Source organism: Cebidichthys violaceus, unplaced genomic scaffold, assembly GCF_023349555.1.
Source record: "Cebidichthys violaceus isolate CVI_PGR_0920_01 unplaced genomic scaffold, fCebVio1.0.p SCAF_66, whole genome shotgun sequence".
Lineage (NCBI taxonomy): Eukaryota > Metazoa > Chordata > Actinopteri > Perciformes > Stichaeidae > Cebidichthys > Cebidichthys violaceus.
The window spans coordinates 907258-977356 of record NW_027176883.1 but is presented as its reverse complement, the minus strand read 5'-3'; the positions used below and the strand labels follow the sequence as shown (position 1 = coordinate 977356).

General features: G+C 43.0%; 3 protein-coding genes across 4 annotated transcripts; all 3 read right to left on the bottom strand.

The window, feature by feature from the left end:
* Positions 1–14085: 14085 nt before the first annotated feature.
* Positions 14086–27074, bottom strand: card14 (caspase recruitment domain family, member 14). The gene is made up of 20 exons (XM_068734715.1): positions 26112–27074; positions 25549–25686; positions 25143–25468; positions 24555–24710; positions 24308–24427; positions 23858–23983; positions 22045–22200; positions 21824–21958; positions 21155–21249; positions 20634–20689; positions 20330–20390; positions 19221–19437; positions 19022–19148; positions 17756–17996; positions 17611–17674; positions 17397–17517; positions 17091–17255; positions 16439–16557; positions 16007–16122; positions 14086–15128 (listed from the first exon to the last, which is right to left on the bottom strand). The coding sequence occupies exons 1-20, from the start codon at positions 26485–26487 to the stop codon at positions 14921–14923; spliced, it is 3123 nt and encodes a 1040-aa protein (XP_068590816.1). The 5' UTR covers positions 26488–27074; the 3' UTR covers positions 14086–14920.
* A 3741-nt stretch (positions 27075–30815) lies between these two features.
* ccdc40 (coiled-coil domain 40 molecular ruler complex subunit) lies at positions 30816–39619 on the bottom strand. The gene is made up of 19 exons (XM_068734697.1): positions 39578–39619; positions 38994–39109; positions 38595–38688; positions 37914–38059; positions 37586–37669; positions 37065–37284; positions 36287–36444; positions 36063–36185; positions 35821–35942; positions 34753–34996; positions 34460–34642; positions 33798–34043; positions 33474–33687; positions 33096–33265; positions 32924–33015; positions 32448–32568; positions 31653–31847; positions 31405–31563; positions 30816–31077 (listed from the first exon to the last, which is right to left on the bottom strand). Exons 2-19 carry the CDS (start codon positions 39102–39104, stop codon positions 30841–30843), a joined length of 2919 nt encoding a protein of 972 aa, XP_068590798.1. The 5' UTR covers positions 39105–39109; positions 39578–39619; the 3' UTR covers positions 30816–30840.
* A 350-nt stretch (positions 39620–39969) lies between these two features.
* Positions 39970–66387, bottom strand: LOC137890549 (testis-expressed protein 2-like). Of its 2 annotated transcripts, none has more exons than XM_068734677.1 (13): positions 66270–66387; positions 65677–65770; positions 52242–53776; positions 51094–51294; positions 50594–50924; positions 50252–50481; positions 49890–50081; positions 49165–49264; positions 44897–45023; positions 43849–43962; positions 43348–43557; positions 42308–42428; positions 39970–41920 (listed from the first exon to the last, which is right to left on the bottom strand). In XM_068734677.1, exons 3-13 carry the CDS (start codon positions 53754–53756, stop codon positions 41768–41770), a joined length of 3294 nt encoding a protein of 1097 aa, XP_068590778.1. In that variant the 5' UTR covers positions 53757–53776; positions 65677–65770; positions 66270–66387; the 3' UTR covers positions 39970–41767. The 2 variants fall into 2 exon arrangements, with proteins under 2 accessions (XP_068590778.1, XP_068590779.1); XM_068734678.1 differs by having other exon boundaries at positions 43849–43956.
* Between the last annotated feature and the right edge of the window lie 3712 nt (positions 66388–70099).

Genomic DNA, 70099 nt, shown 5'->3' with positions numbered 1-70099 from the left:
GGTTTGACACGTCACACATTGTTTAGTATTCAATGCACCTCCTTTGTATTGTTACAGTAAGGTTATTCTCACACACACGCACACACACACACACACACACACACACACACACACACATATACGCAAACAAGCTGGTCTTCTGTTTGTATTCAAATGTTCCCACGTAGCAGGGTGTTACTATGTGATTACAACACCAGTTTAAGGCCATCATCATAGCTGTCAAAAGCATGCACTGTGGAAAGCCTAGTTTTATTATAAGCTTCAAAACAGCGCTGTGCTGTGCTGTGCTGGACTTCAGTTTTGTTTGACTGCAACTGAAGAAGAATTGTCGAGTATTTTGTAATAAAGAGGACGTCTGCAAACACCTACCGAAGTACAATTCAGCACTTGGCACATTTTGAAGGTTGCTTGGTTAGCAGAATTTGAAGGTCTTGTCTTACCAGACTAATTACAATGTTCTTTTTGGATTAAATCCCCCCCCCCCCCCCCCAAAGCAGCAACAGCTAAAGCGGTTTAAGGCGTTTTTTTGCTGAAAGCCTAAGACTGAGACAAAATGTTTCTCATCTGACAAATCCGCTTTCCTGCCATGAAGACGACTGGCCTTCAAGAGGTTATGATTTTAAATCACCTTCAGATAAGATCTACTTTATAGAGTCCATGGAGACTCAAAGCTCTTTGTTATCAGTAACAGCTTCTACTGATCACAGGAATGTTGTTTATTCAACCACACGCACAAAAAATAAAACTGGCATGATGCTCATCATGCTGAAAACACAGCATGTTGTCATTATTTTAAAATATGATTAAATGCAAAAGACAAAGACTATAACCTTGTGTCTTTGTCTTATAGCACCACACACCGGAGACATAAGCACGCACAGAAAATGATCACAATTGTCTTATTCAAAAACTAGCACTCAATTACAGTACAGCTTTCCCCCCCCCCCCACATAAAGTAAAATATTAAAAACAAATACCAAAAAAAAAAGTGAATTCAATTCCATTTCTATCACTATACTGTGCAGGCGTACAGTGCACTGTTTGCTCTGCCACATGGTCCACCTGCCACAGTGCATGAGATCACCGACACATTACGGCTTCACAAACCCACAGCTGCTTTTATGAGGTGCGCTGGCCTGGCCCTGAGAACTCTGGGGAATTCAATATTTTTTTTTGTCAAAAAAAAAAAAAAAAAAGGTATAATACAATATCGAGCAATAAAAGGAAGAACAACAAAAGTGTCCATTTTCACTAGGAAAGAGCAAAAGCGGGAAGAATATGAGTGAATCGGTCAGAGAGGGAACGAGTGTGTGGGATCTTTGCTGCTTTAATATAATGACACCAGACCGAACGGGGCCCATTATCAGCCTTGTAGACGGCTCTCAACGCAGGCAGGGACAGAGAGAAAGAGCACCCCCACTTTAATAAAAAGGGGCCCTTTGCTGTTGTCTGATTAGAAATATAATTTCCTGACGCTCGTCTTTTTCCCTCCGTTAAATTGGTCGGAGCAGAGCAGGGATAGACTGTATATAATAAGCTGCAGGGAAGGAGGACGGTAAAATAACTGAGGTGATGGACAGGGAACGGCTGCAGTGCACGCTGCCTCACACAGGCTAACACACACACACACACACACGCACGTATATATAGCGCACGTGCACACACATCTACACACCGCCACGCACTTGCTAAACCTGGCGAGGTGCAGGCGCTTTAATCTAAATCGTCTGCCTCTGCTTTGATTTGCTTCCATGAGTTTAATCTCCTGCCTCTTCAGCCTGTCCCTCAAAGAAAACACAGGCATAAATAAACCAGCAGCTTTCAGCGGGACGACGCGACACACACACACACACACACACACACACACACACACACACACACACACACACACACACGCACACACACCAGGTGACCTACATAACAATCCTGATCACCATCATTAACTGCAGCATCTTCTGGTTTTGTGCATCAATGTAAATCACAACATTCTTCACATTGTTAATGAGACAAATGTTTTTTTTCCAGCGTGACATCAAGCAGTTTTCTTTCATTTCCATTAGTGTGACTATTACCATCTATTAGTATCATCATCATTATTATTATTATTATCACGATTATTCACAAGGCTAATTATCATGTCATTTTTCCACATGTGCACGTTAGCATCACTGCCACAGCAAATAGATAACGATTACTATTATTAAACGGTTTGTCGCCGTATATATGTGTGTGTGTGTGTGTGTGTGTGTGTGTGTGTGTGTGTGTGTGTGTGTGTCTTAGCCTGATTACATTATCATCGCGAGGAGAAATGGTCGTTTTGGAATGAAACAGACACTCCTTCCCAGCTGAGTGGGGGAGATGGCCTGATAAGTGGGGAGGTAATAAATAGCCCGATCCTGCCGAGAACAGCATGCAGACCCCCCCCCCCCCCACACACACACACACACACACACACACACACACACACACACTTTCTCTCTCTCTTTCTCGTTCTGTTCGGCCCCTGTGGCCAAAAAGGCATCTGCTGCTCATGCTGATGTCATCTGGAGATAATAACCAGGCCCAGTGTGGCACCGGGCCACAGCCAGCATCTCAGAGCCCCTCCACACTGCATGGGCTTACTGCGATCTGGCAACCCAGCATCTTGGGGGACCGAGGACCTGGCAACCCACGACCCCGGGGAGGGGGTTGGGAGGGTGGGCTGGAGGGCACTCCGAGTTACTCTGGGCGTGTTCAGAGTCACAACTGGAGCAGACGTACGCCGCCCCCCCCCCCCCCCCACGAGCCCGACAGCCTCAGTGAGTGTACAGCTGAGGGAACAGCACCGCCTGCAGCCGAGGGGGATACTTTACAAACTGCAAACCGCTGATATGCATAACAACATGTCACAATCAATATAGAATATCAGAGTCAAAGGGCTGCAGGAATGATGATATTGTACACATATATTTTCAATACAAGATTTCTTACCAAGGTAACGAATCTAACCTATTTAAGGTGCATCTTGCTTTACTTTTCAAAATATATCTTAATAACTGTCAGAGTGGATCAAGAAGTCATGTTCAGTTTTTGATTGTTTCTTATTGACACAAATATTGTATTTTCATATTGTGTGTTAGAAAGGATTCAAGAAGCCGTAAAATAGAATGAATTCGGTGGATGATAAATAATACAGTAAGTCAATTTACATGCAATCACACAAATAATCACGTTTAAATACCGTCTAAATGTAGAGACATGTGTCTGTAGAGATATGTGTCTGTGTGATGCAAGTTATTATGATGCAAGTTATTGTGATGCAAGTTATTATGATGCAAGTTATTGTGATGCAAGTTATTATGATGTAAGTTATTGTGATGCAAGTTATTATGATGCAAGTTATTATGATGCAAGTTATTATGATGCCAGTTATTGTGATGGAAGTTATTGTGATGGACGTTATTATGATGCAAGTTATTATGATGGAAGTTATTATGATGGAAGTTATTATGATGGAAGTTATTATGATGGACGTTATTATGATGCAAGTTATTATGATGCAAGTTATTATGATGGACGTTATTACGTTATTAGGTTGATGTTAGAGCCAAATATCCAACAAAATGTTATTTTCCCTCCCCTACCAACAGCAAACGCTGCTTTTCTGACTGTAATAAAGTGTTTATTACAGTGTTTATTACAGTAACCGCTGCAACAAAAGGTCTCCTAACCTTAAAGTTGATCGTCTCAGAACGGGTCAGAATCAATCCTACGCAGCCACCACTGGAATCTAATGCTAGTAAGATAAGTGTAGCCTGGTCTTTATGCTGGGTTCAAACAGAGACAATCATGTTTTTTTAAAAAGCGTGCAGCACTTGAATGGATTTGGAATTCCACTGTCGACGTTATGAATGAGCCGTTTATTCCGGCCCTCGTCGAGTCACTACTGAACACCGTGTGACGTAACACAACGGTGATGGTGAGCCGACGGCCCACTGATGCATTCGCAGTCCTACAAACTGGGTGACGTGAGCGCTCTGTTCTTGGTGTTAGGTTGTGCTGACGTGATCATTCTTTGGCAACATGGCGCCAGAGAGAAAAGCATCAGACTGAGCACCGGGTCAGAGCGACATCTCCTACGGCTAACGGAGAGAATCTGTAGAACAGGAGGCCGACGCTCACGCTTACAGAAGCTCAAATCACCAAACTGATTTATTAGTCGGCGATTTGTCAAAAACAAAAAAATTATGTCACCCTGCCGATGATTTCAGATCAGTGTCGTTCTTTTCGTTTTAATACCTATCTCTCCCAATTCTTTGGAAATTGCACATTTCCACAAGAATTTAGAAAACGTTCCACGGGTTTGAGGACATGTTTGTAATGACTGTGGTTTAAGGCTTCGGTGTGAGCATTCTAATAATATGAATTAGGCTGGTGGCCGTATGAGGAGACTTACCAAACATAATATTATTAAAGGCTCTTCTTGCATAGAGGGTTAGGCGGTGGCACTGCATTGTAATCAGCATAGTGAACGAGGAGAGGGGCTGTCAAAAATAGTAAATAGGCCCTAATTTAAATTAGTCATCAAAATAATGTATTAATAAGACGATAGGTTGTCTTATAAAAGTGTGGCTTAAAATACAGTTATCTTTTAAATTAAAGTTTATAATGCTTCAAATTTGTGTAAAAAAAATTGTTTTACAAGACATTTAGTAAATCAATAATTGTTGTCATTTTATATAAAATCAAATATTACTGGAGCGATGACAGAAACTTGCACATGAACATGTAATCTCCACACCACTGACTATCTCTGTAACACTTGGTCCACAATGTGTGGCACACCGACCGTGCACGTTCCAGGACCGTGCACGAGTACACGTGCGCACGAGTACACGTGCGCACATTACCAGGATGGAACCGCCTCCGCCTCATTTTGAGCCAGAAAAAGAAGTTAAGAGCTCTACCTGCATTCCCTTCTTATTCCCCTGTAGCAAAGCAAAGCACACAAACACACGTCAACGGACCCACAGCGCCGTGTGTGTACACTGTACACACACACACACACACACACACACACACACACACACACACACACACACACACACACACACACACACACACACACACACACACACACACACATGGACCTTCAGAAAAGCAGACGCGCACATCAGAGAGCCACAGACGCGCACACAACTCAAACCGACGCCACGTCACGCCAAGGTCGGCCAACTCTCGCCATAATTTCGCCTTGCCTCTGTCCTCTGTGGGTGAGTAAATCTGTGTGTGTGTGTGTGTGTGTGTGTGTGTGTGTGTGTGTGTGTATACATGACACACAGAGGTAGGAGCGCAGAGAGGCTGAAACCAGAGAACAGAACCGAGCACCTAAACTGTGGTCCATTATAGGAGCTCTTAAAAGGAGCTAACAGGCGTCAATCTGCCCATTTGGACAGCAGCGAGTGGGTGGACTATTAAGTGGCTGCCTGGACGGCCTCTCCTATTGTCTTCCTCCTTTTCTCTCCCACTGACGCACTCAACCTTTCCCCTGCTCAGCTCACTTCCTCTCTGGAATAAAAAAAAACTGGTTTGTTGTTATTCCTTTTTTTTCCTTAATTTCCTGCCCCTTCATTTCTTGCGTTTCAAACTGCCCTCTTTAACGCTGCCTCTGTCTTACACCTCCAATTCCAGTCTGTCTTTATCACTCTTCGCCTTCATCCACCTCTCTCTCTCTCTCCGTCTGTTTCTATCCGCGTCTCCTTCTCCTCTCAGACTTGCTCGTCTGCTATCTGGGAGCATCAAACCCTCGGTGCTGCCTGTGTGTCTGTGTGGAGGAGCAGGAAGCCTTGAAGACGAAGAAATCAAATTGTCTGCCAGCGTCTAATTCCCCCCGACATCCACTTCAGCGTGGCTGCCTGTTACCCCATCCTAGAGGGAGGGGAGGGGAGGGGATGGATGGATGGATGTGGATGGAGGAGGCAGGTGGAGGCTTTGGATGTATAGTAAAGCAGAGAGCAGGAGTGAATGTGTGTGTGTGTGTGTGTGTGTGTGTGTGTGTGTGTGTGTGTGTGTGTGTGTGTGTGTGTGGGGGGGGGGGTTAGCTGGAGGCCGATTCTGACCTCCTGTGCTTCTTGTCAAATCGACCGTGGATCACCCTGAGGCTCAGACCTCACCTCAGCATGAATTTACAACACATACACACACACACACACACACACACACACACACACACTTGTACTAGATACACCACCCATGCACACGGTGCTACATTTCCTCATGACTAGGTCTGGACAGCCTTATAAACAAGCACTCACAGTTAAACCCACTGGATCCTTCTCTTAAAGCTGCATATGGTGGATGTTAAATATCGTCATATGTGGAGCGAGACTATAGGGCTGAGTGATTAATATGTTAATATATAATAGAATCGTATAATGATGAAATCATATCATGAGATCATCACACACACACAATGCCATTGTCTGTACGGATAATAAGAAGCACATACTAACTCAAATTGTGCAGTTCTGTTATTACATAACACTTTTCATTACCATTCAATTCCATACGATTAATTATGCAAATATTTATTAATTATTTCTTCTTATAATTTCACTTGAAACTGTTATGCTCATTTTGCACACAATGCCCTCAGCTAGACTGATATATCAGCGGGTCGAGACGCACCGGTACCGATCCCAGTATTGACTCATGTACTTATACTTGTACTCTGTAAAAACTACTCTGATACAATTGCACCCGATATACGACTTCATGTCAGCGTGACGTCTCGTCAGTTGAGCCTAATAAGGCTCCCGGCAGCAACAATGAATTAATAGAAATCAGTTTCGGTTGAGTTCATCAAAAAAAACAAAAAAAACAACGTCTACCAAAAACACAAAGTAATATAAATGTTATAAAATAAAAGTCTTAAATCACTTTAGCTGGACAGGTTTTGAAAGATAGAAGTATTTATGAACCATGTTGAAAAGGAACAAAAGAAGAACCGTTGGTACATTATTTAAAAGACAGCCCACCTGGCAGAGCAGGGCCTCCTTTACAAAGGCCGAGTTCTGACCTCAGCGGCCCGGCCCATACCGAGTATTGATCGGACACCAGCGTGTAATTAATACGCTGTATGCCTCACTGTGTGGAAGCGAACGGGATCATTCTTTTATGTGTAACCAAACATCAGGCTTGTCTTATATATGATTGAAACGTTAACAATAGTGAAGTTCTCCTGTGTGAAATGATTCATGTGTGGGTTTAAAGGCACCACATCCCCCTTCATTTATTCTTCCAAATATTTTGCTTATTTTTATTATATATATTTAAGTAAGTATATTTACTTACAACAATATTATTATTATTATTAATATGAAAAAAACAATAAAATGTTATTACCAAAAACACAATTCAAGCTTATAGAATGTATATAGAATACAAACATCGTCACAGATATCCAATTCAGCTATTTCAGTCGGTACATCCCTGATCCCAGTGAGCCTTACTGTCGATCATTGGATTTATCAACATGCTACACACACACACACACACACACACACACACACACACACACACACACACACACACACACACACACTACAAGGTTGATTCCTGCTTGGAGACCAAACCCCTGAAATGAGGTAATAACAGGAGAGCTCCAGCGTGTCGTCATTATCCGCGGTTCTCTGTGAGTAAATGACATCATTATCAGAGGGTATCGATTGTCTGCTGGCTGGGCGACAGCGGGTCAGCTAATAGACGGTGGTGATTCCAGCCGAGGGTACGTTTATAGACTGGAGGGAGCTCCAGACCAACGCGTTACGCAGTTGTGCCGTAAACTACAAGATGTGGTTATTGAACACGACACTACGTCTCTCATATATATATATATATATATATATATATATATATATATATATATATATATATATATATATAAATAAAGAAATGACAACATCTCTGTCCGCATCACAGAGAGCTCTTTCTCCCTGTGTGCTCACAAACAAAGACACACTTGTCCTCGTGCACACACAGACGTATTGTACACACACACACACACACACACACACACACACACACACACACACACACACACACACACACACACACACACACACACACACACACACACACCACATTTAAACGTGGGCCCTCCCCACCATACACCAGGCTGCTCTAACACAACTCGCCTGTTGCTGAGGTGGTAAACTGCATGTACACAAAAAAAAGACGTTACGTCCTGAAAGTCTCCATGAGACGTGTGCGCAGTCAAGCACACAGCCATTTTCATATCCCATTGAATGTTGCATGTGTTGCATGACCAGCACCTGCTGCTCCATACATTATTCTAAACTCTTTCTGCGCCTCCTCTCTCATTGTACCTTTACTTAGAAGAGACTTCCCCTGGAACAGTATTTCTGCACAACGTCTGCGTCGGTTTGCCTTCTTCTGTGTCGGTTTGCCGCCAAGTGGTCGGGGGCCATCGTCACCGCAGTGACTCTGCACCCTGGAATTGTGCATCTTGGACTCTCTCTGACCCGTGGGCACAATGGCTCCACTCACTGCCGTCCAGCCGGCCTCAGCCCTTCGCTGTCAGCCGGAGAATGGAGGGGGGGGAGGAAAAAGAGCTGGGGGGGGGGGGGGACTGACAGCATGTGACTGTGAGTGTGAACATTTTTTAATAAGTCAAGGAGCTTTGGAGGCAGCAGTTCTATTGCTTCTGTTTGTAAAATGTGCATCACGTGGACCCTAATGTTCCAACACAGATCAGATACTGAACATCTTCCGTTCCAGCCGTGACGCTGCATCACGCTCACTGAAATCACAGACAGCAATTTCTATTCACACACATTTAATAGACCACTTCATGCTGTGAACGTTTGCAACGTTCATTCTAATACAAATGACGGTGTTGAGGAACAGACGCCAAACAATCCTGCATCTGCCTGTTGTCATTCTGTCATTTTTCATCTTTCATATTATCCTGACCTTTCGTCCGACATCCCCGATGGGATTAACGACAGTTGTGTTCCTTCCAAACACACACCGATGCAATTACTTGTTCTGTAACTAAGGAAAGCCGATGGGCTTGTAACGGCATGTCCGAGGCGACGACGCCAAGAAATGATTAACCGCAGGTGCAACGCAAAACCTGCCGTCTCTGCTGTCAACGTCCCGCCGCAGATCCTGCTGAAAGTTGCAGCTTTTAATAATGTACTCGAATATAAATGCCCGCTTGTTTAATGGTGCATCGTTTATATATTAGGCGCTTTACCAGCTTCGTCTTTGTTATACCAGTAAGCTGAAACTTCTGTCTTGGCTCTGTGTTTCAGCTGAAGTTTATAAAACCTGTTCTGCATATTTCTAGTTGAGGATTTGTGCAATCCAAGCTGAAAAATTCGAATTGAATCGTGATGCCGGTGGATGATTTACACCGGATCGAGTCAGTTATTGGTCACTGTAATATGACATTTGACTTTCTGATCATATTGTATCACATGCTACAAAATGAGATGCTATTTATCTCATTCGCAGCACGTGCGATAGGCTGCGTGTCGTCGGGGGTTGATAGCGGTTGATTCTGCAGTCGTGCCGTAAGAACGGTTAAAGTGCTGACACAGCAGAGTTCCCATGACAACTTTAATCCACGCTGGTGCACAGAGAGGCAGGGCAGTGTGTGTGTGTGTGTGTGTGTGTGTGTGACTGACAGACTCACACTCGGCTTCACAGCTTCTCCTATGTGGTGTTGTTGTTGTTCACGGCATGCTGGGCAATCAGAGGGTCAGCGCCCTGCAAGAGGAGACAGAGAAATACATTTGTGTTACAATTATAAATAGTAACAACATCAACCACAAAATTGCAAACAGGCCCCCGTAAAAAACCTGATAACAGGTATTCATAAAGCTTTAAAAAAAAAAAAGAGCCTGGATCAAAGTGTAGCTCCACCCCCAGGTCTGAGCTTAAGTCCATCCACCGCATCATTTTGAGAAATGCTAAAAAGAAAAACTGGTCATGGGGCTATGAGATGAAACCACGCCCACTGCGACTACGACCAAAGCCTGCATGCAGCGCCGACAAACACGTTGTCATTTTTTTCAACCATAAAATGTCAATTTCTATAAATTTGGTTATGAAATGTGGACTTCTACGACGCTGGCATCGATGAGTTTCATTGTGGCGGATTAGACCTCTGCTCAGGTTGATGTGATTATACTGGGAATTATATCACCTCATTGTACCAATAAGAATGACTAATCCACCACTCCGTGTAGAACAGTCACCCAGTATTCTGCTCTATATTGAGCAGTAAATGGAGATTTCAGACACTTATAAACCATAATTTCATGTCCTCATTGCACAACTGTCATTTTTTTTGCATTTCTGAATTGCACTGCATGGTTAAGATTGTTGGAAGAAAGACATTGAGTGACAGGAACAAAGCCAGGGGCATGTCTCTCAAGCTCAGTCTGCACATAATTAGGCTTAATGAGTGAACACACCTGCGTAGGTTGACTTTGTGGGCGTGTGCTCAATTAGCATGCACTTTGTCCCTATAATTGAAGCACATTCATTCACTTGCAGGTTCATTAAGGATACAATGTTCTGCTTTCGATGAAAAGGTTTTAGGGAGGTGTCACATTATTAAATCCATTTTTTGGGTAGATTTAACCCCCCCCACCAATTAAGGCACTGTACTATAGTACTATAGAGCAGAGCCCTATTGTTCTTAATCAATGTCACAGTGTTACTCTCACATCGAGGAGGGAGGAATTTGGCAGCGAAAGGCGTTTCTGACCGTAGTATGACATCGTCCACACTTACAGTACACAAAGACACACACACACACACACACACACACACACACACACACGGACGTAGACAGATATGCACACACGCCGACACAGTGATTTAGGGTAATTGCAAATAACAAGCCTTCTGCTCTGACATCCAACCTCTATCAATTAAACATCAAATATTCCACAGAACAGTTTTGCTGCCAAACACATTCTTCATTCCTTTCATCCCAAAAGCTGAAACTCAACCCAGTTAAAATGCCAGTGGAGAGCGAGCGAGCGAGAGAGAGAGAGAGAGAGAGAGAGAGAGAGAGAGAGAGAGAGCGAGCGAGCGAGCGAGACAGGGGAATCAAAGCATGTTAATCAAGCCCCAGAGTGCAGTGTCTGTTTGTGTGTGTGTGTGTGTGTGTGTGTGTGTGTGTGTGTGTGTGAGAGAGAGAGAGAGAGAGAGAGAGACAGTATACAAGGAAGCAAAAGAGAGCTAGATGTGCATGTAATCATTTTGTATTCTTGAACCCCCCCACCCCACCTCTTCGTTTTCCCCCCCTTTTCTCCAGCCAAGGTTTCTCCCTCTCCATGTCAGTGTCTGTAATGCACTCTGACAACACACGAATCACTGGAGAGGTTTCCCAGCAACAGGAGGGAGGGTTTAGGGTTTTGGACCCTGATGGAGCCAAAAACGTCTTCCAGGAGAGGAAATTGATTCAGTGGAAGTCTTAAAAAAAAAAAAAAATCCTTCAGATCCAGTCAATAATCACCACCAGATAAAAAGGGGAAGACAGGGTGTGGGGGTGGGGGGGCATTGATTATCCTTGTTTTCTGCTGGCCAGTACACACAGGCAGTAAAATCAAGAGCTGGTAAACAGCCAACAAAACAGCACGACGGTCTGATTAAAGACAGTGGTGCTTTAGGCTTGTGGTCAGAAATCAAAGTGCGCCCTCTCATCTCCCCCCCTGCTCTTTCCTCCCCCAGTAGGAACCATGTTTTCCTCCCCCAACCACTCATTCATTTCTCTCTACCTCCCCCCTGTGGCCGCTAATGGCCATGGCAGCTCTTATAGCTGTAAAAGAATTCTCAATCGGTGAATGTGAACCACAACAGACTACAAGGACTAACTGTGAACCATAACAGACTACAAGGACTAACTGTGAACCATAACAGACTACAAGGACTAACTGTGAACCACAACAGACTACAAGGACTAACTGTGAACCACAACAGACTACAAGGACTAACTGTGAACCACAACAGACTACAAGGACTAACTGTGAACCATAACAGACTACAAGGACTAACTGTGAACCACAACAGACTACAAGGACTAACTGTGAACCACAACAGACTACAAGGACTAACTGTGAACCACAACAGACTACAAGGACTAACTGTGAACCATAACAGACTACAAGGACTAACTGTGAACCATAACAGACTACAAGGACTAACTGTGAACCACAACAGACTACAAGGACTAACTGTGAACCACAACAGACTACAAGGACTAACTGTGAACCACAACAGACTACAAGGACTAACTGTGAACCACAACAGACTACAAGGACTAACTGTGAACCACAACAGACTACAAGGACTAACTGTGAACCACAACAGACTACAAGGACTAACCATAACAGATTAGAAGGACTAACTGTGTTCTCCATGAGGTACGGCTTTACAACAAGGCATGTTTACAGGGTTTATTGATTGAAGTAATGACTTGCTGTGTGCACATGATGAATATTCATCATGTGCACACTTGTATTAATACTTTTATGGTGTAAAATATGGTGTTGGCACATCGTGAACACAATGGTTAATAAAGGATCATAACAGTGATGTGCCTCATGAACCCTAACCCGAACCTTTTAGTTCATTCACTCTTAACTATGCCTAACTGTCAACTGGTAGCTACCAAATGTAAACATAACCTGGTCTTACATCGTGTAAAAATAGTGTTTTGTATATAAAGCTATTCAACAAATATGAACAGGGTTTCATATCAAACAGTACTGTTAGGAGCCTACATTCAAACCGCCCTGATACTAAACTATGTGTAAATACAGTAGCTATAATTCAGATGATGCTTCAGTGACATTGCTATTATAAGCTTACTGTGTCTGTAATTACTCAAGTTCAACTGCATACATGGGATTACATTCCTCCTGTTGTATGCAGACTAGGCCTGAGGATATAATGTCAATCACCCGCAGAGCTGGAGGCTAAACTAAAGAGTGGAAACGCGCACGCGCGCAAACTTTACAGAACAAACCCACCAGGTAAGTTAGCAGCAGCTAACGTACCTTTGCTCTGCCGCTCTCTCTTGGGTCACGAAGCTCCAGCCGCAGCTCCGGTCAAAGTGTCACAGTGAGTGTTTGTATGAACCGGTTCAGACCTATTGGAGATGGAGTTGTCCCCAGTAATGGGACCCTGTCACCTTAAGCTCTCGCGAGACGGGAGCGGCGGCGCCCACACAGGTGTCGCGCGAGTTTCGAGCACGCGCCGACGTGCAGACGCAGATTCTAATCATAAAAAAACCCCAAAAAAACTTTATGATGATTCTGATGATTCCACCTGAAACTGAGATTGTCAGTGTAAAATATTAGAACATTGGATCTTTTTCAGCCTTTTAAATAACTGGAATTTATAATTATCACTCTGTGTTTTTCATCAATAAATAAGAGTATTGATTATTAATTAATATTATTGTAGGCCTGTGTTCTGGAAGCATTTTTCCCCTAAGATGGCAAAGTCATAACCCTCTTACACTGCCTCTGACTAGTACTCGTTACCTTCGTTATTTGGGTTTACTAGGTTTAGGCACAATGAGTGAGATTGGTCAGGGTTAGGTTCAGAGTATCAGGGTTAGGTTCAGGGTTAGGTTCAGAGTATCAGGGTTAGGTTCAGGGTTAGGTTCAGAGTATCAGGGTTAGGTTCTGAGTATCAGGGTTAGGTACGTTGTTTTTCAGGTTTACATATATGCATTTGTGTGTATTTTCCTTATTCTCCCCTGTACTAATATTGATAATGAGTCAATCAACTCTTCTGGTGATGCAGCTGGCATTACAGAAACTCTCACTTTGTACACGGAGGGTCCTGAAAGCTTTATACTTTTGGATTTGTCAAACCGAACCTTTCCATCTCCCACTGCTTTCAACTTCATGCTCTAGTTTGTGAACGCACACATTGTAAAACATCTTCATCTGGTTTAAGAGAACGTACGTTTTCGATGTATATATGGGGCGAGTGACTAAACTAAACTCATTGTAGATAGAATTGTTTTCATGATTAACTGAAAATACTTTAAGCCAGACAAAGTCATGTTTTTAAGTTCTTAAACTGTCTTAAAATAAAAACTACCAAAATAAATTCCTAAAAAAATCTTTATTGTACACAATGAGACATATTAAAAACAAAAAAAAACAAAAAATAAACAAAACAAACCGTTACATAATCTGCCAACAAAACGCCCGCAGAAACTCAGAGGGACGTCGCTAACAGTTTTCACTGGCAGCACCATGAAGAAGAAGACGAGGAAGAAGAACAACTGCAGTAACATCTCCGTCATGAACCCGACACACGACCTCTAGGCTCTCAACTGAAGACAATCAAAAGCCCTGCAGTTGAGTTAAACTCTGTGATGGTGCGAACTATTGTGCAGGAACAGATATGGCGACTGATTCGACGAATCCTGTCTCACACTAACTGAAATAAAACAAACGCGTTCTGATCAAGCACAAGAGATGACAGATCCAGAGCTTTAAAAGAAAATCCCTCATAGTGGGAAACGATCTACAACAACTTGTAGACATACAGACATTAAGTCATTACGGTATACATGCTTGTGTTTTCAGGGGACGCCCCACACCAGTGTTTGCTTTAAACAAATGCCTCAAAAAGGGAGGCAACACAGAAAAGACATGTTTTCATGTCAATAATGGTACAGCTTCATGCACTTTAAAAGCACAACATATGTATAGCACTTTCTAAGAGTCCTATCACCCAGTTACTTATAAGTATCATAGATACATACTCATGTTTACAAAACTATGAATTGTAAAGATCATGTTGTAAAAAAAAAAAAGCCCTTTTAGCAATTCCTATTATTTGAATATTTGATGCGTTTCCTTCCCGCTCTGTCCTTCTACCACTGGTCCGGCTCCACCCAGACGATCTTCTTCTGCTCCTCCCAGATGACGGTGCGCAGGTTGGTCAGCAGGGAGGTCTGGTCACACCAGGAGTCCGGAGCCACGCTATGATACAGACAGGGCAGCTTGTCCAGCAGCGGCTCCTCGTTCCTGGAGCACGCCAACAGCTGCTCCTCCGACTGGCTGTGGCGCTGCAGCTTTGACCTGGGAACGCAGGAGGAACGAACGGAATACATAAAGATTTCGATAAAGGTCATTTCTTATCTATTTTTTACATTATTTCTTTCAAGCTACAATTGAGTTCTTCCGTTCTCTAAAACATCAACGTTGAACATCAGTCCCTGAGAGTCAGAGGGAACAGGTTTCGCTGTGCACATAGTTTGAGTTGTCAACTATGGGGATTTCCCAATTGAAGAGGTAGTCGTACCAGTTATTCCAGAGACAGAACACATTGCAGCCACAGGAGGACACAGAACTATTTTTATTTTATTTTTTGCTTCAGTTCAGGAAGTTAAATATCATCCAGGAAACGTAGGATGGAAGTAAATGATAATGTAACTGGAAGACCCTGATGATATCCAACAGATGGAAGTGAGGTCGTCAAGTTTCACCCAAGTCAACATTTTAGTGCTTACAGTGATCATCTGAACGTGATGCAAGAGTCATGAGCAACGAGGTGAGCCCTGTCAGCATTTGTATGAAGGAGGAGAAGAAGGAGAAGAAGAAGAAGAAGAAGAAGAAGAAGAAGAAGAAGAAGAAGGAGAAGAAGAAGAAGGAGAAGGAGGAGAAGAAGAAGAAGAAGAAGAAGAAAAAGAAGGAGAAGAAGAAGAAGGAGAAGGAGGAGAAGAAGAAGAAGGAGAAGGAGGAGAAGAAGAAGAAGGAGAAGGAGGAGAAGAAGAAGAAGGAGAAGAAGAAGAAGGAGAAGAAGAAGAAGGAGAAGGAGGAGAAGAAGAAGAAGAAGAAGAAGGAGGAGAAGAAGAAGAAGAAGAAGAAGAAGAAGGAGGAGAAGAAGAAGAAGAAGAAGAAGAAGGAGGAGAAGAAGAAGAAGAAGAAGGAGGAGAAGAAGAAGAAGGATGGATTACCTCAGTTTCCGTGCACTACGTGCAGACTGGCCGATGAAGACGATGATAGGGAAGATCTTGGCCCGGTGCAGCCGACGCACACAGTCCAGCCCCAGCGGCAGCACACAGTGAATCCCCTGTAGGGTGAGGAGGCGAATACTCGCAATATGAATTTACTAAATGAACAACATGCTGTGTATTGCAGAAGAGGGTCGTGCCTCGTGAGCTTGTTGCTGCAGATTTATGAAAGTCACGGATTACAGTCTGGACTAAATTGGTGAAACAAACAACCATCCAACTCTGTCATCCCTCGAGCCCCAAACACATTTATTTTAGCTTAAAATGAGTTGAAAGTAAACTCCCAGTCTCTTCACTTTTTGAGGTACCGACCTCTAATGAAACTAAATATACAAGATAAATATAAGATCACTTCTGTGTCTTGAGTGTCCCCACCTTCTTCATGACTTTCTCGACACTCTGCAGGGTGTAGCAGCAGTTTCTTCTCTGCTCGCACTCCTCCAGGATCTCGGACCTCTGCAGCTGGGCCGCATGCTCGCTGGAGCTCAGCACCTCTGCAAAGCACATATGTGGGGAGGGAGGGAGAGCGGGGAACCAAAAAAGTAAGGCATGAAGTGATGCTACGTGTCACGTGATAAGATCATGAAAGAAAAATATTCATATTTCAATCTTTACATGAGGACATGGCGTCTTTACCTTTAGTAGCAACATTATCTTTGATTCACATTATCTGACACCGCAGCATGTCATGTCTTTTCGCTCTTTAAACACGCTCGTCCTCGCAATGATTAAAAACTTCCCACAAAGATCATTACATTTTCATTTCACCTTATCATTGCAGGGATTCCTGGCAAACATTTACTGTCTTTATAGCCTCTGTCATTCTTATCACTGTTGATTCACAAAGTTTATTTCCTTCCTGGTTTTGCAGTAACACACAAACATGTGATCTGTCAAGTCAAACAGACCTATCTGTCAGCTTCCCTCCTCTGTATCGAAAAATCTTCGGTGACGAAATGCTCCAGCGGAAACAGATCATGAAATAGAAACGCACGTCTCGGCATACGACGGCGCCGTATTTTCTCACCGGGCTCACAGAGCTGGAAGCCCTGCCAGTCTGCCATCTTCTTGCTCAGGATGTGTCCCAGGATGGTGGGCAGCAGCAGGACTGGCCTGCAGACGGGTGGGAAGTGTGGCGTGACCAGGCTGTAGGGCATCAGGGTTAGGCAACTCCTGGGTGCAGATGAATCACCTATAAACGAAAGAAGATAGAGAAAAAGGTTAAATGTTAAAAAAAACATCCAGAAAATGTTCAGCAAACCGCAGATTCCAAGAAGCAATAAAGCAAGATTTGACACTTTTGTGTCTTTGCTGCTGCTGAAGGCTATTGTACCTGATTCTGCGCTCTTGTTATTTTCATCCTCCACGCTGACCCACAGCGGGTTCCTGCTCTGGCGCCCTGAGCCGACAATCCTCACTGCCTTCTGCTTATCCCGGGTCACCAAACGCCCCGCCTGGTGAGTGACAGGAACATTCCCAAAAAAGTAAGCACAACTGTGAAATGTTGGATAGGAATGCTAGGTGGCAGTATTTTCGATCGTTCTTACCTTTTGAGACTTCTTTGTTTGAAAGCTCATGTCTTCAATGGCTCTAATCAGAAGTCGCTGTGCCCTGTGCCACCAGGGGAAAAAAAATCATTAACGTTTCATATTCAAAGTAAGTATATCTTATATTCCACATCAGCGTGCCAACCTGTAATAGTTGGGCACGCCTCCACTCTGGAGGTCCAGTAGCTGGCAGGGGTGAACCTGGCTGGCGTGCCATGAGTCCTCAGTGCCAGCAGGGCGCGTGTTGGTTACGTGAAGGATGTCGTTGCAGGACACAGCCAGGGTCCAGTTAGGACCGGCAGGGAGAGACAAGTTGACGCGTACGTAGAAGGAGTCTCCGGATGATGTGTCGCTGCTCTGCAGCTGCTGCAGCAGCGCCTCATAGTCTAAACAGGAAGAGGGAGGCGCTTTAAAGCCACCGTATACGTTGTATACATTATTTACTTCTTATGTAATCTATAAAGTCTTCAATTGATGCACACCGTGACTTTGCGTGTAGCGATGTTAGCTCCACTGTCCAATTCAGGTTTAATAATTTAACAGGCTGTAACTACCAGCCGAAGAGTTAAAGGAAGATTTGTCCGTCTTGTGTTCATGTATTAGTGTCCTCGTGAGGCCACTAATCCCTTTAATTTCCTCAAGGGAAACAATCTGCTTCCTGAAGGCCTCATAACAGCTGAAACCATAAACCTTTATTTCCAGCTGATCCCAAGATACAGTCCCTGTGATTTTGTTATAAAACAGTCCGGCCTTATGCTCTCGCATGTGTCTATGTGTTTACATACGTGTGTGTGTGTGTGTGCAAAAGCTCACTTTTTTTTTTATTGAAAATGAAAAAGAAATGCATTCTTTTGTTGCTGTTTTTCTTTTCCATTATTATGTGATTTCATGATCCTGGAATCACAGCATGAACACTAATCGTCGCGATGCAAAATGCCAATTTAGCTCATTGAGGATAACATGAATTTATCTGAAGAGAGTCTTGGGTCATGTGAAGTCATAGTCTGATATGAATTATGTTATGATAAAAAGGATCTATTTTGGCTTCAAGAAAGTATATTTGAAATTAAAATGAAATTGAAAAATTAAAAATGAAATTTCTTTTATTGTCATATACTTTTTTTTTTACAAAATTTAGCCGCTGCTTTTAATCCATCGCCGACTTATTGGGAGCAGTGGGCTGCTGAGACGCGCCCGGGGAGCAATTAGGGGTTCAGTGTCTCGCTCAGGGACACTTGGACACAGGGACACGTCCCGGGCAAGGATCGAACCGTCGACCTCTTAACCCAGTGTGCCACGGTCGCCCCTATTTATGTCGGAGTCGGATGCAACATCTTCAGTAAAATGTCTAGAAATCATCAATGATGATGAAGGGGTTAAAAGGGTTTTATGTACATGCTGTGGGACATACCATCTTGCCTAGGCCGCAGGGAGAGGTGACAGAGGCCTGTGACCTGACCAAGAGCCCACATAGCTTCCTCTAAAGTGGAATCTTCCAGCACCATCCTCAGAGCCTTCTGGTTCTGCTCGTACTTCACCTGCAGACCAACGACATTATGAGAAACGCCTTCGCGGTAAGCAGAACGATTAGAATCGGTGTTTCGACCCACCTCCACTATCTGCGCCCCGGGGCTGATGCCGACAGTGTGGGCAGCCGTGCCTTCTGTCACCCGGTGCACAAACACTCCGGTCTTGTTGCCTCCCACCACCGCCAGCTGTCCGAGCAGCGCCTCCCCCTGCAGGGAGATGCTGAGGACGCGGCCGTTGACGCGAATCGCTTTCTGCCGAGAACGCATCAGGAACGGAGGGACTGAGGTTCTTGACAGGCTGGTGAGAGAGGAAAGAAGAGATGAGAAAAGGATCAAAGTTTCCTTTAGTGGAGCGGAAAAATGTTGCTTCTTTCACACTATGCTGTGGATACAGCTTACTCAGTGTGGTCTGTAAGTTTTAGGACAATAAAACATTTGTATGGCTTCGTGACTCAGCACTTTAACAGTCATTGAATCAATCATTCAACTTCAAATCATAGACTGTATAAACTAGTGGACATAGCCGGAGGTGCCTTAAACCTGCATTCTTTCTAATGGTCTGGTTCACAGAAGTTATTCCCCTCATGATATTACAATGAAAACAATGTTCTGCAAATTGCCATTTTTATCTGCATCTGTTTGCAATGATCCATGTGGCAATGTACACTGACAATGGCTGTGAGAGTCACCTAACTTCTCTCTTTTCATACATTATTTGATTGAAACATTATTAGAGTATATTTTGAGATCCCAAACATGCAACATGATTATACATATATATATGTATATATATATATATACGTGTATATATATATATATATATATATATATATATATATATATATATATATATATATATATATACGTATATATATATATATATATATATATATATATATATATATATATATATATATGCACTAGATTAGCTGTAACAGCATATCTCAGATCATAATTGACTATTAAATCTAAGTTTGTAAACGGGGAGGTTGTGTTTAATAAACCAGTGCTGATATTTGATTTCTTTATCTCCACTATCTTTATTACCCTCTGTTAAATCTTCTACTACCGGTATGCAAGGGCTTCAATTTACAGAATATGAATTATATTCAGGCAGACTGTTGTCCGTTCTACACAACAGTGTCATATGTCATAAGTCATATTTATAGCCGTGTTGTGGATTGTCTCACCCATCAATGCTGGAGTCACTAGAAGGGGAAAGCCCGGCCTTGTGCTTGTCTTCACTCTCCACTGAACAAAAGAGAGGCAGATTAATGATTTGGCATCAGGGTTGTGTGTGTGTGTGTGTGTGTGTGTGTGTGTGTGTGTGTGTGTGTGTGTGTGTGTGAGAGTGTGAGAGTGTTAATGTGTCACCTTACAGCCCTGGCAAAGGTTCAACATTGAACAATAGCAAGTGATAAGTCCAGCCAAACTACAGACAAACCACCAACCCGTCCACCCAAAAAAAAGACTTTGTATCTTTTCTATACACACCACTGGGGATAAACACAAAGTCGTCCAATAGAGATTCAGTCTCCACTGCTTCCAAGCTGCAAGAGAAAGAAAAAAAAAGACAAAAAGATACATGAACACCACGATCAGATTTCTTTCTGTCTGGCACTGTCTTTCACAAACAAATATGTACATTTTCAGGCAACACTTTGAACACAGAAATAATAAAGTTCTTGATCAGAAATACAACACTTGAGGAATGTGAGTCTGGACTAAAACCGATGGAGTCTAGTCACAGTGTGCTGTTTCTGTGCTCCCAACACCCTCTGCCTGCAGCTTTTGTTGTTGTTTCTTTCTCGGTATCATCAGATCCTAGTTAAGCCCCTCATGTTCCTGTTAATTGATCATCCATCCGAAGCTGGACGCCTTGACGTTAACGGAAAGGAATGCGGCGCTCGATACCGCCTGAAAGTTCTCCTCCCAGCTGGAACTAACGACGTAAAAAAAGCACGAACACAACACTCACGGTGACATACGCTGCGGATGAACCGGGAAACACACACCTGCTGTCTGCATACAGAGCTTCCTGCCTTCGGCGGAGAGACTCTGGACTGGGGGGCTCCGCGTTTCGGGAGCGGACACTACTTGCGTCTTCACACTGCACACATGCACACAAATGTGAATTCTTAAATGTATAAAAATGTGTAATAATCAAGTTTCTTTTTAAATCACTTAAAATGAGGCAAAAATGTCAATACAGGCGGCAACAATATATAAACCAACATATTTTTTCAATGCCTTACTTTGAGAAACTCTTTTTTTTCCATTTTGCAAAATATGTCCAAATTGTTAATATATTACCAATTAATATTGCTTTAAAGGATTAGGCAGACTTTATTCCATATGTATCCTTATTCTCAACAAATCTAAAACATCCGGGCGTTATAGCAACTGTTAATCAAACTTGTTATTCATCGTAAAATGTCATAAATTACAGTTCACATGATCATCATAATGGAGGAACATGTCCCACAGTGCAACAGTGTGGAAACAGTGGAGCTCTATGGCACAGAGGACTAAGATGCATCAGACTTAGACACTATTGACACCCTATTCTTTAACAAAAGCACCTGTACAAGTTTAACTAAATAGTAAATTAAACAAATACTTGACACTGATCTCAATTACACACACACACACACACACACACACACACACACACACACACACACCTCTGAGTTGAAGGGAGATGACATGGGATTGACTGCATCCATGCGGCAAAGTCTTCGTCTATTGGGGATTCTGGGTGGGGATATTGGGGATTCTTCAAAGCTGGATCTCGGGCTCTCCCAGTCCATCTCCGTCTCCTTCGGCAAAAACAACAACCATAACTATTATTATTCCTGCACGCGTTGCGTTCGTGTGTATTGCGGACGTGTCTTGTCTGACTCACCGCATCACAACTGCGCCGCTGTTGCCCTCTGGGGCCGCGTTGGGCCTGCAAGCTGAAGACCTGCTCTTGGAGCTCAACCAGCTGACACCTCAGGGCGTCCTTCTCAGCCAAGATGCGGGCGATCATGGTCTGGGCCTCGTCTCTGGACAGGTACGCCTAGAAGCGCGGGAATCGTTCACTACTTTACATACCTTTTACATAATATTTACACAAAAAGAACTGTGCACAGGCACACGCTTTGTTTCTCATTCATGCAGATAAACACAACCGAGCCGAGTTTAAGCCTCACGCGCCGCCTGGAACTCAAAACGTGGATATGCTGTCTCATGGAGAATAATTAATGTGTGCGCCGCCGCCACAAAGGCGTGTGGTATGCAGGATGTCGTCGACGTGGCGTCTGTGGCTGCTCCGTTTCCATCATTTCATGCATTCTTGTTTCGACAAAAACTCAGGAATGACAGAAACCATGAAGCAGCAACCACGTCTCGCTGTCTTGTGTCGTTGGTTACTGACAAGGAGTTAAAGTGTGAGCTAAGATACTCAGGTGCAAGACAAAAAAGTACCTGACTGCAGGGCACAAAGGAGGTCTGCACACTGGTATGCTGATAATAAAAAGTTTGCGTGTAAGAAGGAAAAACAGGCCTCAGAGGCAGTAATCCGCTCGGATCACCTGCTGGCCAGCAAACAGCTGGGAAAAACAAAACCACATCAGATGGCAATCACAGCAATCCAGACAACAATATCTAAACTACAACGTTAAAGGAGCAGTGTATATCTAGAGGTAAAGGTCCGCTCAACCCTCTCTCCCCAAGCGTATCAAAGAACTACGGTGGCCCTTGAGGTGATGTTAAAACAACGTGAAATGCCATCACTAGAGCCAGTGTTGTTTGAGTCTGTTCTGGGCTGACGTAGAAACACGGTGGTGCAACATATGGCACACACTGTGAAGAGGACACGCTCATTCTAAGGTAAGGAGAACACAAAGACTCAAGGTGATTATACACTAATGAAAATATTCCATTTCTGCTAATGGAGCCTCCTAATTCCTACAAACCGGCGCTTTAATAATGTGACAGAACCTGAAACCACAAGGTGATCATTTGCTAAAACAAATGTGTCTCAATAAGTTTACAGACGGATTTATCTACAGTCATTGCAAACATGCGTAAAACCTATTGGCAAAAAATCTGATTTGTCGTTTATAGTTTAATAAACTCAAACAATCGGAAGAAAGGTTGCAAATCAAACGTCAAGCGCATGAATGTAAAAAGAATACTTTCTCTCACACCGTCTGGTCGAGGTGGAGACACATGTTGTTGCTGCTCGTTGTCAGGGTGTGGCTTGTTATTTCATTCCTCTCAGAGGAAAAGCCTCAACATTGTTTACCAGAGACAAGCACGAAAAGCTGCTTCAAGAGGAGCCATCGCTTCACGGTGTCATCGACGGGTGAAATGTAGCAAACCACTATGTTCACGTCAGTGTGAAAGTGGTTCACTTTTACTTCAGCGATGTAACGATGACAGGAGGAATACTAATTTGAGCAAAGGAGAGCTTAATCGACGTCCCATAAGAGACGTAAATAACTACACGCCTACACACGGGGAGTTACAGACAATAAGAGCCAAGGTCGAATTTCGACGCTCTCCACAACAACAACGCTGACTGCTTGACGTTTCAACAGAACAATGGACGCTCAGCTACAAAACAAGCCAAACCAATAGAATCTAAAACAGAAAATGCTGCTTGGTAAACTTGGTGAATTCAATGTTTTACGGAACACAGAGAGAGTTTGAGCGGCGAGCTCGTTCCTCACTTGGTCTCTCTCTGCCTGCAGCTCCTTCATCTGGTTCTGGATCACGGTGCTCTTCTGCTGGTGCATGTTACAGTCCAGGGTCAGCTGCTGCACCTGGAGGCTCAGGCACTCGGTTTGATCCAAGAGCTGAACCCAAAACACACACACACACACACACACACACACACACGCGTTAGACAAGACGTGGCCTCAAATGCTTTAGGGATCTATAATAGATGTCTGAAATAGATAATGAGGTTCTCCTCCGTCTGAAGGCGTTTGTGCGTCATTCGTAGCAGCGGGATGAACAAAATGTCACTTTTCAAATTCCAGTAGATGTTTCCAGAATGAGCATGACATTTCCTGATCTATGATGACACAGGAACCCCCCCCCCCCCCTCCCACACACACACACACACACACACACACACACACACACACACACACACACACACACACACACACACACACCAGTTGTTTCTCTCTCAGCAGCTGCTCATTCTCCTCTCTGTAACACCTGAGCTGCTCTGCAAGCTCCACCTGGCTGTCGATGGCCTCGGCCAGGTCCTGGGCCAGGATGTCCTGATGAGCCTGGCAGAGACACGACAACAGCGACAGCAGATTAGATGCAAACAGGAAGACACGACTGTTCTATTGACTCTCACTCACTACGTGTGACTATGTGTTAAAGCTGCTATTATCGAGGGAATGTTCTCACTGGGTCCAGTTTTTCCACCTTCACCAGCTGACAGCGCAGACTCCTGACTTCTTCTTGCAGCTGAGGAGTCTCAGCGGCGGCACACCTGATCGAGCGTCGCTTCTGGAACTCGTTCTCCATTTGTGCCTTCTGCAGCTCAGTCTGCAGCTGGTACGTCTGCCGCCACACAACAATCAAGAGTGTTATTCCAACCATCCCCTTGTTTTCTGAATTTATCAGTTGAAAAATACAGTTTTGTCTATCAAAATGTACAAATAATTGTGACCAAAACCCAAGATATTGAGTATTGTCCCACCATCCCCAAAGGTATTAGACTAACGATTATATATATACAGCATATATATATATATATATATATATATATATATATATACATATAGCAACAAATGCACAGATTTGAGAAGTTGGAACTTACTTATCTCTGCTTGATAAATAACGTTTAATTTAGAAAATTGATTAATCTAAATTGACATCGAGCTCTGACGTTCACATTTCAGTTCTTTAAGCCTTGAGATCACAGCTTTGTTTCAGGAAGGAGACGCTCATTTGATGTATTTCTGAGCTCTTGAGTGTCAGAGGATCACTGACCTGCAGGTTGAGGTCATGGAGACGTATGTTCACCGCCGATTTCTCCTCGATGGCTGCCGTGTAGCGCACGTACAGGTCACACTTCTCATCCTTCAGCTTGGTGACGTCGTGCTGCAGAGAACACAAGTGTCTCCGCATGCGTTCGTTTTCAGACTGAAGACATCTGGACTTGTCCGACAGCTCCATCATCTGCCTAATCTCCAACTCCAGCGAGGCACAGCGCGCGCTCTTTCTGCTGGCTTCGCAACGCGCCTCCTGGAGCTCTTTCTGCATCCCTGTTACCGCTCTGACCAGATACTCCGTCAGCTCGGAGTACTTTATCAGGCCTGCGAGGAGAGCAGCGCGAATTAGACACGAAGCGAGTTACGCAAACACACTTAAGACACCTTATTAAAAAGCCACTGACCACTGAATCTTGAAGGCTCAGTGCTGGGCTTGCGGCCTGTGACTAGGGTGTACAAGGGGGGGTAGTGGATCATCAGGCTCTCCACCAAGGCCACAGCACCATTCCTCCCCTGGGTCCTCAGCAGATCCAGCATGTAGCCTGTAAATGGAAGGTGATAATGTAACGTCGTCATAAACTTCAACCCTAACCGTTGAATCATCCAGAAGCATTTCACTTCCCCACAGAGAGAAAGCAAGCTGGCAGCAGTTAAAAACAGCAAATACAATATTTACAGTAGTTAATAGAAATTATTCTATAAATAAATGAATATACGGTATATATGTACATTTATATAGCAGGTAAATACACTCTCAAACTCTTCTAGGTAGCATAACATGTTTGTTTTACTAATAAATATTAGTTTTTAGGACTGCAGTGTGGCTGGAATTTCCTCCGATCTTTTGGCAATACACTCAACAGTCAGAGTAAACAAATCCGGTGCTGTAAAAGAGGAGGCAGAACTACATCCTCCACAACACCGTGGAAATCCAAAAAAAGCAACAAGTCAAGTCAGAAAGTCTCACTGGTTCTCATGCTGCGGTTGGTGAGGTTGTGGCAGGAGAGGATCTCATCCTGGTCCATCTCGGTGAGCACCCTGGCCTGCCTCAGGTACGGGATCAAGATGCCCGGCCTCACCCCCAAGGAGATCCGGTGGCGGTTGTCGTTTATCATTTCCCACAATTCCTCCTCTCCCATCTCTCCGAGGTCTGGGCTCTCAGGATCACACTCCTCTGCCATCCTGAGTGTGTGTGTGTGTGTGTGTTTTTTTTTTTTACGCGTGTTTAAAAAGAGAGATCGGGTTGTACGGCTAGACCAACACGGAGCAGGAGAGCACCCTTTGCCGCAAAATAGACACTCGTCACTGAAGCACACAGAACGGCAGTCTGACTGGAAGCGCATTAGAGCATTATAAAGGAGCCAGGCTTTCCACGCCCATTTGTTATGTCAAAACATGTGTGTGTGTGTGTGTGTGTGTGTGTGTGTGTGTGTGTGTGTGTGTGTGTGTGTGTGTTTATGTAGGAAAACCTGTAAGACAAGACCTCTGTGATGCGGCGCAACAAGGGACTGAGTCGATGAGTGTTGGGAACAACCACCCAATGATTCAAGCAGAGCTGAAACACACTCTCACACACATTCACGTTTCAGACACGAACAGTATTAAAAACACACACACACACACACACACACACACACACACACACACACACACACACACACACACACACACACACACACACACGTCTACTCCATTCACACTCTTGGTGGCTTTCTCAGGTTTGTTTGCTTCCGACAAATAATTCAATATCTAATCACGTCGTAAACCTCGGCCTCATTTGTATCAATGAGCAAAGCACAGGTGTGTTTGTCGAATGCGGTCAAGCCACACAGCCTATGTGGTGTAAACGAACAAAGCCTCTCCACCAGCCCAGAAACACGAGACGACATGGGAGTTTGCCTTAATAATTCCTAATCACAGCAAAGTAAACACACATACCTCACTGCTGACAGGAACACTGAGCTGTGAAGTGCAAAGTCCTCCGAGGAAATAAGGCTGGAGGGGGGGGGGGGGGGTTGGGGGGGGGGCGTAGCTGGCAGGGATATCAGCGCAAGTTCAAAGGCTTTCTCATACTAACGTACAGCTAACCGTTCTGTAGAGGGTTTATGCAAACAAATGGAAGCTGTCAAGGCGACCGACTGTCGATGATGTAACGTTGCTGGCACACAGGATGTAGGTAATCCAACAGGTGCAGGGAATGTGGAAGTTTAATAGAAATTGTTTATGTTTTAACTATAGAAATGGAATACAGTAATGGATTTTAGACGCTAACATTCGTGTGGCGCTTGAACAGTCAAGGGACACAAACATCGTCTCAAGGTCACAGAGCTATTGATGTGGTTTAAGATTAAAGGAAGTTATTAAAAGGAGTTATGATGCATGTACCAGCTAACTGCAAGAGTGGACAGTGTGACTGAGAAAATGATGAATGAATAACGCATGAGCTCATTGAAACTTAACACATGACGGGTTGTCAATTAATGAAATCTTACATTACAGTCATTTTGAGCAGACGCTTTTATCCAAAGCGAATTACAATTCAGTATCTATCTACACACCGTAGACGCAGCTACGGGAGACATTTTGGGGTTAAGTGTCTCGCTCAAGGACACATTGACATGAGACTAGTAGAGCAGGAGCAGGGAATCAAACTGCCGACCCTCTGATTGAAAGGCACCCCTGCTCTCCACTTAGCCACGGTCACCCCTTCATCTTACAAACAGCTTGACTCTACTGTTGTTCCATCGAATTGTTTTCAGCAACAAAGAGGATTAACAGAACGTGATCCTCTGATACTGATGCACAGAATAGTCCTTTTCCTCCCCGAACAGGAAAAGAAGGTGGCGAACACACACACACACACACACACACACACACACACACACACACACACACACACACACACACACACACAGTAAGACCTGTGGAGAAGAACCATAGAGTCAGTGAACCGACTCAGAAATGTCCGATATTCTACATTATCGATCTAAAATCTACTGATCCGAGCATAAAAAAACAAAGAGCATTCATGCACTGCTCAAGTGTCATAATCATGGCGGTGACTGAGACCTTCTGATTATGGTATTAATCCAATCATACAACTGATCTCTGTTCTCTGAAGGAGCAGCTAGCATCACTGATAGTATTAGTTGTAGTCAAAAGTTGACGCAGACAAGTTGAAAAATGGGATTTGATGGGAAATGAATCCTAACACAAACCATGATATTTTCCTAAACCCAACCAAGTAGTTTTGTTTGAATTTGCGGGTGACTGTGGAGAGCAGGGCCGCCTTTCAATCAGAGGGTCGGTGGTTCGATCCCCGGCTCCTGCTCTACTAGTCTCATGTCAATGTGTCCTTGAGCGAGACACTTAACCCCAAAATTGCTCGCGTCTACGGTGTGTAGATAGATATTGAATTGTAAGTCGCTTAAATGACCGTAATGTAATGTAATGTAATGTAATGCAATGTGACGAGCTGGGAATGAGAATGGCATTAAATGACACGCAAAAAGCTTCAAACACAACGAGAACGGGGTGTTAAACGACGTGCGAAAAGCTTAAAATGTGTTACATGACATGCAAAAATGTCCTTAACTGTGGCATGATATACTGCATATATATATATTTACACTATATATGTCTTCCCATGAGATCATGATGGCTGTTGCTGTGCAAGAACTGTTTTGCTGCTGCATCACTGTGCTCAAAAGAAAAGTAAATTAAGTTCTTTCAACAGAAGTCCTCTGGCAGACTCCTGAGACTGAGGGAGAATGGGATCGGTGTGTAAGAGCTTCGTTTTAGGTCACAAATTGAGGCGAGAGCAGCGTGAGAACGAGTCCTTCGTCTTTGCTGCTTGTGTGGGCATAGTTCAAGGTCTGTGCGCCACGATATACCAGTTCTAGTGACAGTTTGTCGGGTGCCTGCAGGGCTCTGTGGAAACTCCTACCAGGCAGAATACACGACAGCGTTCACGGAGCGGATGCAATGGGGAGGAACCGGTTCCACAGCATCGCTACGGAGAAGGCTCAGTGGCGAAACCTCTGCGCTCACATTTGCGAGCGTTAAATTCACTCGACGTAACCGTCGCGCAAAGCAGATGTGCTGACTTCAAGGACGGCCTGCAGCTGATTGATCCAGGTCACCAAGCGCTGACACGGCGCTGGTCCATTGTGAACAGACTTAAGTGCCATTGTGAACCAGGACAGGTGTGGTCGAGTATGAAAAGACGTCTCCACCCATGGTTAATGTGCAGCTGCTGTGTCTCACAATAAACTACCACACTGACGAGTAACGCTAATTAATACATATTACAGTTTCCATAATGAATTGCTTCCGTCTCATTTAACATTGCTGAGCATGTTTTTGAAAATTCACTGCAAATGGTGCAGTTGCCCCAACAATAACTATAAATAACAATAAACACACGAGCCTACAGCAACTTACAGTTGGTGTAGAAGATGCTTAATAATAGTGCACCATGGAAAAAAACAACAACAGCATCAACATTGTTTAGCTGGGTCCCAATTTTATACAAATATATTAATTGTCACCCGTCTGTTTAACGATATTATCGTATGACATCGGAAAAAAATAATGATATTGTGAGTTTTGTCTTCCTCTTTGTGTTTTTTGGCAAATGAATTACACTCAAAATAAGAGCGTATAGGATACTGATGAATACACTGATAGATGTCATCAGAAACTAAGACACTTGAGAGACAAAGAAAGCACAACAGATCTCATCTTTTTGTTGGTTTGTGAGATCTTGCTGGAGCCGTCACACGACCGTCCTCATTATATTTTAATGTAATGCAGCTCTTTCCTTTGTGCATTGCATTGTGGGAAATTGGTGTGTATCGCCACCAGCACACTTAAAAATGAAGTGTTTTCAGCATGCATAATAATCCTTTGAGTATTCTTAATTCATCTCCAGACGGGGTTCTACAAGACCTGCTCACAATTAGTGTGGTATTGAATTAGGCTGCGGTGAAATAGACTCTAACAAATTGTATGAAGTATGTTTGTATGTCATGAGGAATGTGTAGTAGAGGAAAATAAAAGAAGTACTAATGTGATGGAGATCACGCGTTGTTTGGCTACAACATACTGTAGAAAAAGGTCTTGTGGCTGTTAATGAGATTATGCAGGCGACGTGCTTTAAGGATTTTAACGGGAGTGAAACCTCACAGACCTCAAGACTGTTCTAAATCACAACATGAGGAAGTGGGTAGGGAATAACAAGGATCTTAAATATGATCTCATTGACCTGGCACAAGATATGAACGGCTCAAAGGTGCTGCTGTTTGCCTTTCTTTCAGGAACTGAACAACGAAAAGGTGGATGAGTGATTATACTGATACATGATTACACTGAATGATTAAGACTTTGTTTTTGTCTTTGCTGCATTAATTGTTGGCACAATGTCACTAGAAACGACCTTTATTTATGTTACTAACCTTTCATCATTCAAATACACTTAGTACCAATGAACCACACACCAATTAGATTCCATACTGGCAACTGGATTTAAAGAAGGACTAAGAAGAATTAAGTTATTGGTATTTATTTTATAACATTAACAAATCATACTCAATTATTATTGTATTTCATTCAAAGCATAAAAGAATGCAGTCAGTGAAATAAAATGAGCTCTCATGCTCCTCCGGTCGTCACTTATCTAATCTTTCTTCTCCTGCTTACGGCTCTTGTGTGCGCGCTTCAAGTGCTTGCGACAGCCTGCGCAGCGCCCCCTGGTGCCGAGGGAACTCCTCACACACGCGGTGCACGACGGTGTTGACGGCGTGCACGCGCTCCATCTGGCTCTGCAGAGCGCCGGCGACGGATCCGCTGGTGGACGAGGCCTTGTAGCTGCCCTCGCACACGCCCTGCAGCTTCTTGGCGCGGCTCTGTAGAGCAACTAGGTGGACTAGGTTCTAGAGGATGGGGGGAAAACCCACGAGGAGTTATTTCAGGTATTCTGGGTATGTGGGAGTGGATTCTGTAAGTGGAAAGTGTGACGCTCAAATCGGTAGTTCCCCAGCCATGCCTACAGGGCCCGGTGCAGGTGCATGTTTCAATTCTGAATTGAGACGCGTACATTTGATAGCATAGATAAAGATTAGATTATGACAGTGAAGAGTAGGTCACACACACACCATGTAGGTACAGAACAAACAAAGATTCAAAGCTCATTTACAGTGTATTTACATGGTAGCATGTAAGTACACTGTACTGTACACTGTACAGTATCTGCCCCTTACCCTATCTTTTGTGTCTTGGAGATTTCCAAATTCAGGATCAAGGATGCTACTGGTGCCGCAGAGTTCTATCAGCTGCTGCCTCTGCTGTGCGAGCCTGTTGCTCAGACTCTCCTGGCTCTTCTGCAGCTCCCCGATCACCTGCTCACGCTCTTCCACATGCTAGAGACGCACATACTGCATATAAGACAATTGTGCAACATATGCTTCGTGCGTGTACGCAGATATGGCAAAGATCCACGTCCCCTTACCTTTTGCGTGTCCCGGATCTTGCGCTGCAGGCGCTGCGTGATGCGGCTCAGCTCGCCCTTACTGGTTTGTCTGCGGTGGGCAGAGTGGTGGGCGATGGCCTCGCTGCGCAGCACAATGGTCTCCCTGCGCTCCACGGTTGCTTCGCTCTCCCTCAACAGTCGCTCCTGCTGCTTCATCAGCTGGTTGAGTCGCACCTGCACAGACACGCACGTCCAGGAGGTATTAAAACAATGAGCAACGAGCGGGTATTGAGACTTCTGGGGGCCAAACAACGGGCCCAGTCCGAACAGACACGCATTGTGGGCTGTTGCTTTCGAATGGGCGCTGCACTGGTACAGAACAAAAGCCCCAGATCATCTGTTTCCAGGGACATAAAGGCTACAAAGTTGAATTATGATATTTCCATTACATGTCTGACATGGTCTGTCTCTGCTATACCTTTCCTCATCACTTCCAAACCCAACAAAAAGAGGCAGATTTACATCTAAAGCACGTCATTAGTACAGGAGGTAATCAATCTGTAACTTAGCTACTTGATCTGTGTGAGCTGTGTTCCTATTGCTGTTGCAACTAACCAGCAAAGATACATAATTAAGGGGAAAAAAAACACTAGATTTTGAGAGCTTGAGTCTTTTTGGTATAATATCTAAACGTCCCACCTTTTTTTCTTGTCAGTAAGTCGTCACATTGTACCGCCCTAATGAACGTGCAATACGTGTATGCACATACAAAGGCAAAGAGCAGATGACAACTCATATATGTTTACCTTCTCATATCGTGTGCAATGTGTTTACCTCCATACGGTGAATCTCAGCCTTCATCATCTGAACGTGTCCCTGGTGCTCCACCCCGTCCACAGCTGAACGAGTCTCCTTTATAAGATGGGTCTTCTTCTCCCATAGCATAATCTGCCGCCTGTCACACACACACACACACACACACACACACACACACACACACACACACACATATATAACATATTTTGGACACCAGGAAGAAAGGCACACCTACAAAAATCAATCAACCAGACTCCATTGACATAAACACTTATTTTACCTTGATATTTATGAATATACTAAGACACCCTCGAGGTTACTGTTTTCAATAACAATATACTATCATCATTTTCTCTTGCCTAAAGCCGGCAGGGATTCATAAGAGCAGGAATATATATTTTTGTTCAATAAAACATAAGGCAATAAAATTCATCGAGCTGTTTTGCTATGCAGACATAAAACCTATGAAGTGATCTTAAACAAACGGGACTGACTTAGCCTCCACCAGAACGTTGAGGAGTCTCTCTTTTTCCTCCTGGGTGTTCTCGTGCTTCACACGCATCTTGATAGCCTCTCGCTCTGCCTCCTAAACACACGACACCGCGGTCAATTATCGTTTACTAATACAAATGAAAGAAAAGAGGAGTTAAACGATGGACGGCGTGCCTTAAGCCTGTGGAGGCCATCTGCCTCCATCAAGGCATGCTGCTGCTGTAGCGCCTGGCTGAGCTCCCTGTTCTTGCTCAGCAGGGTCTTGAGCTTCAGCAGGTCTCCCTTCAGGATCTTCACATTCTTGTCCAGCTCCGCGCTCTCACGGTGCTCTACCGTTATCTGACCTGGTGGGGTTTGGAGTTTGTTTAACAGCAGCTCACGTAATAGTGCACAAGCTTTCAACACACACTGTGGATTGTTTTACTATAAAGGTATAGTTAGAGATGTCAGATGTTGTTCTACACAGAAAACTTACATGACTATGACTCACTGACATGGACCTGTGTACCTATTTGTTCATGTATGTGCTTATTTTATAACTACATTACATACTCTCCAAGCATATCTTCTTCTGCTGCATGGTGGTGTACTCTATCTGCAGTTTGAGCATGTCCCTGCTGTTGGCCTCTATCTCCTGGCTCAGTCCGACTAGAGTCCTCTGCCGTTTCATCCAGAGCTGCTGGTCACTCTTGATATTCGCTGACAGCTCCTCGATCTGAGTCGTTAATGCCGCCATCTTGATTTGCAGAGGACTCAGGTCCTCATTCTGGGAATGGAGACGCACAGAAATCGCAAAGGCAGCATGTTTGAGATATATGTATTTCACATAAACAACAGACAACCAGGCATTCCTGCTTCCTCCCAATAACCTCTCACCCCAGTTCTGTCTGCGATTTGATGGATCTTTCTGTTATACTTGGAGATGGTAGCCTGCTTCTGCCCGATGAGTGTAGCAAAGGAAGAGATCTTAGCCTGGTTGGTTGTCAGCGACTCGTTGTACTTTGCAATCTCCTCGTCGAGGCCCTCCTGGGTGAGTGTCAGGCCGTCCACATGTTGGCTGACCTCGCTGCTCTGCAGTCCCACCGACACTACGTCATTCTCCAGCTGCCACAACTGAGAGAGCTAAAAGGGAGGAAAAGACGACGAGCAGATCAAATATGTGATATCTTTATCCGGAGCATATTTAATGAAATGTAATATTACAATTGTCTATCTTCAACTTTTCGCATTTTTGGCATCTTCTTTGCCATTCACTCTAGTTCCCTAACTGTATGGAAGTCCTTTAAGATCTAAAATATGCTGAAACAATCAGGGGTCTGCAACCTTTTTCTTATGATGTGTCACCGCATCAAAAGGCAACGTGCATAGCAACATTTTCCAAAATCCATTTTCTCAGATAATCAGGATATTGTGATCATATATGAGAGCGCTTCATTAAGGAGGCTGGCGTCCTTATGAAAGCGTCCTCATCCGAGTTGAGATCATTAACCCTGCCACCTTCCAATCTTCTTCGTCAGTAATAAACCTCTCATCGTCACCTTCTGCTTCTTGAGCGCGGCTATCCTGCCGGTGAGCCGTTGCGAGTACTTGGCAGCGTTGTTGTGGGTGAGCTCCTGCTGGATGTGGGTCATGATCTTTTCCTCCGACTCCAGACGCAAAGCGCTCTCTTTCTCCAGCTGCCTCCTCTGATCGTTCACCTCGACCTGGTGGGCACCGATGTCCTAGAAGCGGGAAAATAAACGGTTTCAGAAGGAAACAGAAAGGTAGGGAGACGTCGTGACGAGACGACTCTATGAGAACAATCGGGTGCAGAGCTTCGTGCTCTAGCTACCTTAGAGAGCCTGGCGAGGGTGAGCTCCGTCTCCCTCAGAGTGCGGAGGCAGGTGCTGTACTGGGCCTGCAGAGCCTCTTGCTGGGCCTGCTTCTGACTGATCAGCCTCTTGGATGTGGCCCCGTCCGCCTGGGACCCCTTCAGCTGCTGAGTTAGTGTCTCACTTCGCTCTTGCTCTTCAGTGATGGACCTCTTGTAATCTTCAATCTCTCTGTCCATCAAAATCACCTGGTGCTCAACGGTGCTGATGGAAACAAGGGCAGCAGTAAAGAATGAATAGAGGCGTGCTTTCATTTTAATCTCAGGTTAATATTGGGTGTCCTACAAATATTGATCCTCATGCAGGAAGTGATAAGAGAACAAATGGACTTATATTTTTGTTCGTATCCATGACTTGTTCTTATTTTTGTTCGTATCCCCCATTGATTTCTGGAATCCACCAACGTTTTGGTATCTTTTGCTCTTCTCTTAGGTAAGAGAACATTTTATTTCTGATTTTCCTGTAACACCAGTACTAAAATCACGTTTACTTTTCAGTGTTTGTAAGATTTTAAGTATCTCAATCGAACTATTGCTGATTTTCTTCTTCTTCTTACAACCATTTTTTGGCTGCATCGCTCCAATCCTTGGGCACGTGCCAAAGTGTTTGCACACGGCCCTCTTGTTGTTTAGCCGGTGTTACCTATGCTGATAAAAGTCAGACGCCTCCAATTTATGATCAAGTGGGATTCATCAATCAGCACACCTGGGTAAGAGCAGGTTTGGATGGTTCAGAAAGTCTTTCTCATTCTTTTCTGCTTAAAGGAAATGTGAGAGAATGTTTGCTGCATGGGGCCCATTGTGTTTTATTCTCAACACACATTGATTTAGCCTGAAAAGCAGAGGCTTAGGCAAACCAACAATCTATCACTGCAGACTGACACCATCCCCAAGATGCTGTCCATGAATCACGTCTCCTGTAGGGACAGGTTGTTACTCACATGGGAGTTGGGAATGCATCGGGACATTTGAAGTGTATCAGTGGCCTATTCACATGCAGCCTTTCCTCGCTCTCACTCTCACTCTCACCGCACGGCCTCTTGCATGGCGCTGAAGGCCTCGTCTCGTTTCCTCATGCCCACGAGGCTGCTGCTCCACTGCTGCAGCAGCTGTTTACGCCCCATCACCAGAGACTCCATCTCCATCTCAGCCTGCACACAAACACTAATATTGTATGTATATATATATATATATATATCAACAACACTCATAACATATGAGAATATGCATAGTATATCTATATAGTAAATATGACATTTTTTGACAGTTACCTCAGAGTGAGCCTCTTTGGCTGCCTGTGTCTCCTCTGCTTGAGCTTTGGCCTGGGCCTCATACAAGGCTATCTGCTGCGTCTGCCTCTCCTTCTCCTTCGTTAGACGCTCCACATATAAATCCTGATGACACAGGAGTGTTTTCAAATCAATAACAGTAAATGCATCAACGATAGTTCCCAACACGGTCGAGGCTTCTGAAACATCTGCAGGAGCCTGCCCACCTGCTTCAACTTCTGCTCTTCAGCCTGGTTCTTCTCGGCCCTCGCTTTGCCTCTGGCGTTCTTCGTGGCTTTGATGTTTGAGCGCAGATCTTGACTGACTCCTTGTGTGAAGGTGAGCTGCAGCATCAGGTCGTTTGTCTTCGCTTGTAGCTGGGACACTGTGGAGAAGATACACAGGAGTCAACAAGGACACAATGGAAACATGGGCTGAGACTGATCACTGTACAGCCCGGCCACTTTAAAAAACACATGTATTTTAAGGATTTCTTATATTTATCCATAGTTTTTATTGTAAATTTTACTATTTTTATTATGTCACTTGAATTTTGCACCGTTGATTTTTATGCACCAAATCCAAACAAATTCCTTGTATGTGCAAACCTACTTGGTAATAAAACAGTATCTGATTCTGAAATAATTTGACTGTGCTAGCATTAGGTTTAACTGCTGATTCTGCAGCAGAAACAATGTAAACCTGAAAGCTAATTTGATTTAAGATAGTTTGTAGTTTAAGAATGTAATCAAGCTTTGAATTGAGGAATAGTCTAATTATGATAGATCAAAATCTAGACCCATGTGTTTCAATCCATATGGTTTCTACAAAGACAATCATTTTCTGCTGCTGTAACCCTTTTCAGAGATTGAGTTACCATCATAAGCAAAGCAAGTGAAGTTATAATAGACTCAAGATCTACGCTCTTGGGTGTGTCTAGACTTCTTTGCCTGAACAAGTGCCTACTGCTGACTCTTTTCAGACCAAATGGCAAATCAGTCTCACCATTGGCTTTGGCTTTGTCGTTTTGGCTGGTAATCCTGGAATGCTGGCTCTTCATTGCCTCCAGCTGATCTTGTGTCTGTCGATGTTTGGCTTCAGCCTGTGCCTTAGCATGATGACGGTCATCCAGTCTGGTCCGGAGTCTGGCCAGCTTCTCCTGAACCCTGAACGTCTCAACACCTAGCTCCAGTTGGTGTTTGGCATCTGCCTTCACCATTGCACGCTGAGAGAGAGTACAGACTCTGATTCCACACACTCTTGGTCAAAGACATTTTGCTCCAGTTATTGATATTTGGTGATTTCATCGGGCTGTCATTTTTATGCTGGATCTCAAAATAAATAGTTTGTTTTTTCATTTATATACAAGTCAACAGCACCATCTTCTAGACATATTGAGATCCTACAGATGTTAAGTCAGGGAAACTTTACCTGTTTGTGTATATGAACCATATGTTCAATAGCAGCAACGTTGGCATTGTTTTTTTTGTTATTGTCGGGTAGGAAGTAACAGAAAAGTAGCCAACCTTTGTGCTCAGTTCCAGGTTGATCCTTTCCAGCTGCTTCCTGAGCTGGATGTTGAGAGCAGCTTGATGCCTTTTGACCAGGGGCTGACAAAGAGATTACAAATTACAACATTAACATAGCTTTAGAGGACTGTGCTGCTGATACGTGAGCACACTGTGTATTTATTGGAAAGCACAACCTAGCTTGTAAGTGGTACCAATGTAGCGAATTCACACACACAGGTGAGACACCATTGAGGCACCAGTATTCTCTTTTAGGAGCGATGAGGCAAAATCGATTCATTTAATAAATACTGATTGAATAAATATTGAAGGAGAAGCCACAGACATGTTCAGGGTCAAGAACAATTAACTCGTGGTCCTCTCTCTCCTCTTCCTCGTCCTCCGGCAGCGACTCTCGATCGTCCATGTCTTCTGATATGTTAAGGTTTGAGGGGTGAAGTGTTAACGGCGCTTGAGCCGCATTTCCTTGCACTGAAACACAGAAAAGACATTCTTCAAAGTTTATTAAAATACATTTATTTTCATGAAAATCTTTGAGATTATTACTTTAACCAAATGAAAAATGAATGTGAAAATATATAAATATTGCTCAATAATATAGAACTTGGAAATAAGTTCTTGGAAGTATTTTTTGCCCATCTTCAACTGTCTTCTAAATATTATTTCTGTTTTTTCTCCATGTACTCACCCACGCCCTTGTTGCAAATGTGTTTAGAAACAAGGAAGTTAACGAAGGCGCTCTAATCTTGGACAATAAAGTTTCCTGTATTAAATTAAAATGTATTCCAAGATAGTGATGGTTCTATGGACTCAGGAATCCCAAACAAACATTTGCTAAATGAGCAGTCTTACTTACTTTATGTAAATTGTACTGATTATTGTGCTTCACTTGCCAATTTAATTCCTCTCAGGATAATAAATGATATCGTATCGAACAGTGCTATGTTGCGTCATACCGTGTTGCTTTGTACTCAACAGTAACTTACAAACAGGTAAAGTGACAGACCTGAATTTGTGGATGCAGGTGAGTAGTCATCTGCACCACTGTGGTCAGGGTGAGGCTGGAGGGACGGGTCCTCGGCCTCTGGTCCCGGCTGAGTCTGTGAGCCACAGACAGAAAAACACATACAAAGGACTTTGACGCTGAGGATTTAGACACACATAATACATGGACACATTTTAGACTTTTACAGGAACTGGCCATCGCTGTCCCATAGGACTAACATTGTACAGTATAATGGGCTTGATCTCATTGTTAGACTACAAGTGCAACATCACACCTGTGGACAAAAGATTAAATAAATATCCCCATGCCTCCATAAGAAGTTAATAAAGGAGAAAGAAGTGAAAAATGAAACGCTAAAGCAAAACGTAGCTGGACTCTTGTTTATTCCTGACATCATACCTCTTGAGCACAGTCCTCTGCTGCTCCGTCAGACTCATTTCCTTCCTCAGTTTGTCTGGAGCTTCCTCCCCTCCCCTCCTCCCGGCCTCCCTCACCTTCAGCGCTCTGCATTGTACCTGTAATGACGAACCAGAGGTCTGAAGATGGCTGACTGTTTTAACGCGTAACTTAACGCTGATGTTAGCTGTTGGTGCTAGCTATTTGTTTCTTCTCCAACTGTTACAACTTAACGTACGTCTATTAACGTGTGCTGTTTTTTTGTTTTCTATTTTCACTTGAACACAGTAGAAAACTCGCCTTCCATATCTATGTGGTACAGACAAATAGAAAAACCTCAAAGCGAATAACTCGCATTAAGTTAACCAACGGCCGCATAACGGTAACTTGTCGCTAGTTAGCCAACGGTTAAACCTCGAAACAATGTCGCGTGAGCTAACGGTTAAACCTCGAAACAATGTCGCGTGAGCTAACGCTCGTCGTGTAACTCAGTTACAACCTTGGCTACCTAACAAATACAATAAACACAGCGTATTGTCTGAATAAAAGCCAAACAATAAGTTTCCTTTAATATTGACAAGACTCACCACCTTACGGTATCACTGTTAAACCAGCGCACTAGGCAACCGTTGCCCGGCAACCGTAAACATCCGTAGGCGGAGGAGGAATAGAAGCAGTGCTCATCCTCCCGCGTGCATTACCGTAATTACCTCTACTGCAAATATATGGTCAATTGTGTTTATTTTGCAGTGTACTTCACTACATTGTGACACTTACAGGGATAGTTATAAGGAACTCTAAATCCAGTTTTTAAAGAGAAACCCCATGATGAGTTTTCTATATATGATGTGTTGTTATAACTTTAGCTACCGGACACTGTATCAATGTATTAGTAATCAAAATACAATAATGCATGAGAATGACACTGACCATTCTTGCATCTCAGAATAAAACATTTTAACAAACAAAACAAAAAGGCTTTCATCAACTTTTGCTTTTATTTTGCTCTATAAATAAGGCAGATACACATTGGCTAATCACTGAATTTGGCCTTAAAATTTCATAATCTTAAAAAGTCATTAATAATTCACAGATACAAATCCTGACATTATCTTCATATATCCTCAAAAATCATCTCATTTCATTTAGTTTATTCCAAAGATGTAGACAAAAAAAGAAAAATACAACCATAACCCACCTTGTGTAGTCATTCAAGAACAAATACTTAACAAAAAAGTACAGCATAGAGGGAAAGACAATCATACAGAAACAAATCCATCTCATGTTACAGTGCTTTAGTATCCTTAGAGAGCAAACGATGACAACAAGGTAAGAATTTCTGTAAACAATGTTAATGCAGGTATTGCAGCGCATTTGTAAATATCACCTCACAATGCTATATCACTACAGGGTGTGTACCTTTGAGCAGAGAGAAATCTGGCACTTTAGGCCCAATCAAAAGGTATATTTGGTATATTTAGAAATACGACACTGTTAAAAAGGTACATCAGAAAGGGAAACCTGCAGATAAGGCTACATTCTTGGCAATAGATGCTCTACTATACAGTACGTACCTTAACTTCATCAAACTGTTGTACATACAGTATAGCTGGTAGAGGCTTTTTAAAGCACTGTCACACACCAAAGTTGGCCATTTAAATGAACTTCATTATCGTCATTAACATTAACACAATTAAGTAGAAAGGATGTATAAATAAATACACCGCTTGGTACTTTAAACGATTGAATGACACCTCTGGAAAAAAAAAAGAAGAAAAAAAAAAAAGATATGCAAGATCATATAGTGTTCATCATAAGAAAACAAAAAGATTTTGTGCAATAACCTGCATACCGCAGTCAGAATGTGACTGGGGTAAACACTATTGTCATACAACAACAATAGGAACCAAAACTATCCACACATACATTCAATAGACATGTTAGAGGTCCTCTCATCAGACATTTGCTCTTATATAATATTTACAGTATACACGATCCTACTATAGCGAGTCTATCATTGCACTTATTGTGTATGTGTATTTGTAATTAGTATAGAATTCACACAGTGCATGACACTTCTCCTAGATAATGGATGTTTGCTGCTCTTGAGCATTACTTCCATATAGACATGGATAAGGGCATCATTGGCATTAAAAAAAAAAAAAAAAAAAAAAAAAAATATGGCGTCCTGGCAAATGAAGCGAGGAGTTCAGGGTGTGGTCACAGCACAAAGTAATACTGTTAACTGTAAACACCTGATGGAAAAACTGCTGACATGAAGCCACTTAAAGGTGTAATGTTTATATGGTAAATAGATCCATCATCGAGTATTTGAGCTTTTCCAATGTACTTTTCTTAACCTGCTTACACTTTGTTCATTCTCACCAATGGAAATGACTCCATCACGCCACAGTCATTCAAAATGAAACCCCAGTAACGTCAACATACTATCGTATCGTAAAGCTCCGCTCACTATAACAAAGGGGCTACCGAACCTCAGCAGAAATTATGTATCCCTATAAACTACCCTTATTAACTTTTACCAACCCAAACGTGACTCTCTTTACATATCAGTCCCTATTCAATAGAGTTTATTACAGCTGTATTAATCCTTCAAAGTCACATTATTCTCTGGCAGCAAGCAACGGTTTGTCTTTAGTGTTTCCTCGGTCGACTCTACCTTGTTCTTCTTAAATTCATAGGGTTTCCTCTACGGTAATGGATTTGGAATTAGCGTCCCAGAATTCACAAGCTCTAGGAAATACTGTAAACAATCTTCATGGTTGGCTGGTGCCGTCCTTCTCTGGAGGGGCAGGCGGCTCCGGGTCCACCGTGAGGCCAACTAAGGGTCCGCCGGCTGAGCGCGGGTCCATTGCGGAATGCATGACGGGCAACCATAGATCGTCCATGTTTGGCATTACGAAGATTTTCTAAAAGAGGAGAGTGAACGATGGAAGGAGAGTGGGTGGTCTTTCAATTTTTTACTATTAGTAACACAAATAGTGAGCACATAATAAATAGGTTATGTGCAATAAAGTCATTCTAGGATCGTAGAATAGTGTCATGTTGTAAAGATGTTGTATGGCTGAGATCTTTGGAAGCATTCATATTGTTAGCTTGTAATATTGCCGATTTAGGAGTTGAATACAATTTGAAAATATGACGGCATTTCAGGTCAAATGCAATTCATTTCAATAGAATTGATGCTGTGAATCACATGGTGACTTCAACTTTGGCAAACTTTCACATTTTTCTATCCCTAACCCTGTCGTCGGTGTTCAAGTGTCTAAAAATTGAAATGTAGTGTTCATCAATACCTGGAATTCCTGGTCCAGTTTCTTCTCTATCCAGTCTGTAACGTGAGCCAGAGTCACTTCTCTTTCCCCCAGTTTAGGTCGCGCCTTCAGTTCCAGGTGAGGCGGTTTCCTGAAGCCATACCTGCAACAGAAGAGGTCAAAACAATCAAGGATTACCTCAAAAACATTAGTAAGAGTTGACAAATGAACAAATGGACTTCCAGGTGAGTTCCAGGTGTCCTCGTCAAGGAGGCAACCTACGGGTCTGAAAAGTGAAGCCAATGTGGAAGTGCCTTAAACGTGCATTCTTTCTAATGACCAGCAGGGGGCGACTCCTCTGCCTGAAGTCAGATTGTTTAGAAGTCTATGAGAAACTGACTCTACTTCTCACTTGATTTGTTACCTCAGTAAACATTATAGACAAAAGTTTACGGTCTCAATCGCCACGGCATCATGACCCAGTGTCCGGTTGTAATAAAAACACACCTTTAAGAGTCAGCTGCTCATATTTTCTGTGAAGACATTTTGTTTTTCACAAGCTGAAATTAGCATCTCAATCTCAAGGCTTCAAAACTGTAGCCCACAAACCAATCGGTGACATCACGGCAGCTACGTTGTATACGGTCTATGGTCCTGCTAATGTGCATGCTGACTCATTGTCACTGCTTACTGTGATACTGGATGGACATGGGTCATTGTTAATGAAATTTGTTTCACCTTTGCTTTTCCTGTTATTGATGCAATGGTATGGTCACCACCAGCAGAGGGCACTGATGTTCTAAACAAAGAATTGAATTTCTTCAATAAAACAGGCGTCGGGTAGAATGAATTTCAGTTGTTCTGAGAACAGATATCCTTACTGTGCATTTTGGACATGAATCATTCCACTAGTTAGAAATACGAGTATGTAAATGTCGACACGAGGGAGACACCTGAAAGCCATTTTAAAAATCGGCAAGAGTCAGTTGTGTTTTCCTTCTGTGGGGAAGCGCCATCTTTGAGGACGGTGTGATTACTGGTCAGTCTGACAGGCAACAGTTCACATCCCTCCCTTTACGTACCATATCCTGTCAGTGGGTGGAGGCGGTATGTTGACAGCCAGCATTCCTCTGAGTTCCTGCACCTCCACTGTAAGCAGCAGCGGTGTGTTAGACACTTCCTCCATCTTCTTTTTGATGAACTCCGTTTCTGTGGCCTTCTGGAAGTATTTGGACTTGGTGATCTTGTCCACGAAGCGCATGATCTTGCTGGGTTTGTGGCCTCCAACCAAACTGTATTCAATAAAAAAGGGTGAGGGTTACATTCACATATTGAATTTAGTATTTTGATAACTGATATTTTTTGATGAATTCCTAGCCATGCCTGGCAACATATTGTTGGAGGACAGTTATGTCTTTTGTCCCAGTTTAAGTAATTCCCAGTCTCAGTATTTTCACCTCCTTCAAGTTTACAACAAGAAATCTTTTGTCTCCATTCTTTCCCTAAATGAATACGTAGACGTCATATCATTGTGTGATTATGGATTTGGATTACGTGAGCCCAGAGGATGTATATAAACTCACCCCTCCGCTCCAGCTGAGTCATTTGAGAGATCCGAGGAGTCTTCCTCATCGGATGAGCCCGCGCTGGACGACTCTTCATCGCTATCAGCCAGGCAGTAAGTCCGTGGCCTGTATCTGGAAACGCACATACAAACTAAAATGGATTAGGGGGGGGCACACAAAGCACACACATCTGCATGCATGCAGTAAAACATGAGCATGCTGCGTTTCATTGATGCTTCCAACAAAACAATGAACAGATGAGGTATGGAAACAAGGTGAGACAGGTGTACATGACCCATGACTGCTCATGTGCACAATCTAAACTTCTGGAAACAAAACCGTTTAGAGAAATAATTCAGTAAGTTGAAGGTTGGTTCCCACCGGGTTAGGGTTTTTTTTTTTTTTTGTGTACTTTCAGGTGTCATTTGATGTGAAACTGAAACTTGACTGGTTTCCTGAAAACTGTCAAAAAAAAAAAAAAAAAAAAGCTCAGTTCTCATTTCCTGGCAATCAATCGAGCCCTGAGAAGTCCACGCTTTACATGCATGCACACTGTATTTTATGGATGCACCGATCCAATACGCCAGATAGGTATTGGCAGCGGGAGGGAAAAACGTTCGATCGGTGCATCTTGCAAATTTACCGTGACAAATATGAACCTTTTCCGTGCGTTGCTGAGAATGGATTTGGGGGTTGTACACAGTCAGAAACACAGACGAAAGGCACTGAACACGCTAAGAAAATGAATAGACGAAGAATTGGTAACATGAAATGAGACGACCCCAAAACTAGAAACGTACAAAACTAGAGAATGAGAGGTGAACGGAAAGATCATTGTTGAAAGACAAGCAGCACTCACCAAGAGCAGAAACACATCCGATTAACAAGGTGGAATCCAGAAGGTAGAGAGAGAATATCAAGAGAAAAGAAAGGAGAAGATATAAAAGACAGCAAAGATACAGAATACTGAGTGAGCGCCAGACAGACACCCGACAGAGACACAAATACCTTTTAGTGTCAAGTGTCTTGAAGCTTTTCTCAAATCTGTGTGTTTAAACTGTCTCACCCGTCTTTGCCAAATTCCCCAAAGCGGACACTTTCTCCCTCCTTGCCCAGACGAATGAGGTTCATCTTAGTTTCCAGGGTCATCAGAAAGGAGCCGCTGTAGGAAATCTCCAGGTCAAACCACAGGCCTAAAAAGGGACACGGTGGTTATTAGACATGCTGATGTGAGAGACATTTGAAAAAGTGAAACTTGTAAAAGTGGAAGATTTGGGGGGGGGGGTACATATGCACACAAGCATCGTCAGTTTTAAGGCCAGTCTGCTCGACACAGACAGCACCTAAGGCCACAGTCCACAGGCCTAGTAAATCTCTCCATCTCTCCCTTACTCCTTTGTTTCCCTACCTTTACGCCCCCCCCCTCTTCATTACAGAAGTGAAGAACCCAACAGATTTCATTTTCTTGATCCCTAAGCCTCGACGAGAAAGACGTGATCACATGTTCCTGTGTACAGAGAGCAACGTCCGATCCTGAACTTTGGTGTGGTTTCTCCTTTGCACCAGTGGGGGGCAGCAAAGTATGAACATTGACACAGGAAAGCTGAACGAGTCAGAGGATGACAGCCATTCTACACCAAAACACAGAGCACTTTGCTGAAACTAAGACACGTCTGCATGTATGCGATGCAAAGTGTGTACAAATACATGGTGCGACATTTAGTGCACAGCCACCACAGTCCTAATAAAAAAAATTAAAAATCAAATGTAATACTTGGAAGGCAAAAAGCAGACGGACAGCAGAGACTGGGTGTCCTCTCCTCACTGCTCTAGTGACGCCCGGACACCAGCTGGTTGTGCCAAATTATGCGATAATGCAATGAGTCTGTTGTGCCAGAAAGAAAAATATTCAGAGTCAAACAGAAACAAAAGTGGAGGAGAAATCAAAAAGGAGAAAACAAAAACCGTGAAGACATTCAGAGTCCGCTGAACCCAGGAGGCCTTACCCGACCCGCCTGTCCTGGGGGGGGGGGGGGGGGGGGGGGGGGGGGGGGGGAGAGCATCAGCAAGCTGCTTGACACAGGGAAGTGCTTCCTTAATTGCCGTAAAGCTGTACGGCAAAGAGTTAGGAGTGTGTGTGTTACACATAACGCCAAGAGTTGCGTTCAATGCAGAGTAAGCATTGAACACAACTGCACAGGCATGCAGAGACAATTCCTTGTGGAGATATGCGCACACGCACACACACACACACACACACACACACACACACACACACACACACACACACACACACACACACACACACACACACACACACACACACACGGTTGGAAACTTTCATTGATCCGTTGCACTCAGCAAAGGAAGGAGCTGGGTCAGACAAGGTAAAGGCAGAACGTGAGACAAAAGGAGGATACAGCCACTGCAACACCCGTGGACATCTCAAAAAAAAGGGAAACTAATCTGACTGGTTCTACTCGAAGTTTTCAAAACTACCACTTCAAGGTAAAAGGCTATTGATCATGGGAACACACTGCAGAGAAAGTCAATGTTTCGAGGTGTGAGCTGTAGAAACATGCACAAGGCTAAGAGAATCAAATGCCTTCATGTATCTTTTGTTTGGAGCATTTACCTCTTTCCTGCTTCCTTTCACTTCCAAGAAATAGTTCAAAAAAATGAAGCACTTTTATGTTTAAGATCGATTTGGAAACAAATTGTCGACCGATCCACAACATTAACACAATGATGACCTTTATACGCGGCCTGTGTTTGCAGTGGCAGTTGAGGTGTGTTTCGGGCTTCCACACCATTGCTTTGTCAGTGGGAAATGCAATCAACTGTTGCTCTCATTAATCGGGTTATTATGGGACTACTGCAGCGATAAAAATGAGGCAGTGACTCATGACAGGAGGGAGGAAGAGAGAATGTGAATCTAAAGTGCGAGTAAGGACTCAAAAGAGGAATGAAAGGGAATCCAAGAGGAAGAGAACTATTTGGAGAGCGAACATGTGAAACGGCCGACGAGACAGATTTGTTACTGAACGTAAAAGGAAATGAGAGAGAAAATGTGGGACGACGTGACGGGAAAGCTCAATGCTGAAGCTCCTTCTGATCGAAACTAGAAAACAGTCAGCTGAAAACGTATGGGCTACTTGAGCCAACATACAGTAGTTGCACAATTGCAACAGGCAAATAATGTATAGTCCCTCACAAAAGTTAAGAGCTCACACGGCTAAGGCTCCATTCATCCGATCCACAGATGCCCGGACCAGAAGACCTGCTTAACTTCAGACGTCACTAACCAATCAAAACAAATTCTATTCTGGGAAGCAAAGCCTTCAATTATGAAGCGTTTCCCAGGAACTATAGTGCACAACACCAGATTTCTTCACATCAAAATGGAACACATGTGCCTTTTTGTAACACTTTGTAACTTCTCAGTAAACAACGAAACCCTATTGAACTCTGAGCGGAGTTACTGCTGGTCAGAGCGTCTGGCAGCAGCTGTAGAGCAAAGGTTTGTACTTTGACTCTTTCCCAATGTTAGTCAATGGGAAAAAAAAAAAAAAAAAAGAAAGTATTTTTGGCCCACTATGGAAAATTTGCATCAAAGCCCGCCACTCTTCTCGGGGGGCTCGATAGCTCCAGTAGCTACCGTGTGATGGTTGACGCGTTTCCTTTGTGCCAATCCAAATGCAGATGAAGTCACTATTCATCACTATACACTGTGGAATCAACATTTACTTCATGACAAAAAAAAGCCGAGAGCCTACGAGTAACGAGCATGTGTGGATTTTCATTTCTCGTACTTCAAAAATGTATAGAAATGTATTTTAATGTAGACGCTGATTCCCATGAACATGAGCAATGAATCAGAAGAAGATTATTGTTGTTAGCATTGCATTCTAATTGATTGTTAGCAATGCGCGATGCTCACGATTGTAAGTCTGGACGGCGTTGTTTTCAACAGATTCAGGATGGAGAGCATGTCGTCCAGACAGCCTCAGCACTGTGACCTCATTAGTCACAGCAGCAGGAGGACAGGAGAAAGAACGGGAGCAGCGGCCGGTCATGAGACACCACGTCACTGCTGTCCCTGAGCGCACACATGCATTGACATTTCACACTACTTCTTGTACTGCAAGATTTTGAAAATGAAATTATTTTGGGATTTTTGGAAAGATTGTGACAACACTAACATTTTTGTTATGAATCTGAGTAACATGAGTACTATGGGTTAGTGATAATACACTGTTGGTTTGGACAGGAGACCTACAGAGAGGCCAGTTTAAAACACATACGGTCCAATACGTACTGAAATAACACACTAAGAACGTATTCGTCACAGAAGCATTATGTATAATCATTCATTATCACCCATTTGTGCTGTGTCAAGATAGATGAAATTCATTTATCCATCTAGTTTACTCCTCAGAGCATGGCAACAGATGGAAATTGTGAAGGCAGGCATGATTCTTCTTCTCGTCTACTCCACATATACTGTAAGTTCCAGTCAAGCTGCCGTTAGCCACGTTCTCCTGAGTGTGCCTGTATGACACAGCTAGAGGAATAACTACATACAGTGTAAAGAGAACCAGTAGAGATTTAAACCTGCAGGAACTGACCACACCTCTGTGATCAGAAGAACTTGCATACAGTTACCCAATATTGATACTGTCAATATATATATATCGCTTTCTTTTATCTAGGTAGTGGTAATAAAGAAGCCTTCCATGGGCCTTCACTGTCCTCCTCCTGCATAGTATATCCTTTGTTGTTTTGATGTTTGATCTTTGGAAATTAAACTCAAAATCCTTGGATCGTTTTATTCATTGCGTTTTATTCAGAAGCCTCCACAGTGAGCTGTTAAATGAAGAGCTGCTTCGTGTCGTGTGCAGCGTAGAATAAGATCACACAGGATGATGAGGATCCAGAATAAAACGACCGTAGTTTGTTAAATAAACCAGGACGGAAATCTTAGGGATTGTCACTTTAATGAAAACGGCAGACTAGATTGTCTGAAATGTTCAATATAATCTGATGACTAAAACTATATATATAGGACTGAAATGACTTTCAGTCAACTAAACCTTGACTAAAGAAACAGGATGAGGTTGAATAAAACTAAAAAAAGACATTTGACATTTGACTAAGACTAAGCCTAAATAGTCGACAAAAGGAATACTAGTCGGCACATTGCATGAAGTCATCCCAGAATACGGCGCATCGAGCTCAGCGTAGCACACAGTTAGCGTTACTGGGCCAGCATCTCTTTACAGAAGCCACTGAATGTGAGTGTTTGTGTGTGTTTGACATGGATTTCTCTCTTGCCTCTGTAGTCAATGGAGGGTTTGGATGCCCCAAGGATTCTGGGAGTGGCCGAGCCCATGTCCAGTTCTGTCAGGGTTAGCTCATTCATGAAGTAAGGCAACTGAAAAAGATAAAAGCATGCGACTGAGCCGAGCACACCGTACATGAATAATTAATGAGCAGATTATGACCTAATCAAATTGGCAGGAAAAAAAACCAAACACTGCAACGCCTGATTTGGTGTGAATGCAGTGTTATGCACGGTTGACGCACACCTTCCTCCACACCTTATAAATAACTTTCTCTACGTGTCAATCCGTTTTGGAATGAATTGTGCTCAGTCTCTTTTCGCTATTGTACCAAAACTACACTTATTACCTGTGGCTATTTCCACAGGACAATGTGGATAGTCACCAAAACACATATACGAGTTAGCAAAGTAGGTTTTTCCTTGGGGGCAGGATTAGAAAGAGACATTAGAACAAAAAGGGATGGAAGTGAAGGATGAGGCGTTTCCCGTCTTTCTGCCTCTGCTTCCAAACCCAGTGTGGCGCTGCTGGGGGATTTAAAGGAGGTGCACAGAGCTACAAAATGACATTTGGAGAACTTATACTTGTATGCTCTGTGGGCTTGATGTGGTTTTCATCACGATGGTGGGCATGAACTCCTTTTATTTTTGCATCATCGCTACTCTTTACTTTTACTCTCTCTGTTTAGGTTGTTAGGGCTGGCCTTGCTCCACTCACCCGTATCTTGCTGAGTTTCATCTGAATCTTCTTGGAGACCAGTTCAGCCCAGTAGGGCTCGCCCAAGAAGTCCCAGAGGATCCGGCCAAGAGCCGCATTAACCCAGGCAACAGAATCCCTCTCCTCCTCCTCCTCCTCCTTCTCTTCGTCCCTGGGTTGTACCTGAGCTGGTGCTGAGGTTGTGCTTTGAAGCTTAAGACACAGCAGGCAAATTAACGAGGAGGAGAAAAGAAAATGAATCTCCTATCTCCGTATAGAACATTAAAACATTTAACCCCCCTACTATAAACACTTACAAGAAAGGAAATTAGAAAGCAAAAAAAGTGTTAATAGTATAAATGGAAGATAAATATATGCGCTACCTTCTTATCAGCCCCGGGGCTACTCTGAGGACTCTGAAGAGCAGGGCTGGCAGCTGCAGGGCTGACTACCGCCTGCTTTGGCAGTAAGGAGGCCATGTATACGTTGTAGTCCAATAGCGGTTTGGTTTTGGCACTGCCTGCCGGCGCCGAGGCGTCCTTTGACCTGGGCTGAGATGCCAGCGCCTCATCCAGACTGCCACGGCTGCTGCTGCGACTGTGAGAGCTCAGAGCTGTGGGCCACGGCAAATAAAAAGAAAAAAAAACGGTGAGGAATCACATGACAAAAATCTCTCAAATTGACTTCTTCAGTTGCGGAAGGAGACAAATGTCGGTTTTGCTCACCAGTCTTGATCCCAGCAGAACTTGAAGCTTTCTTCAAGTCCGCCTTTAGCCTGGAAGCGGATAGAAACCGCTGGAACCATTCCTCCTTCTCCCTCCCGGTCCTTCCGAACAGATAGAGGGTCAGGTCTCTACTGGACGAGGACGACCACCCTCGCTCCCGTCCTCCTCCTGTCCCCTCTTCTCGTTCCCTCGTGTTAAAGCTCTCACTGGCCTCCCACCGGTCCCCCTCGGCCTTTGACATGAAGTCATCCTGTTTGCCAAGTTCAATGCATATGGGGTATTTTTTATTCCACACACGTTTCCTGGCCAGGCTCTGAGGCGCTAGATATACCTAGAGGAGGGTTACAGAAGACACACCGGAGTCAAACACGGTGGGGTTTCAACAAATCTCCAGATAATTAAAAAAAAGGGACATTTTCCATGTTGTAGTATTTGTCATTATCTATCTAAAATCCAACATTGTTTAAGGAATAGCCTGTTCTAATGAACCAGCGACATACTTTGCAGTTGGTGAGGTCATAGATCTTCTGACTGATGTAGGTGACGTCGGCTTTTGTTTCAAGGTGTGTGGCACGGCGAGCGACGTTATGGTTGGGTTTACTCAAACGAATGATGGAGCCCTCCAACCGGACGTACACAGAGTGCGTCAGCGTGGCATGGTACGTCTCCGGGTCGTAGTTGGATATCTCATTCATCCAGCCCTGGAGGGAAGACATTATACATGTTGATTACTTTTCAAGGCTTGAGTTCCAAAAACTAGAAAACAGTTTCAATCTGAAATTTAAAAAAACGTATGCTTCCCCATAAAGAAAGTGTTCAAAAATGTAATTTGTATGTGATGTGTATGCTTTTCTGCATTTAAAGAGAGAAATGCTTCGAAAAAAATCGAAAACTGTGCATGGAAAATTAGGACACTCATGTATCCATGTCTCTGTGAGCTTCACACTGATAAGAGAGTCTCTTGTATCCACTGTCATCTGCTTTCTGTGGTCGACTTTGAAGTTCGTCCGGCTGAATTCAGCCCAGGAGCCAAATTTAGTTTGTTTGTTACTCGACACTTCGATGCAAAAAACAGAAATATGCATCTTAAATTGCATATTTGCCTTTATTCACGGAACCCCATAGATATACGGTGAAGACAAATTCTCTTTCATTAAATAAAAATGTATGTAAAGCCTTTTTATGGGCTCAACAAGCATTTGGACATAACTCTAGAATAGATTATTCTCTCATAAGAATGCATATGCTATTTAAAATATGTCTGTAAACTGCAATATGACTGGTTGGCGGAGGCATACAACTGGAAAGTAGTGATTATTATTTTTATTTTTTTTACAATTTTGCGATATGTGGCCTTAATGTATAAATGTGAGGTGGTACAGTAGAGTCCACTGACTGACATGATAATAATAATAATAATAATAAGTCAATTATTAAAAAGGACATGTTTTAATGGGATCAAGACATACAATCTAAGAACCCATCAGCTATCAGTCAAAGGATGATTTTGAGCCTCTAGGGGGTCAGTTTACTCGGTTCATTTCTTGGCTAATAAAAAGCTAAAATTGACGTGAGACGATAGCAAATGTGTTCCAAGGCCTTTGCAGCATACAAAACTAATTCAACCAAGTTGGAAATGTTCACTGACCTTACGGATTTCTGGTTCCTTAATGTCCAACCTGGTCAGATTCCACAGCTTCCCATGGCGTCTGGACTGTCTAAAAGTACTGCCAGAAGGTTTTGGTCCCGTCAGCCACACAACACCGATGGCTAAAAGAAATCCCAGTCCAATCCCAAGCAGCATTCCTCCGATGTAACTCGGTAGAGGTAAAACAAAACACCCATAGACCAGGACAGTAAGGATGATGAGAGTATAGAGTGGAATACTAGGTGCTGGCTCTATACTCTCCGATTCATCTTCACTGAATGGTTCCGTACTACCACTTAGCGGCACTTTAGTTTGACTCCCAGTTCCAGTATCGTCAGTTCTATTGCCACCGTCGCCGTCTGTGTCAGTACAAGTCTCAAAGTCCTCACTGTACAGGATGCAAAAGTCGTCATACTCTTGTTTAGCAAGAGCGGACATAGAGCATTTGTCCAACGACATGGAAAGTAGAGATTTGTTGGGGCTCTTAGTGTCAACAGAGGGGATACCGGGTGATTCAGCGGAACCAGAAGCCCTGTTGTTGGGGCTCTCAGCATCTAGGTCACCTCCTTCTTCCTCCTTGATGCAGTAATTGTTGTTGCTCTCCAGGAGACCATTGACAGAAGTAACGTTGGAGAGTTCTGAGGCACTTGCAGAGAGGGACTTGGGCCGGTAAATACTGCTGCCACTCTTTTCATCCATCATCTTACTCAGCAGTTGGAGCGGCTCGGAGATGGCCTCAGAGAAACGCCGCTTGGTGTCTTCAATCCTTGCCTCAACTTCTGAGACTTTGAAGAAGCTGCGGCTATCTTGCGAAGTTAGCGGAGAGGAAGGGGCGGTTTTAGAATCGCCGCCTGCCGACGTGGTCGCAGACGGCATCCTGGACTGTGTGAATTGCTTGAAGAGTTGCAGGTTGAGGCGGGATTCTGGAAGACGGTAGGGTGCGGAGGAAGAGGACGAGTCCTGGGATGTATCTGAAGATAGAGATTTGACAAGACTCTTCATCAGGTGCCTGTGCCTTACTGTTGGAGCAGCGACAGCAGGGATCCCATCACGAGACTCGACGTCAGAGGAGAGAGACTTCAGCAAGCTGAGTAAGGGTTTGTCACTGGTGGGAAAGCTCAAAGATTTAGTGGGAGAGGAGTTAGACGTTGAGCCTTTTTGCTCAGCATTTTGAGATGACGAAGTCTGGGTGGGAGAACGGTTAGCGTGAAGATGTCTGGATGCATCCTTGGCTGCAGACGTCGATGACACGTCTTCAAACATCTCCTCACTTGCTTCCAAGGCCGTCACAATGTTTGAGTCATCCTGATCAGCTGAGGTAGCGGGGCCACTTGTCCAGTACAGCTCTTCTTCTTCCTCCTCCTCCTCCTCTTCCTCCTTCCCAAGAGCTGAGAAGCGGATGGTGATGGTGTCCTTTGACGGCGATCGCTGGACATGGAGCTTGGGGGACAAGGCAGGTGGCTGCTTTTCTGTGGAGTGAGCGCTCTCTGCATGGCTAGGATTCCGGCTTGTCATTGCAGTCACACGAAGTCAGTCTGCGAAGAAGGACAACAGAAGGCACGACATTAATTAACTGACTGCAGTAGATCTTCAAACAAAAATGCCAAAAGATTCACTAGTTCCAGCATCTCCAAAAAGGTGGATTTGCTGCCGTTCTTCATCTCGTTTGATGGTGAAATTAATATTTTGGACCTCAGTATGATTGGCTTGTTTGACTATTTCTGACATTTTCAAGACAAAGCGATTCATCGATTACTGAGGACAATAATTGACAAATTAATTGCAGCCCAATGCTAAATTCAGTGTACCATCGACTGGAGTATCTACAATTCAAAGCTTTCTGATCTGAGACATGATTTATTATTCATGAAAAACATCACACAGAAAATATGGAGTTAAATTGTTTGGAAGTGCTAAATGTTTAGCAAGTGATGGAGGCAAATTTAGTTACAGGCTTGTTACAAGGCAACTAGCCAGCATGCAACCGTTGGTGATACAGTTTTAGCCAGTGAGATGCTTTTGAAAGTAGACATTTGAACCACGATTCTTTCATTAGTCCTCTGAAAAGTCCTGCTCATTGAAAACGATCGTTAGTAGATTGCAGGCTAGCAAACCAATATTAACTATACAAGCAAAAAGTTTTGCCTGTTGGTTAAGGAAGTCATCCCTTCATTGCCTGAATTGTTTCTCATATTTAAAAATATCTTAACATATACTATGTGAAAGCAGTTACTTAATTTGGGGTGACTTGGAAGCTCAAAGAAGCGAGTCCCAGGTTAGATTCCAGCCTTCAATTTCCCTACTCTCTCAATAAAAGACATGCCCAAAAATAATGTGGGAGACACTGCTGCTCATAGTATTTGAGCCGACAATAAACAACATTTACCTATCTCTACATGAAAAACAGGAACAAGTCAAAAAGGACACACATTGTTGTAGCATTCAAAGGTTATAAAAAAAAAAAAAAAAAAAGGACCAGCCACACCATGTATCTTGGTGTAAGCAAATTGCTGTCTGCACCGTCCCCAGGCAGTGACAACAGGACTGCAAGCAAAATGAATGAATTAAAATCAGATTAAAAAAGGAGATAATGTATCATATTCTTAAAAGACAACCTTTGATGACCATCTATCTATGAAGGCCAACAACGGTAAAGTTTGTTAATGACGCAATTCCCAGACAAAGATGTGTATTTGTCTATGTACCTGTGTGGTACAGTGTTGTATCTCTAAACCAGTTTGGTTGTGACAGAATTCAGTTCAGCAACAATAAGGAATCTTAAAATCACCAGAAACACACACATACTCGCACACCAACAATCCCACTCACCACCTGCTGGTACTTTTGCAATTACCTACCACATACTGCTCAAATATTCAGCTAAATCAAGGAGTCCAATAAGGAGCAATCAAAAAGCAACGATAGCTTGGCTGAAACAAGAATCAAGACTTGCTTGGCAATTGCCACAAAGCTTCCAGAGTCTCGATGGGTGTTTAGAACTTAGTACTGTCCAGACAATAAATTGAGGCTGAAGTGAAGTAACGTTGCCCAATTATGCAGCTTGTTTGGTGCCACAACGTGATGCATGAAGTGCATCGAGTGATCAAACAGGAGTCTTTTGAAAGGGACAAAAAAAAAAAAGGATCCAACTTTATAAAGGGTTCATTATTAAGAGGAAGGTGGATAGATGGACAGGTATTCAGAATCAATCATAGAACATTCACAGGGCCAGTTCAGAAATGTTTTTGAAGATTACCAACCCTACCTTCAAGAAAAATAAACAATATAATCAAAAGGAAAACCAATGTTTCACATGAGTCCGTTTACAGGTCTTGTGAAGTACTACTGCCTACGAGGAAAGAAAAGTGGTAAAAAGCCATTTGTGGCGTCGGTTGCGTCGGAAGACGAGTTTAAAAATGGAAAAATCTGTTTGGAGCTAGAAAAAAAAAAGAAAGAGAGAGGAGGGGTGAGCTACAGAGGTCTGGTAAGCTCACTCTTTAGCAGCTCCAGGATACATTAGAGGCAATTAGCACAGCACCAGAACCTCTGACCATTTTTGGTTTAGTTGCACTGTGGGTAATGTAGACACAAGGTTTTGACAAGAAACAACAATGTGTGGAACACAAAAGACGATACTGTGTTGATTGCATTGATTTTGACAACATTGTTATGGGAGTCAATGCTAACTAGGTGGAGTAATCCTTAGAGCGATTACACTTCCAGTTTATTCTACAAGCGTACGGCTGTCACTAGTGCAACAGCCGTGTTATGCTGAGCAAGTTCACGACCGAACCATTGGAAACACGGCATCCCATAACGCTCTTTAAGAAACAAAACACATTTCAGTGGAAGGCATAGCTTCTGTTCGGGTATTTTGAAAAAGATCAGCTCTGCCCAAGAAAAGGGGACTTTATACCAAAGTTGATACTGTAAATAAATAGAAAAGCTGTGGGTTAAACACACAAGGAGGCAAGTGCTCTATTTGTAGTCTGGCATTGTTATGCAAAAGTAAGAATTTGTGAATGAGCGTTTAGAATTCAGACTTCCAGATCTCTGACTTTAGATTAGCTTATAGCTGTAGTGTGCTTGTAAGATGCCCAGTGTAATGCAGAGCAATGAGCTTATGGAAAGGAATCCATTATTAAGCTGTTTTACCTAAAACACTTCCCACTCAAAACCTGGTATGGGACATTTTATAAAAGCCAACCATAGGCAACACACACACACACACACACACACACACACACACACACACACACACACACACACACACACACACACACACACACACACACACACACACACACACACACACACACACACACACACACACACACACACACACACACACACACCTAAACTAATGTTTGCTGTATTTCATCAGGAAAATCAAGCCAGGATGACGACACAATTAAGATCAAACTGCTGCCTGCATTTACATCTTTATAATATCCTTTGGTAGTGAAAACACAATTACGGCATCATTGACATTTGGCAATAGCTTTCTCGTGTCTCGTCTGGACCACAGAGGTGGCCTGAGATCATGCTGGCTCACTCATAAACAGACTCAACTTAGTCACTCATTGTCACATTGGTCACGAGTGAGCTTGTTACCCAGCCAGGCAGTCTGCCAGCCACCTCTGTCCCTCGCTAGCTAGTCAGCCTTCAGTCAGCAAGCAGCAAAAACAATGAGGCCATTCTAATGGCTCCCCAGTTGGACATGGACTTCATTTCAACATGTAGGACTCAAAAGGACCTGGCAGTATTTGCCGACAGCGTATTAGGATTAGTGATTAAGTGGGGAAGTATGTATGTACGCGTTTATGTGTGTGTGTGTGTGGTCTGTAAGCTGATTCTATCTCCAAAAGGAAACACACAAACGGAGCAGAAGACTGGTCACGTACAGTACGTCTGCATGCATTTGGCTGTCCATCCAAGTGTGTATGTACACACTGACAGTTAAGGGCTAATTTGTCTTGTGTTCCCGGTGCCTTTCCCTGAGCCAATGAACAGCCTGAGAGGAAAGGGCGAAGAACGAAATCTTGTCATTCATGGCGATGAAGCCAATTACAGAAGGAGGCCAGCCTCATTAACCCTCGTGTTTTTTGCACTAATTAGAGACATGTTCACACACAGGTCACTTCTTCTGGAACAAGCGGCTACACACCGATAATGAGAAGAGACTCACAGGCCAATAGACACGTTGAATGTAGCCATGCAAATTCAGTGAGTTGTTGTACGCGGCTTTGTGTGTTTAGCTACTCGCACGTATTGTTCAAATGAACCTGAGATTGGCATGCTGGTGAGGTGAGAAGATGGCAGTTGCAATACAAATATTTTAACTATTAGAATGTGGATTAGCCTAAACAAGATTCACCCAGTGTCTGACGGGGTAAATTCAATCTCTAAATGTTATTTAAATGCATTTATGAAATCAAATATGTGATCATCTAAAGCAGGGTTACAGAAAACAAACTAATGTTATTCTGTGTGTGTGTGTGTGTGTGTGTGTGTGTGTGTGTGTGTGTGTGTGTGTGTGTATCTCCTTTCCTTCTACATAGAACATTCACAGAGCAGATTGTTTATGTCCATGTTTACTTGCTAGCAGTCTTCAAAATTCCCCATGAGCCATAAAGAGCAGAAAAAGAAAATAAGATGGACGCTGCAACCTTATTAGTGAACATGTTCATACAACAATGTCAATTAAAAAAAAATGACATTAAGTGTGAAGAGTACAGATTATGGGTTAGAACCTTTATAAATCAAGGGTCAGGATCTGAACCAAGAGTCCCGAGTTTGGCTTCCCAACCGTCATGCTGCAACTAATTAAACAACGAGTGGCTGAGAGAGCTCAGCAGACCGGCTTCAGCTGCTGACCCCGTGTTCTCTCAGTATCATTTCCCCCCCCCCTCCCCGAGTACATGACCCCGGACCTCTGTGGTCCAGACAACAAAACACACCAGAATGTACACAGAAGCCTTCTACTCAGACTGCAGTGTTAACAGAATACTTAAGAGTTAAGAGATTACAAGAATACTTGGAATAATTAGGAACGTTTGGATACGTGGTAACTTACATTCTGTGTTCTGTAGTTAGATTGCATTCCAATGTAATTTTGCTATTCCTTCCCAACATCTCGCCCAAAATAAAAAGTTAAAAGAGAAATGTAAAAAAATGGGCAAAGTTTCATTAACATCCTCAATAATCATGACGCGTGACAAACTCAGTCCTGGTCTCATGTTGTGTCTAATCCATTGCACAAATAAAAGGGTCAGACATTATTTGCTGTGGTGTAGTGCAATGGAACTGAAAGGCTGGATAAACTACCCAACATGCTTTCATTTGAGAGTAGTATGAGAGAAATGTGATTTAATGCTGACGAATCCTTGATGTTAAATGTATTATAGTTCAACAATAATACAATAAATTCTTTTGTCAGCGTCATATTTGTAAATGATTGATGGAGCCACGAGAACATGTTGCCTGATCAGTGAGCAGCGTCACAGTCATTTCCACATTGTAATAACAGGAAATGGAGGAAGTCCCTAACTGAAGCAAACGCAGCTAAATGTAGTCGGACGAGGAAAAGTGGCTCCACCAAAAGAAGAACCGGGAATTTACAACATAGATAAATGGAAGACTTTTACCACGATTGACTGATGACCTACTTTCCTGAAATGAGGCGTCAAGTTTGAGAAACGTCGGGTTCCCTAAATAACCACAGCAGTATGGGTCGCACGGGACTGCTTACTGACTCCTGCAGAACCTCTTCAGAAGCTCTTCAGAACCTCTACATCACACTCAGAAAACCTCCCTCATGGAGGGCCGTGGCTGGTGCCATTTTTACTTTTTTCCCCTCACCCCTGCCCCTCACACAGTCAGAGTCCACCACTGCTTGATATTTTGCCCAAGACACAAAGAATTGGTCACTTTTCCAAAACCCCTTAATTCTGTCTAACAATATGCATCAGTAATGAAGCAAATATCAGTCAATAACTCTTTGAAGCTTACTTCTGAATCATAATGAACAGGACTGAAATTGCTACTTTGTGACGAGATAGATAGACTTTCTTGTCCCCATGGGGAAACACAACTAGGCTTCACAGTCTACATCAATTAGACAATGATAAAAACGGTGTCTCCAGACTGGATACTATTCTTTTACAACCTCCCTACATTATTGTCCTCAACTCCTAAATGCATGCAGGCCTAAAAATTAAAAAAAAAAAATCAGTAGAATTGTCTGGCAGCGTTTCCTCTGTGTGGAGCTCAGATCCGCACTGCAAGGGTATTTGTGCAAGTCATCCTGCCTGTTGCTTTCTGCCATTACAACACCACATGTCAGCCCCCTCGGAGCATCTCAAATGTCATACGCCACTGTGTCAGATGACATCAGTGGCGTTATGAGGAGGCTTGCCAAGGGACAGAGATTAAACTACAAGAGGAAAAAAAAAAAAAAAAAAAGACCTTGTAAAAAAAAAAAAAACATTCCCCCGTGGAAGACTTAATGAAATCCCAGATCACCACGCTTTACCCAGGTCGCCTAGGAGGGGATTAGAAGAAGTCCCACTTCAAATCCTGCTGTTTATTTGCAGTAGAGGTTTTCCCTGTGCTAACGCTGTCAGTTTAGCTAATGACTTGCATGGTGTCTCACAGCCCAGTTCAGCTACAGTAGCTAACAGTTAACTGCCCTGTAGGCAATTTACAGATAAGGAGGATTATACGCCCCATTGTTTTTTTTTTTTTATTCAAATGCAAATGTTGAGGTGGGAGAAAGCTTAACATGACTTAAGACTCATTATGTGAACATGTCAAGGCCCCTAATGTGGTTCAGCTACAAAAGAGAGTAACTTTCATTGGTTATGTGGAAGCATGTGACGCACCTTTGTGTTTCTTGGAGATCTCTTTGTTTCTATCGGTGTAGAAATATTCACAGTGTGGACAGATGAGTAAGCAGAGCAGTATGTTAGCGCTCAATATGGCTGACTGCATGAGTCGAGACAAAGGTATGTGTGTGTGTGTGTGTGTGTGTGTGTGTGTGTGTGCATGTTCTAGTATCTGAGTGATTCAGAGGCAAGGAGGTAAACTGGTTAATGCGTTTCATTTCAGATTCCAGGTTCTGGAGACAGATAAACAATAGCAGCTCCAACACAACTGGAACCGTCCTCAAAAATGCCGACAAACTGGTGAGACAGGAAGGGACTGAAATGTTAGAAACACTACGCCTCTCCCGCCTTGCTCTGCCAACTAAAAGCACAGTTTGTCCATTGAAAATCCGATAATGTTATTGCTTTTGGAACAAATTGTACAGTTACAAAATGTGTGTCTTAGCCTCATGGCACCCATTAAAACTAATAAATAGATGTGCAGTGAATAATTGCAAAAGTTCCTATGTCAATAAAAAAATAAATAAACTGTCATTCCTAAATCTTCAAAGCCTTCATGTCCGAGTTTCTTTTACAGGGTTTCTTTTACAGACCGTACAGAAGCCTCGAGTTACTAAATGCAGTGAATAACCCAGATTCGGCCCGTTTCAAACCATGTCGGTTCACTGACCCAGGTGTTGTTCGTGTTAAATAATTCACTCCTCACTTAACCGCCGACGCTCGTCAACAAGCCCTCATTACTTTTAAATGAACTCCTCGGCTGCGGCGGTGACTAAACCGTGCCGTGGTTCAAGAGATCCGTCCCTCCGCTCCGGTTACAGACAGCGCCTCAGTCAGCCGTGACTCCCGCAAGGGAAGCATCGCTTTTCATTTTTTAAAAACGAAAGAATTGCGTTGATTCTTTTTTTTTTTTAACAACTACCAGCCTCTCGCTTCGATTACTGCTCCGTGACAAGTCAGCTGGTCACATGCATCATTGAAAACAAGACACCGGTTTGCAACTGTGTAATCGTGTTTTGCAGAGAGGCGATGAAGATGACCGAGCGCTCGTTCCCCGAGGCCTCAGCCTACTGCTCGACTTTAGTCATGGCTTCTATTTCTGAGAAAACTGATTATGGGATAAAAAAGGGTTAGTTACACACAGCTACAGCAGAACAAACTACAACAAAAAAATAAAAAATGGCTGTCTGTCTAACAGGTTTATTCATCCAAAAAGTCACAGTGAAACGAAGCCTTCCAGCAAACACGAGAACCCTAATGGTGCAGAAAGCCAAGCCGCAGTCTGCATCCAGGCCTCTGGGGCAGCCGATCACCCATCTGGCCACATCTGGGTGAACTCAGGAGAGGACTGGACACAAGCTTTGTCTGCACAAACATTCTTCTGTTTCCCCTAAATACAGAAAGCCCTCCACTTTCTGCGATCGTCTCAATGAAGAAATAACATTCTCCGCTTAGTTTAGGCCGGGTTCCCCCCCCCCGATGGCGCTCGCCGCACCTGTGACCGGCTGCCTACATCCATCTTGAGTAATTGAATTTTTTTCTTGCAATCCGATACGGTTTCACAAACAGCAAGCAGGCTTCGAGGCGCATAAGAAATCAAACGGCGATAAGAATCAGAACAGCAGTCGTTATCGTCGTCACAGTTGGACAAAGTGAGCGGAGCTGGGGAAAGCATTCGTCAGCTGAACTGCGATGACAATAGACTGCGTTGTCATCGAGTGTAAGAGCAGCTCATGGGAGACTGAAATGGTCCGTGTCGATGTATCCCAGATCATGTAGAATGACTGCTTGACGCGTTAAAAAAAGTGGCTTTTAATCTTATGAATTTGCTCAGACGTCTCAAATTTCTTTCCTAGTCTTTTTGCTCTCGCGCAAAACAATCCCTGTGAACGTGCTGCAGCGTTGTGAATAATGTCTCGGATTCTAGTGAGAAACCAAAAAGCAGTATTTATAGACTGGGCTCTATTTATACATCTTCCCACCTCGCCTCTGTCTGTTTCCTCTGGTAATAAGTGATTAAAATGACGACAGCGCGATGAATGGCGCTGTCGGCGTGCAATGGAAGGCGGCGCCTGAAAGCAGGCGGCTGGCTGGCAGGTTGACACATATCCCCCCCCCCCCCCCCCCCCCCGGATGTCTCAGTAATGGTCATTATTTCACCGGTTGGGTAGATAAGGGAGAAGCACCTGCGTCAATACAGAACCAAAGGCTTTACAAGCATCTTCAATGTCAGGATGTCAAGACTGTATTTTCCCTCATCACAGAAAAGGAAAACTAATAATGTCGACACAGACTTGTATGACAAGTAGATTCTACAGAAATCAACAAAGAATGTGGAAATATGGAAATATCACATGTCCAACAAAGCCTAGAAGGTGCCCACACACACACACACACACACACACACACACACACACACACACACACACACACACACACTAGGCCAGGCTGATTGCCTTTGTTAAGATTGATAAGTGTGTGAAACTGGGCCAGTGTTTATGGACAAAGGCATTCGCAGTAAAAAAAACTGAGGATGGATTCTAATCAAAGTACTTTCTGTAGACTAGGAAAGTCAGCATAATAAGATGGCTGAACAAGCAGTGACTGAGAAACCCTGGAGCAAGGCACTAACCACCCCTTATTAATGAAATCAGGATGTTAGAAGAGGCTCGTTTTGTATTATTTAAGCAAATAAGCCTCAAGTCAGGAGCCGGAAAAATTGTGACACGCAAACTGAGCTACAGTTGCTGAAAAGTTTCTTATCCTGTAGGTCTTTTATACACTATATTCATCCAGGAAGAGGACATTTTTCTCTGCATTGAACCCATCCCTGTATATAGGGAGCGGTGGGTCGTGATCAGCGGTAAAAGAAGATCACAGTAAAACAATATTGTACTTCAGCAATGTCTTCAAGACTTCTTTTTCTACCACGGAGACGAACGGTCCCATGTGGTAAACTGTAATCCTAGCCTATGGTAAGGCGCCTATAAACTGTGACGTAATGGGCTATTGTGTGAACATACTCTAAAAGGCACAAGGTGGTCCAGTTGTAATGGTCACTATACAGGCACAAGATCTCCTATTAGTTTGGTTTACATTTACAACGCTTTGACTGATCCTGGACCAGAACAAGAACAGTTCACTTTTCCATAAGTAGGTCAGACCTGGTGAGAACTCGGACGGCCACAACGTGAGTCAAAGCTAGGAGCAGGTGCACAGTCAACAGGGGTGTAGCCCAGCTCCTACGCAGGGTACGATAAGCAGCACATGTTTCTCGTCTCAGTGTGAACGATGAATAATGGCAGACTCCATTTGAAAAAAAGAAAGAAAAAGGAAATTAAGACTGGTGAAAGGTCAGCGCACCTGCTGCTCAAACCCTGAACCTCCTCCTGTTTCTCACGGGTGTTAGAATCTTTTTTTTTTTTCCTCCGACAAACTGACACGTTGCTCTGTGACAGGACAGCCAAGCACACGGTGTACCGCCTCCCACCTGTGACAGATGTCAGGATAACGGATAACCACGGCATTATTTTATGTTTTTATGATCAACGCCATATCCCACCGGCAAGTGATGTGTGATGCAGTCTATCTCTATCTCTATATATATATTTTTAAAAAAATGATAGTTGCTTCCTCTCAACTCTCTATTGTTGTATTTTTTCCATCTCAAATGGCATTGTGCACGTGGGTTCCCCATATCAAACCATTTTATTTTTTAGACACTGATTAAATTACCCTCTTTTCGGCAAAAAGTCCAAAGTAGCTTCTGGTGGAAAAACTAGTAAACATGGAAGGACGTCTCAGAGCATGTGTAACGATCCCTTGGAGCTCCAGTACTGCACAGACCAGAGATTTGTTATTTGGTGTTGATTGTAAAGAATGTGTGAGCCGATGGTGTTTTTCCATGAGTTTGCAGGAATTTGCTGCATCACGTTTTGGGTACACAGACTATTCTTATAGGCTCGTTGTTAGGACAGATATTCGTAGACAGATTTTACTATAAATATCAGCACACATGGTATGAATTAGACAACTATGTTGTTGGACTTCTATGTCAGCCTATATGCCTCTCTCCCAAAAAACTAAAAAGTGAAATGCTGCAGAATCTAAAGTCTCTATTCACCCTGTAAAAAGGCTTTTAAAACAGTTACTCAAAAAAGGTATCGTGTTGAAGAAAGCTCTCAGTATGGACAGTAGTCCCTTCACTCTATACATGATCTAATAACTTCATGCAAATTTGAAAAAGTCAAACCATCGATTTACTGGGAATAATTGACTCGACAACACAGCTGTTCTGAGCCAAGCAGGACTTTACAATCCACCATAAGCCTAAAACAAAGACATTAGATAATACTGCAAGACGATTACAAAAGAGAACACTGAAGGAGTACAAGGGTCAGTATCGTAAAAGTGTCGCAATATACCAGAGACATTAAGAATAACGTGTGATAACTTAGAATGAGGATACGGAGAGAATTAAAAAGGGAATTTTAGAAAACAAAACAAAAAAAAAAAAAGCATGGTGTGGCGTGTGGGGCTGTGCAGATCCCTCCAGCAGGTTTTGTGACAAATAAATCATCACTGCATGACTTTGGCCGCAAGGCATCAAAAGGCTGTTCATAGGTCCAAAAACGATCAGCTAAGAGCAGCAGCTACATGCCAACACTAAGATAAAAAGAACCAGAGAGACCACTGTCAGTTAGTACGCTGGTGAAATGGGAGGAGGTCATTATGCGTAGAAACCTTGTAGAGCGAGCTGCTTAACATTTTAAGTATACCTTGAGGTCACTGTGTGCAAAGAAACCTGTAAGACACCTTGCTGCTGTTGACTTTAACTATTCATATTCCAGGGCCTTTAGTTGGAGGGCATGAACATCTGTGGTGTTTCTAAAAAAAAAAAAAGTTCTTTTTAACCGGCATCCCTCCAGGCGATTGACGAAGATGCTCTTTGTAGTTATTATTCCCCACAACGAACACAATATTTTGATCATCTCCACGTCTCCTCGTGTTCCTTCAGGTTAGGAACATCACACGATATGGACCAACGTTTCCTCTGATCTTAGGGACGCGCCGATGCATCGGTCCCAAAACCAATTGCTGGGCTTTGGGTACCGATCCGATGCCAGGGTTCTAATTACCAAGCCGTACCTCTCACCGGGAGCAAGTGACTGGGATCGTTCTTTTTTAAGTGTCAGGTAGCATCAAGCTTTGTAAAACAAAATGGAAATTTATTAAAACAATGGTATCCAATACCAGATCGGCCCATTGTCACCGACATCCAATCCAGGTGTTTGAGTCAGTGCTGATACCCAGTATCAGTAAATCTCTACTTTGATCCCTGAGTGTAGCGTTAAGGACACACACACACACACACACACACACACACACACACACACACACACACACACACACACTTCAGTGTATTCCTCTTCATTCTCCTAAACTAGGTTTGTTCTTCCTCTCTCCCTCTATCTCTAGACTCACTGAGGTCATTTGGAGCTCAAGCAACAGATCAATAATGAGTTCAAATGCACCGGCAGAGTGCTTACCTTGTATCCTCAGTGCCATTCAATCCAGCCTGGGACTTGCATCTTGCCTTAGTGCAGAGTCATGTTTCACATGTCCATGATGCTCAGGGCGCTCCTGAGAAACACATTATCAGCAAAGAGAAATGCTCAATCATTACGGACACGCCAAGAGTGGCACTATGAAGTGGGTGTCTGCGCTTCTCGACGAGTACGTCTTTGTGTACAATGTTTGTATACTGTGACATAATCGTATGGCAAACAATACATAGAATTCCAAGTGGCTTTTTGACATATGGGTGTTGCTGGACGAAGTGAATTGGGCTAATACACGTGCTAACGGGGTCTAAATAGAAACGTGTCGAGCTTTAATGAAAGTCTCGTGATGCATGTAAGGTAACAGGCTCGCGACCGTCTAAACTGACAGCCCTGTTGCGTCTATACCAGCTTTAATATGACTTCACATTGAACTATGTTGACGGGCTGAAAGCCTAACGCTAGCTCGCTACGAACTGAACCGAGAAATAGTTTAAAAGTCCTTTTCACCCGAGGTCACCTCGCCAAAACTCGCAGAATGTGGTGAAAAAAAAAGCAGAGAGGAGTCGAGGATAGCTTACCGTGTCGAGGGGACTTCATTTTATCTGGAAACAACGAACCAAACGAGGCTTTTCTCAACACGGTAGCGTTAACGTACCAAGTTGTATCAACGGCTCGTTTTGTCGCTCAGCCTGTTGACAACCGACTAGCTGACTGGACTCAGTTCCTTAAAGGAAACACGCAGCAGCCTATCAAAGCCAGAGTAATCGAGACCGGAGCGGTGGGAAAACTGGCTCTCTGCTGTGCGGGTCGGTTGCCAATCGATTGGTCGACAGAGCGTCTTTCCAGGCCGAGAGCAGATGAGGCAGATGTTGAGAAGGCAAATTGTGTGAAATGTAAACAAGTTATTGTTGGAATGCTGATTCAGCATTCCAAGTATTGTTATCCTAATCTTTATTCTTCAACTTCTATTTCTTCCGTACGTATTTTGGCACTTAATAACTTCCACATTTTTTCAGCTACAGAAACCGTTCCAATATGAAAATGTTCAGCTTTTTCAGGAGAGGGGTGCTATGTTTATAATCTTTCAACTTTTTTGATTATTAAGCTTTTTGCAATTTTTTTTTTGAATGGGATGTCTATGGAGAAACTTTTCAAATCCTCTTAAACTTTTTCAACTTTCAGATCATTCTACTTCCTCATACTTTCAGCTACAGACACCATTTAAAATTTCAAATGTTGAGAAAACCCTGATCGATGATTGTATGTTATAATCATTTTTGATATCTTTTATACTTTTTGAGCTGTAGCAATTTTGCTTTTATGTGTTTTTCAGTCCTTTTCTGCTTTTATAATGGGTGTGTATTGCGCAACTTAGAGTGCGTGATGTCACCGCTAGAGTGAAGAGAAGCTTGAGATTCCTGTGAAAAAAATATTTGTCTTTTGCGGCTGACTCCTCAATTTTCACTCTACATGCATAATTTTTGGATGGAAACGTAGCTAATCTTGTCCTTGTCGTAGACATATGACTGTGGAATCTCACAGATTTACACATTTGGCACAAAAGCCTTTACTTGAGAGGAAAACCAACTTTCTCCTCCATAGACCCCAATGTTAAAACGTACTTCAAAAAAGTCTTGCACAGACAACCGTACCCCATTTCTAAATCGCCATTGAAGCCACTTTTTTTTACACTACAGACACAATTTTCGCATGATCTGTTCTTCAAGTCATCCTCCCTCTCCAGTCTTAATATTGGAGCAATAGGGGCTATTGTTATGGGGTTTTTGGGGTTTTGTTTGACAGGTGTTTCCCAGTCTTTTCTCATGAAAAGGCGGCAGGCTCACAGGTGTTCGTGCTTGAGCTAATTACTGATGTTTATAAACACACAGACTCACAGACACAAGCCTCTCTCTATCTCTCTGTGTGTGTGTCTCTCTCTCTCTCTCTCTCTCTCTCTCTCTCTCTCTCTCTCTCTCTCTCTCTCTGTGTGTGTATCTCTTATACAGTCATTCAGGTATTAGTGACTTTTAGAGGACCCCCCACACACACACACACGCACACACCATTTTAAAATACAAGCCCCACCGAATGAATTCCAACTGAAATGCTTTTGATGAAGCCTGTCATTTAATAACCTGTTTGTGTTTATCTAACATTGTGATTCAGTCTCCTCTCATCCTGTCTAACCCACCCAGCCCCACCCTTTCAAAATAAAAGCCCCATGGATTAACTGTATTTAAACATTAAGCTCAAAATGAGGCTTTTTTGTTGAAATAATTAATGCTCTTACTAATACTACGACAACTACTACTACTGCTGCTAATATTTCTAGTATTACTACTACTGCTACTAATAATACTACTACTACTTCTACTACAACTTTTGCTGTTGCGACTATTACCACTACTACTACTGCTCTTATTACTACCACTACTGCTAATACGACCAGTACTACTATTACTTATACTACAACTGCTACTACTACTGCTGCTATTCATGCTAATACCAGTACGAATACTACTACAGCTATTAGTATGAATGCTACTAGTATTTCTACTACTGCTATTACTGCTGCTTCAAATACTGCCATTACTATTACTAATACTACTACTTCTTCTACTACTACTACTGTTATATTAAATACAACAACCACTGCTACAGCTATTACTACGACTACTTCTACTACTTCTTCTAATTACTAATACTTCTACTACTAATAATACTTCTACTACAACTACAACTTCTACTACTACTATAAATATCTCTAATGCTACTAATACTTCTACTTCAAACAATACTTCTACTACAACTTCTACTACTACTACTACAAATATCACTACTGCTGACATTTTTTAAGCCACAGAAACCATTCGAATATCAAAATGTTCAGCTCTTTCAGGAGAGAGTGATATGACTTTTCATATTTATAATCTTTACATTTCTGAATTATTAAGCTTTTTGCAATTTGTTTTGAATAAGATATCTATGGAGAAAATCTTCAAATCCTGTTAAACTTCTTCAATTTTCAAAGCCTTCTTCTTTCTAATACGTGACCGTGGATAAGTGGAGAGCAGGGCTGCCTTTCAATCAGAGGGTCGGTGGTTCAATCCCTGGCGACTGCTCTACTAGTCTCATGTCAATGTGTCCTTGAGCAAGACACTTAACCCCAAAATGTCTCCCGTAGCTGCGTCTACGGTGTGTAGATAGATACTGAATTGTAAGTCGCTTTGGATAAAAGCGTCTGCTAAATGACTGTAATGTAATACTTTCAGCTACAGACACCATAGTTAGACGTTTCAACTAGAAGGGTTTTCAGCAGTGCAGTTTAAAAGCTTTTGGGCTTCAACATTTTTCAGACAGGTAGTCTCTCATTTCTGTATTTTCAGCAATGTTTTTGCAATTCATTTCAGCTTTCAGCTTTCAGCATTCCAACGCATTTTCAGCAGGAAATGCATTTTCTAGTTAAAAATGTTGCGCAGTGCTTTCTGCCTCATCAATGCAGGAAACAAGAACAATAGAAAACAGTTAGGCAATTACAAAATGTAGAGGATCTCAGAATTAAACGAGATTACTAGCCCTTGTTAAATGAGTAGTTTGTTTTCTAAGTGTATATCCTATAGGCAAATCAATTAAATCAATTAAAAACCCTCACAATGAAAACATTGTTGAGACAAATATAACGTTGAAGTACCTCTTTAAATCCAGCCCTGTGATTTAAATAGAGCACATGCTAATGCAGTGTTGCCACCCAGTGTTAGTGAATTGCAACTGTTGTCATTAAATCGAGGCTAAGGTAAAGCTTGATTTGTGGGCTTTAACGTGTGTTTAATCTGTTTAGTCTGCGCCTTCTGATGTCACTTTATAGTTTTGAAGAAAAAAAACAACTCTTAAATATCCACAGTCAACAGCTTTTATTTTAAGCATCAGCGATGACTGCTGTTCAGCTGCCACTACATACCAGGCAGTATATCAATGAAATATGTTGTGTACTTATGGGCATGTACCTGTCACATAACCCAGGTTTAGTTAATGTACAGTGATTGGGTCAGTAAACTGCACCATAAAAGTCACATAATTCTGTCACATGTCAGTTGAATGATATTATGGGATCAGTTTCATACATTTGATTAATTTGAGTACACAGCAATGATTAAAACATCCACTCAGTTTGACTTTTACACACACTTACCAAAGACACAATTTTCTCCTAAACATTTCAGGGCTATATATGATGAACTTCACATACAATACATTTCATGCATTAAGTCATGTGTGACTCCTGTCACACAACAGTTTGATGGAGAAGGTAAGGTCCACTGTATAAGCCAACAGTGTAATACTGGCTACCACTGATTCCATGATGACCAGTTCTGTACTTTTGTTGGGGATTCTTTGTCCCATGTCTCTC

What these genes read in the sequence shown, in the direction of transcription:
- card14 (XM_068734715.1), bottom strand. Translation starts at nt 26,487, where the DNA reads ATGCGCTTCCAGTCAGACTGCCGTTCTGTGTGCTTCAGTGACGAGTGT. An exon ending in CATCTCCCTTCAACTCAGAG is followed by an intron (nt 21,250 to 21,823) that starts GTGTGTGTGTGT and finishes GCATGTGTGCAG; the next exon opens with TGTGAAGACGCAAGTAGTGT. An exon ending in TCGAGAAAGTCATGAAGAAG is followed by an intron (nt 16,123 to 16,438) that starts GTGGGGACACTC and finishes CTCACCCTACAG; the next exon opens with GGGATTCACTGTGTGCTGCC.
- ccdc40 (XM_068734697.1), bottom strand. Translation starts at nt 39,104, where the DNA reads ATGCAGAGCGCTGAAGGTGAGGGAGGCCGGGAGGAGGGGAGGGGAGGA. An exon ending in AAGAGCAGAAGTTGAAGCAG is followed by an intron (nt 36,186 to 36,286) that starts GTGGGCAGGCTC and finishes CTGTGTCATCAG; the next exon opens with GATTTATATGTGGAGCGTCT. An exon ending in CCGCGCTCAAGAAGCAGAAG is followed by an intron (nt 34,044 to 34,459) that starts GTGACGATGAGA and finishes CCTCCCTTTTAG; the next exon opens with CTCTCTCAGTTGTGGCAGCT.
- LOC137890549 (XM_068734677.1), bottom strand. Translation starts at nt 53,756, where the DNA reads ATGACAAGCCGGAATCCTAGCCATGCAGAGAGCGCTCACTCCACAGAA. An exon ending in TGAAACTCAGCAAGATACGG is followed by an intron (nt 49,265 to 49,889) that starts GTGAGTGGAGCA and finishes TATCTTTTTCAG; the next exon opens with TTGCCTTACTTCATGAATGA. An exon ending in ACCCTCCATTGACTACAGAG is followed by an intron (nt 45,024 to 49,164) that starts GCAAGAGAGAAA and finishes GTCCCTTTTTAG; the next exon opens with GCCTGTGGTTTGACCTGGAG.